The 72,089-nt window shown below is 46.0% G+C and overlaps 1 protein-coding gene across 1 annotated transcript; it reads left to right on the plus strand.

Moving 5' to 3' along the window:
- The first annotated feature begins 716 nt into the window (after positions 1 to 716).
- Positions 717 to 54,870, plus strand: LOC115308943 (actinia tenebrosa protease inhibitors-like). The gene is made up of 7 exons (XM_040208975.1): positions 717 to 759; positions 5,418 to 5,621; positions 12,594 to 12,770; positions 39,881 to 40,054; positions 43,652 to 43,822; positions 46,897 to 47,073; positions 54,839 to 54,870. Exons 1-7 carry the CDS (start codon positions 717 to 719, stop codon positions 54,868 to 54,870), a joined length of 978 nt encoding a protein of 325 aa, XP_040064909.1.
- The last annotated feature ends 17,219 nt before the right edge of the window (positions 54,871 to 72,089 follow it).

Consider the following 72,089-nt stretch of genomic DNA (forward strand, 5'->3'; position numbering starts at 1 on the left):
CCGGAGTCCGGCCTTCGTGAACGATTTAATCTTAGCCGGTTCGGCCGGAGTCCGGCCTTCGTGCGGAAGGCCGGACTACGGCCGAAACGTCGAAGATTAAATCGTCCGTTGTTGCTGTTTTCACTAAGGGTTTTTTCTTCTCAGTTATATATATATGTGTGTTTTACGTTAAAGCAAAACTACAAGAAATATTTCGTTTTTGACTTTGTTCGTGAAGCACACCAAAACGTCTTCAAATTATCGCCGATGTTTGTTCTCAAATTTCAGGACGAGTTGGATAGGTTTGACATATTCAATAGTTGGAGCCTGCTTTCTGCGTGATGCAATATATTTTTGTTTTGTTTTAAGAAACGAAAAATATTTAAAACTACTTAAACCAGATACGCTGTCATTGAGATATTATTTCGCGTAGAGTGCGAATGGAGTATTTCTTTTTTTCGCAAAACACGGAAGCATTACTGTTCGTCTTCACATCTGCCACGGGTACAATATACCTTAGGCCTCGATAAACACGTCACTTAATTAGCTTTTTTTTTATTAGCACCACGAACGACGTCAGGAATGCGTCACAGGTTCCAGATGTTGATGTTAAATGTTTGCTTCTGTTCTTTCTATTCACAAAAATTATATATTTTGTCTGGAGGATATGTAAAAAGCTATCAACAGAACCTCTAACATCGGCCATTGATTTATATTCCCCGTCTATAGAGCTAGCGATGCTCATTCAAGTCGTATGGATTCTCGGGATCACAGCAAAGGGTAATTATTTTTATTGAAAATATTTTTCTCGGTTAATGTCACTAGACAGTTCTGCTTTAGCTAGATGTGCCCATTGAAGATAGCTTTTTTAGAATGGTTACAGCTATGCCCACTTTTTTAATTTAGAAGAGGGAGGTACAATACATATGTCTCATTTTAATTTATAAGTTTCGTAAAGAATATTTTCAACATTGTTTTTCCAAACTTGTTTTTAGAAAATGTATACTGCTCAGGCCCTATAATCTTTTAATTGTTTTCGACTCGCCTAGTCCTGTTGTCAACATTACTCTATGAAGCTGTTAAACTTTTCTGTTGAAAAACCAATCTCCTTAAGGTTTTTTGGTATTGATTTGGGACTTTGACTTTGATGTTATGACGACCATCTTCGTTTTAAAAATATGCCTAAAAAACGCTTTTCAAATTCCTGTTTCCACGCCGTGAAAGCACTAATACGGTCTTTACAGGCACATTACACGGCCTTTACAATTGTCATAATAAGTCGAGTAATGAAATAAGCTTCGTTAATTACCTTTATAAATAGCACAAATAAATATATCGTACCATTTATAAATTAGCTGAGCATCATTGGAAACCACTAAGTACAATTCAGAAAGAGTTTGGAGCGTGGGAAGCGGAGTGGCTTTACACTTGTCACTTGTGCAACGGGCCCAATGCTGCCGATGCGGACGGGAAGAGACGAAAAAAAAACCTTACGGGTGCGATTTTGCGCCACTAGCCTTACGCATGGTGCACAGGCGGTAACTTCAGCGTACTACCATGATTTCTGCGCGCCCTTAATCTTTTTTCAAATTTAATATTTGACTTTTGAAGACGCTCAGCAAGTTTGGGATTCTAATCATAAATCCATCTATGTTAATTAAGGAGGTAATTAACAACTTTTAGTTAATTCACAGACTGATTGTGACTAGTATTTCCCTTTATCACGTCCCCCTGGCCGTTTAGCTCACCGGCGCTGACCGCAATGCTTGTAGCTTTCATAGGCTTTTAATTCGTTGGCCTTAAATCGTCCGTTTAAACGAAAACCCGGGAGTGCCTTTCGTCTCTCAGTGCGGGGAGAGAGGGAGGAAGAGAAGGAGAGCATGACCCATGCGAAGCTCCCATTGGTCCGAACCGCAGACGTCAGCACGCGTCAACCTTTCCCTGGCGCTGACGAACTGACAGACAACCGCCAAGCTTTTTTCAGAACGAGTCCTTTCGTTTTCGGCGAAGTGACGCGCACAGCTAGTGAGTGCGGAGCCAGAGACGTGGAGACGCCGCGCAAGTTGCAACACATCCATGATAACCAAACCGTTGTGCTAAATGAGATGGCTTTATATGTGAAGGCCAACGCTGGACACAGACTGAAACGAGTGCTCCGTCAGTGATCAGCTTTGATTCAAGTTCGAGCCGAACGTTGACGAAATATTTGTGTCCAATCTGTGCCCAGCGTTGGCCTTTTCTGATGACGCAATCTCATTCAGCGCTGCGGCGTGCTCAGTTGCCACTTTGCCGTTGCGGGTTGTTCTTCGCTCTGGGATTCCGCAGTAGCGCTGCGTGGGCTGTGATGCTTGTGTGTAGTTAAAACAATGGATGCGGTTCCCTCTTGGATTCGAAAAGCGCCAGAAAACAAGGATAACAGGAGGAATAGACGAGACGATGCGCTACTGTCAATTGAATTTTTATTCGGAAAAACAAACCCAAGCAACCATTTGCTTGTAATCAAACTTCTCGTGAGATGAATTAAAATTCCTTATCTGATGAAAGGACTGAAGAAGTTCTGATATATGCATCGCCCTTCACCCTGATTTTAAAAGCCTCGAAGATTTCTCTTCCTGTTCTTGTTTTATATCGTCCCAAAATCTGCATATCATCGAGTGCAGGAGAACATGGGCACCGATCACAATGAACGGCCAAGTTTCCCGAGGGTGACCGCCTAACAGAAGGGTCATGCTCCCTGGCCCTCTCGTTGGCGCACCTCCTCGTCTGCCCTAGATACGGTTTTGTTTACGAGTGATATGGATGCCCACATCCAAGTGTCTCGACGTACTCTGACAGACTGAGTACAAAATACGTTTAAAAAAATTACAGGAACATCCATTGGTGGACATACGTCCTCCTTTGGAAAATGCTTACACTGTCCTCGCAACGAGAGCAAAAAGAGGCAGCACAAAATAGAGGAAGCAAAAGGAAAAGCCATAAGAAAAAAGTGAAGGAGTCAGCGTTAACTTTTTCCGAAGGGAGACGTGTGTGGCGTTTCTAAGTGACATGATAACGTATTCCCTAAGAATCCACCAATGAATCTTCCTGTAATTTTTCTAACCAAATCTGTAAAACAAATTTTTGCATAGTCCTTTCCAATAATCGCCTTCTGGGTGCTGTCATCTTTGTCTTGTGAGCTGTGAAACACGCTCTGAGCGCGCGCAGTACCTTTCTTTTACGAAATATGAGACGCCACACATACGTCCACACCACTGATCTCCACTAGAGGGGGCTGGATGGCGCATTGAGCAAACAGGTATGAAGCCACCGGAAGTAAGCGGCTTGTCCCGGAAGTGAGCGCTTGGCAGGCTTTGTAACCCTTCCGAGTGCTGGTACGAAAAGCGTCGAGGGCGCTGGATTTTCGCTTGTTTCCTCAAGAGAGCCTGCTTGTTGCGCAGTAACAGCGCATGTAGACCAGAGAAATATCATGGGAAGTCATTCAATGCAAACATTTTGAGATTCTAGTTGATCAAGTGTGAATATGTCACAAGTTCAAATGCCTCATTCCCGGGATTTAATCCAGAACGGGAGTGTTAAACCCAATCAAAGACACAAAAAAGCATGGTCCAAAATATCGACTAAATGCACTAGGAAGCCCAGCTCACGCCCAACTTCCGGGACAAGCGTCGAAATTCCGGTGGCTTCACTTGCACCAGGCTCGGAGAGCAGCTAAGCGCCATCCAGCCCCCTATAGTCAGTGGTCCACACAGTCCACACTATATCAGTGGTCCACACAGCCATGACTCAGCCTTTTTCACCTTGTGATAAGCACTGAAAAAAGTCGATAGACGCTGTCATAGGCTCCTCTATACCCATAAATCCTGGCAGTTTGGCGATGGAGCCATAGAGTGCTCGGTCGCAGATTCGGAGCGCGAGGATCTGGTTGCAGATTTGGAGTGCGAGGATCTGGTTGCACAGAGCACCAAAGAGACATTTCTCGAAAAACCTGAACGTCAGCGCACAGCTTTTGCAGCTGCGAGGACCCGAAACATACTTGTTCACTCGGGAGAAGTCTGTTTCGGAGTCTCGCCGCAACGGGGCGCCAGTCTAGTGGCTCTCGTCTCATCCATTGTCTGCCGCTCCACCTTTTCCATTTCGGCGGCCGCTTCTCGTTGCGATCATCAAGGCTTTGTCGGTATATAGGAGGCGATGATACTGCAGTTCGCAATAATTTACATATATTGAGTATTCGAAGATAAATGTCAATCTTGGTCGTATATAGACTAACATATCAGTCGTTAATTTTCCACTTTTTCAACATGGCGCAGAAGTACAGTGTTGGCATATTAAATAAACATATATGCATGAGCACCTGCATGACAATTGATTTTAAAATTACATTAAAAGTGGTACAGTTTAAAAAAAATATTTGCCTGATTCATTCACTGAATGCGTACTTCACGCGCTGATAAGAATTTCATGAGACCTGAATAAGCGTATTTTTCCTTACGTTGAATGGAAATATTAAACAAACGTATGTACCAAAGTAATAACAGCATCTTTTTGATTGGTAGGTAACACGTTGTGTTCTTGGCATAAATCAATCCTTATAACCTGAAAAACTAAGAGACCCTTACCTCATATAAAAAAAGATACCGGTACGCGAAACAGGGAGAAGAGGGTGCTATGAGCAAAAACACCGGTAGCATCAGGAGCCCTGGTGTTAGTCCTATTTTAGCTGTCGTATAAAACGCATTGTGGTCTATCGTTTAAGGCACCGATGATCATAAAGTAGGAAACATACTCCGCTTTCTACCGAGGTATACTAAAATTGCAAAAGGTCTTACAGGTCCACTTTTGGCTGCATAAAATTACCGACGTTCTTGGCACCTAGAGCATTGCGCCCTAGGTGCCAAGAACGTCGGTAATTTTGCAAGTTGCAAGGTGCAAGTTGTAGGAGTTACATGCCGGTGCGCAGCAGCCGATCATTTTGGAAACGCAATTTTCTTACTCGAATGTATGCTTCGTTAAACTCAAAATAACAGAATTCCTCGGTGTAATATCTGCAGCGGAAACAGGTAGGTCTCAGTAGACGTTGGGGTGGGCAATTTCAGAGTGTGCACACTTTGTTCTACCACATGTGGGAGACTAGCCAAAGGCTATACGCAGTTTGATATCAAGTGCAACTGCAGCCGAAGCTACGACGTGATGAAGCAAATCAAGCAGGGCTAAAAGTCCATCGCAATGGCGCTCGTCGTCTATGCGCGTTTGCTATCACTTTCTAGACCAATGGTTCTCAAATCGGGTTCCGCAAAACCCTCGCCTCAACCTTCAACCCCCTCTCAATTCTTGAGAAAACAAATTATTACTTTTTGTTTAAACATGTAGCATTGTCGTCCTTTTTAACGTATGTAATCGAGATGAGAAATATAAATTTCTAGTATTCTATCTTGTTCTAGGTTTATGTTCAACTTCGTGCCAATCGAGCACCATAGTGAACGTCTGCCACCAGGATCCCGACACTGGCTCAGGCGCCAAACGACTATTTTTTTTCTACGATTGGAGGACCGATAATTGCATAGAGAATATGGTTTTTCCTCCCGATGATGATGACAATGAAAACAAATTCGTCAACCAAGAACTATGTAACACCAAATGCAGAAGTAAGTAGCATCGGGATTCAATGTCTTTCTTTGTCATTTTGGGCCGAGAGGTGTTAGTCTTGCCAGTATCTAAAACGACTTCTCATGAAATGTGCTGAATTATAATATATATTATTGGAAAGTGCCTTAAAACTTGATTAGGTGCCAAATATATTTTTACCTAAGAAAAGGGCCATATTGGCACGGCTCACCAAAGGAATTACGAAGAAGCTTGTTAAGAGTTCATAGATCAAGGCATATTCCTACCTTTTTGTTTTGTTGCTTTTTTTTTTTTTGCTGTTTTCTTCGGCAACACTCTTTTATGGAATGGTTGTGGGCAGACATACGAGGATACATAGAAATCGCTTTAATAGTTTGGTTGCAGTATTTCTCCATAGATAACTAGAAACAAATATACAAAAGGCTGCATTTCGAAGAAATTATAAACGTAAAATAAACAAAACAGCACTAAAAAAACAGGGGAAAAACGCACGACAACCACGACATGCGTTGTTATGTGTATCGCGTCAGCCATGCCTGAGAGGGTCTGACTTGGCTTAGTATTCCTCTATATGGGCGCTATGGGTGATTTCATCTCAAATCGTGCAGGAAAAAGGAATCGAATGTTTAATTTTAACGAATTAAACACGTATTGTGTAGGGACGTTTCTACATAGAAGATGAGTGAAAGGCAAGGTTTATGATAATTCTTTGTTTTTGAGTTATGTAGCACAAAAGAGGCCGTGGTGGAAATTAGCGTTTTTCTCGACTGTCGAAGGTCGCATGTCTGACTCGCTCACGTCCCGTGGTTTTTGCCTCATCGTTATTTTGATGTCTCTATATAACTCTATGGACACCATGAATATGTCTTCATGTAATTAAATATGTTTTACAGTGTTTTGTTTTTTTAATAAATCGCCAAACTCACCTCCCAGGTCGATTTTTGCATAGATTTTGATAGGCTGCCATCTGCGACTTATGTGCTATAATTATAATATTTATGTCCATGGACACCCGAAAGGTGCTCTTTATTTATATGTATGTATGTATATATATATATAGAGAGAGAGAGAGAGAAAGAGAGAGAGAGAGAAATGAAGAGGGAGAAAGAGAGAGACAAAGATATCTTTTTTGGCTTTGCCATGGGCATAAAAAGTAAGTATAGCTTAAGTACAGGGTGTCGCAAAAAAGAATGTACAGGTTTTTGTTTACCGGAAAAATAAACTGGGCATCGCCGAACGCTCATTTGCCGCCCAAAGGTAGCGCTAGAGATCACAACAAGATGCCAATGTTTCAGCCCAATCCGATACCTTAATCAGAAGTTACAAATGATTTTCTGAAAATTTCAATGGGAAAATGGCGGCCGACGGAGTTTACGAGAACATGGGTCTCTATGGCACCAGAAACCGAAAACGGGCAAAAATCGGCTCCATTTTCCCATTGACATTTTCAGAAAATCACTCATAACGTTTGAATCAGGTATCAGATCGGGCTAAATCTTTGGCATCTTGTCGTGCCTTCAAGCGCTACCTTTGGGCGGAGAATGAGCGTTCGGCAATGCCTAGTTTATTTTTGCGGTAAAAAAAAAACCTGGAAAAAAATTTTTTGTGACACCCTGTCGGTCGCAGAGAACAGCCTGCCAAGATTTATAAAAAAATCGACCTGGGAGGTCTGTTTGGCAATCTTTCTTAAAGTACACATGCAAATGAAAAAAAGAAACATTTTTTTTAAACGGCCTGGTTGGGAAAAGAGAGCCATAAAACGAATTTAAATCGAAAAAGAACATTTTGTAGAGCTATATTTACGGCGCGATACGAATTTGTAGTTGGCGCCCGCGGGCACCGCGGAAAAGTGGCCCTTATTTATCACGTTACTGGCCGCTATTTGTCACGTTGTGCTTGCGCTCTTTCGGAAGCTTCTTATGGTATTAAAAAGTTACTAATTCATCTTCATTTGAAGTGCAACAAAACACAAGATTAATAAGTAGCTTTTACAACCCGAAGGAAACTCCTGGAAAAGCGCAAGCAGACCTGATAGACCTGTGCGCCGGTCAGATGATGGCGGCGGCGCTCCGAAGCAGACGAACTTGCGCGGCGGCGGCGGCGGCGCCGGCGGCGTGGAAAAACGCGATGAACCGGCGGCGCACCACGCTCGGCGTGCGGCGGCGGCATGACTTTGAGGTGGCGGCCGCACAGCGCGACGGCGCACAGGTCTGCCACATGACCCACGGCGGCTCCCGCGGCGCCAACTACAAATTCGTTTTGCGCCGGAATTATAGCTCTAATTTTTGTTTTCTTCGTCATAAACTCGTTTTAAAACATTCTTTTTCTATCTAGGCTGTCTAAAAATTTTTTAGAGCGCAGCTCATAGGGGCCCGTTTCCAGCCTGAGCGGCGTCGGCGTCGGCGTAACCGGGGGGGGGGGGGGTCACGTGACCCCCGAGGTCACGTGACCCCCCCCCTTGAGGTCACATGATCCCCCTCGAGGTCACGTGACCCCCCAGGTCACGTGACCCCCCCCCCCCCCCGAGGTCACGTGACCTCCCCTCCCACGAGATCACGTGACCCCCCGGGGTCACGTGACTACCCGCAGGTGACGTGACCCCCCTCAGTACCCTTCCCTACTTCGCCTCAAGAGCTGCGCTCCAATTCGGCGTTACAGGGATTTGTAAACGCCTTTCACTTTTTTTTCTTCGTTTGCACGTGTTCTTAAATGTAAACCCTGCAATTCTTAAAATACACGAATGCCTTTTTGTGGTGTCCACAGAGTTATAATAAAAATTAATAACGTAGAGGCGAAAATCAAGGGATGAGGGTGAGCCAAACATGCGATCTTCAACACTCTGGAAAAATGTCCATTTCCAACGCGGCTTTTTCTGCGCGCCATAACTCGAGAACAATATCCTATTCAAATCCGCGGTTTTCATCTTTTTTTTCTGGGAGAACATGTCTTACAACGTGCGCATTTTACGTCCAAAATAAAGTTCGCCCCTTTTCGCCTGCACGGTTTGAGATGAAATAATCCAGACTCATGACACTTAACAAATATCACCTGGGACAATTTTCAGTTCTGTCGTAGAGATTCGTTTAACATATTATTTCAAATAAGCTTAATAATTGAGTCTCATGGAAAACATTTTCTGTTTCTTGAACAAACCTCTTATCGGTTCGCCAAAAAATGTGTTAAAGTTTCGCATTGTAAAGTCCACTTTTCAATCGTAACAAGTGCCCTTCGGTACTGGTGCACCTTAAGGCATCGCATCCATTGACGTTCATTGACGTTCATTGACTGACGTCCACTTATTGCGTGTAACCAATCGGGGGAAAAATTTACCCCAGCATTTTAGTATCGCTGTCTACAAAGGACTCACACACAGCAAATGAACTTACTCATCAAGAAGTCATACTCGACCTTTTAAAGGAGTATAGTGCCATGTAGTGGGTCGAAAATTTGTCACAAAATTTCCCACGGTCATTGTGCTTAATATATAATATATAATCAACCGCCGCCTCTTTCTACGTCAATGGCAGATACGCATGTGGTTTCTGCTGTTAGTTATTTTTCGTTTCGTTTTAGTTTCGATGGTAACTAGAAACTACCAGTCTGTATGAGGCGCTGTATAGAGTGAAACTCGTCATAGAATTCAGGACATCACGAGGTGTGCGGGCAGGACGTGTGCTTATTAATTGATTAGAAACATGCTCTGAATAAACGCTGGCGCAGCGCTTGTATCGATTTCATGCGTTGCAATGCACTAACCTCTCTAATCCCCATGATATTATTTACTGCGGAGCTTGCCTTCACTTTATTTCTTCATCAGCCACCAGAAAACCTCCTTAGCCCGGCAAAGATACCACAAACTAAGTTAATAGTTATCAAAGTGGCCAGATTGAATTTCGGAAAAAGCCTATTCAGTTTTGACTGTATGCTTCACGTATTACTTCAGTCGGTTTCAACAACAACACTCCAGTTTTCCGGATGTTGGCAGAATAACTAACGAATTTTCCGAATACTATTTTATTGTTGTTCTTAACATTAGTCTCAAAGTTCTTCTCCCGTACCCCCAACTAATGATAACCCTCTCCTCCTCCTGCCAACCAATCATGATGGTCCGGCCTCTGGCTGCAACAACCACTTTAGTATTTCTTCTTTCGCAAGCCTTATATCTGTCATTCTAAGTTTCTCTCTCTCTCTCTCCCTCTGAGCATTGTTCATGCCCAAGTGTAAGCAATTTTTAAATTTGATCGCTGCGATATATATTAATATAGCGAATGCTTGTTCGCGTTTGTGGTATCGCGTGATCTGGGATAAAGTGAGCATACGTCTGCAACACAAACTTGGTGTCACTTATTTGATTAGGCAACTTTGTCGACCACCGCGTAACGTGCCTGTAGTAGTTTTTTTTTTCCCAAATGTCATGCCCACTTTCTGCATTCAGCGTTTGTTAAAATATTTGAACGTTTATGGTGCTTAGGAAAGCTGGAGCTTGACCTAGGTAGTCTTGGTCGTGGGGAAAAAGAGAAGTAACGATGAAAGCAACAATATCTAAAATAATATTTCTCAATGCGTATGCGCCCATGTTCACATGCCCATATTTTGATGCACATTATAAGCAATGCACAACACATTGGGAAAATACGAGATGCGGTCTTTCGAATTTTACAATGTAGCCAACACTCAGCAAATATAATTGCAAAAAGAAATTGTATTGGTTGAGTGGCGGCCACAACGTAAACTTGTTCTAATATACATGTTATTCCGGGCAATCCTGGCCGCCATGACACGGGCCGAAGACCCTTCCCGGTTTGGGTATCATTTGCATCCACTTAAAGAACCAAATCTCTACGAAGTTTCGCGTGTTGTGTAATTCAATCGGTTTTGTATGGTGCTATTTGTGTCCAGCGACTACGAAGATGCTGAAATGTTGTGTAATTGACTGCGCAGCTTTTATTTCAAAACATCTCCACGAAATGTATAACGCTGCGGCCGTCGAGCGTGGCCAGTCGCTGTCCAGCGCGCGTCGATTTTACGCAATTAGGATTCATCCCACTTTCTTAGCCAAGCATGTAGGCATATGACTCTTTCGGAGAGCTTAGCCAATAAACTTTGATTGAATGAATACCTAATATCCCCCATGTTCAGAGATTTGGACGTCAAAAATATAAATAACATTTTCGTTTAAAAATTTAAGATCCCAGGTTTTCATGACACAAACCAGCTTGATACTGCATATTTTTATTAATAAAAATAAGTGTTGTTATTATTACTATTATTTATTAATTTTCAAGCAAATGCTGTCACTCACTTACGTTATTTTTCGCGCGCTTGGACGTTTGCTAGCAGACGGTTTGTGGCAGTCTTGAACAAACACCATTCAAGGGACCCACGAACTAATTAAAAATAACGTTTTCCGGAGTTTATGTGTGACGTTCCAGCAGAGACTGAGGAATGGGATCTTTTAGCCTGAAACTGAACCTGGGGATCCGTAAGCCGGCACTTTGCCTGAAACACCGAAAAAGCCATAGAAGCGTTTTTTTTTTTTTTCTTTCTTTTTCAGCATACAATAAAACGTCTCTTCATGGCACATTTGAAGCAAAGCATGAAACATAACATGAAACAATTGGTACCACCCTCTCTATTTTATCACTCACCCAGCTCGTGATGCACGTCGACATGTGTCTCCATTGTATGCGTGCTGCTTGCTTGTGTCTGCTTGCTTTGAGTGCTCGGCAGCAAGCTGGACACGTAACTTGTTTCATTACTTCAATGGCGGAGTTTCCGAACCTAAAACGGTCCTTCCCCGTCCGCGTCGGAAACGCTTCCCCATATATGTCATTAAAGAAATTGCCGCGGAAGGCCGATGTTGTGACTGTCAACATATATATTCACTCGTCGTCGAAAACGCACCGCTTGCTTTTTGCCAAGCACGAGCACTAGCGGCGTAATCCTTCGCAACTTTTCTGACCACGCCCGACAAGCGTATCCTATAGTTTCGCTTTGGCTACCTTGAAGACTAACGGCGACCACAGTATTGGATGTCAACGATGCGCATGACGAGCAGTTGACAAAACGACGAGGGCCTGGTGCACGCACTCTTCGCTCTCTCGCTTACATAATCTTAACTGGTTTTTGTTCAGCTGATTGTCTCCTGTGTAAATAGCCGGGTCTTCCGTGGGCTGTCACATAGGGCCAGGTAACTTTCGGCAGGGAGGCCAAATAAAACCAGCAACGGTACTTATTCTTGACTTCGGATAGTCAAGGTTTACTCATCGATCCATGGCGCGTCATTTTTTTTTTTGCACACTTTCCGCCAACAAATTCTTCAAAGCAACGCTGCTCAGCTCTCGCTTATTGAAAAATACACGAAATGCAAAAAGGTTTAAGAAACTCCAGGAAGTTCCGCCATTGTATATCTACCTTTACCTTGAAATACCATGTATAGCGATAGTTTTAATTCAAGCGTTCCAGTAGTCAAAAAAAATAGTAGAAACACATAAAAAATTGCAGCTAAAATATAACTTAAAATACAAGTTTTTGAGAGCAGCTCTTAGTAGCCCGTTTCCGGGTTCGGTGGCGTCGGCATCGCCGTCGGCGTCGGTGTAACCGCGCGCGTTGCATCATGGGACGTTTTCGCGCTAAATTTAGCGGTAACACTTCCCTGCTATCTTTAGCGGGAAAATATATCTGCTAACTTTAGCAGGTTAAGGTTTCCCCTCAATTTAGCGGGGAAAATGACGTCACGAGTTCCTGCACGTCACCCATGAACAAATTCAGCAGCAGGAAAGGAGGAGGGAAGAGGGGAGGAGGAGAGGAGAAGAAAGAGGAGAGAAAGAGGGGATGGTACAGAGGAGGAGGGGCATACCCTCCCCTCCGTATCCTACCCCTCTTCCTCCCCAAGAGCTGCGCTCTAGTTTTGCATTACAGAGATTTGTAAACGTCTTTCATTTTTTTGTTTCTTTTTATTAATTTTTATTTCCATTCGCGTCAAATAACAGAAAATGTACCAAAGGAGTGTTTTGAAGACCCCGAAAATCGCTGGGGAAATCAGGACATTGAAAGGTGGACTTACAACTCTTCTTCCCTGAAGTGCGAAAAATTTCGCTGGAAAGGCGGCAGGGGACCCAGAGACAACATTTTTGAATCGTATGCTCAATGCAATAACAAGTGCAGAAGTGAGTGTCATTTTTGTATTTCTTCTGATGACTACTTTGTAGCTTCATACTCTAAAACCCTGAAAAAGGAGAATTAAAATAACAAACAAGACGTCTTGTCTTGTCCGTTATTTTAATTCTTATTGTCTTGGATTTAGGGCACGATAAATCCTAACCACCCCGCCTGCATACTTTTGCTTTTCTAGCTTCTTTTTGAGTTCTTAAAATTACCTACTGGGTTTGTATCAGAATATCCTAGCAGATACGCCTAAAATGGGGTGCCTTGGTGCCAACAACTTCCTAGAATATCATGCTATACTACTCATGCCTCGCACTGTGCCAAAATAAAAACAAAAACCGGCACATGTGAAGCACCAAAAATCAAAGGCTTGTAGCAATTCTGGTCGGCAGTTAAAGAAGCCGCAGCGAAGTTCACCAGCAAATGAAGATTTCTTTGTGATTGCAGCAAAATCTTACATATAGTGGAATAGCCACTTACGGTGTATGCCTACGTCAGCCGACGTTCCACCGCCAGGATCAAGCGAATTCTCAGCATTGCGAACTTGCGTCAAGACAGCCATCTTCGGGGGTAACAGCCACAGTAACGTCATCACCATCTTTACACAGTTGTGACTTCCTCAAGTAGAAATTTAAAAGACAAAAAGAGGCCCTGCAAACAAGCCAGTTGAATACGCTAATGTACATAGGAAACGAGCCTCGCAATTATTATCATTGTTCATTTTTCTTGCTTCGCGAATGAACCAGATACATAAAACTAGGACGATTAATTTTGGCCCATCTTAGAAATACCTAACATAAATGTACAACTATAAAACTGCATAAATCTGTGGAGCTATCTTTATAACTCATGGTTACTCGGCAGTCAGCGGCCAGTCGTTCGCTGGGACTAAACCCCTATTTTGTTGTCGGCAGGCTACCTGGGTTGCCACGTGCCTGGCTATCATACCGTTGGGCTGCTTCGCCTGCTATCTCGAGCACATCTGCCGGGAAATCTGCATTGCGTCTGCGATCATCTCGCCGGCTGGTCCTCCGGGCTCAGCTGATTCATCGACTGCATTTCCCCTGGTGCCGATATCTTCCAACCCAGTTCGCCTGGTGGCCATCGCTGTCTACAAATAGCCTGCCATCGAGAGCCGTCATTGCAGTCAGCGGCCAGTCGTTCGCTGGGACTAAACCCCTATTTTGTTGTCGGCAGGCTACCTGGGTTGCCACGTGCCTGGCTATCATACCGTTGGGCTGCTTCGCCTGCTATCTCGAGCACATCTGCCGGGAAATCTGCATTGCGTCTGCGATCATCTCGCCGGCTGGTCCTCCGGGCTCAGCTGATTCATCGACTGCATTTCCCCTGGTGCCGATATCTTCCAACCCAGTTCGCCTGGTGGCCATCGCTGTCTACAAATAGCCTGCCATAGAGAGCCGTCATTGCAGTCAGCGGCCAGTCGTTCGCTGGGACTAAACCCCTATTTTGTTGTCGGCAGGCTACCTGGGTTGCCACGTGCCTGGCTATCATACCGTTGGGCTGCTTCGCCTGCTATCTCGAGCACATCTGCCGGGAAATCTGCATTGCGTCTGCGATCATCTCGCCGGCTGGTCCTCCGGGCTCAGCTGATTCATCGACTGCATTTCCCCTGGTGCCGATATCTTCCAACCCAGTTCGCCTGGTGGCCATCGCTGTCTACAAATAGCCTGCCATCGAGAGCCGTCATTGCAGTCAGCGGCCAGTCGTTCGCTGGGACTAAACCCCTATTTTGTTGTCGGCAGGCTACCTGGGTTGCCACGTGCCTGGCTATCATACCGTTGGGCTGCTTCGCCTGCTATCTCGAGCACATCTGCCGGGAAATCTGCATTGCGTCTGCGATCATCTCGCCGGCTGGTCCTCCGGGCTCAGCTGATTCATCGACTGCATTTCCCCTGGTGCCGATATCTTCCAACCCAGTTCGCCTGGTGGCCATCGCTGTCTACAAATAGCCTGCCATAGAGAGCCGTCATTGCAGTCAGCGGCCAGTCGTTCGCTGGGACTAAACCCCTATTTTGTTGTCGGCAGGCTACCTGGGTTGCCACGTGCCTGGCTATCATACCGTTGGGCTGCTTCGCCTGCTATCTCGAGCACATCTGCCGGGAAATCTGCATTGCGTCTGCGATCATCTCGCCGGCTGGTCCTCCGGGCTCAGCTGATTCATCGACTGCATTTCCCCTGGTGCCGATATCTTCCAACCCAGTTCGCCTGGTGGCCATCGCTGTCTACAAATAGCCTGCCATCGAGAGCCGTCATTGCAGTCAGCGGCCAGTCGTTCGCTGGGACTAAACCCCTATTTTGTTGTCGGCAGGCTACCTGGGTTGCCACGTGCCTGGCTATCATACCGTTGGGCTGCTTCGCCTGCTATCTCGAGCACATCTGCCGGGAAATCTGCATTGCGTCTGCGATCATCTCGCCGGCTGGTCCTCCGGGCTCAGCTGATTCATCGACTGCATTTCCCCTGGTGCCGATATCTTCCAACCCAGTTCGCCTGGTGGCCATCGCTGTCTACAAATAGCCTGCCATCGAGAGCCGTCATTGCACTCAGCGGCCAGTCGTTCGCTGGGACTAAACCCCTATTTTGTTGTCGGCAGGCTACCTGGGTTGCCACGTGCCTGGCTATCATACCGTTGGGCTGCTTCGCCTGCTATCTCGAGCACATCTGCCGGGAAATCTGCATTGCGTCTGCGATCATCTCGCCGGCTGGTCCTCCGGGCTCAGCTGATTCATCGACTGCATTTCCCCTGGTGCCGATATCTTCCAACCCAGTTCGCCTGGTGGCCATCGCTGTCTACAAATAGCCTGCCATCGAGAGCCGTCATTGCAGTCAGCGGCCAGTCGTTCGCTGGGACTAAACCCCTATTTTGTTGTCGGCAGGCTACCTGGGTTGCCACGTGCCTGGCTATCATACCGTTGGGCTGCTTCGCCTGCTATCTCGAGCACATCTGCCGGGAAATCTGCATTGCGTCTGCGATCATCTCGCCGGCTGGTCCTCCGGGCTCAGCTGATTCATCGACTGCATTTCCCCTGGTGCCGATATCTTCCAACCCAGTTCGCCTGGTGGCCATCGCTGTCTACAAATAGCCTGCCATAGAGAGCCGTCATTGCAGTCAGCGGCCAGTCGTTCGCTGGGACTAAACCCCTATTTTGTTGTCGGCAGGCTACCTGGGTTGCCACGTGCCTGGCTATCATACCGTTGGGCTGCTTCGCCTGCTATCTCGAGCACATCTGCCGGGAAATCTGCATTGCGTCTGCGATCATCTCGCCGGCTGGTCCTCCGGGCTCAGCTGATTCATCGACTGCATTTCCCCTGGTGCCGATATCTTCCAACCCAGTTCGCCTGGTGGCCATCGCTGTCTACAAATAGCCTGCCATCGAGAGCCGTCATTGCAGTCAGCGGCCAGTCGTTCGCTGGGACTAAACCCCTATTTTGTTGTCGGCAGGCTACCTGGGTTGCCACGTGCCTGGCTATCATACCGTTGGGCTGCTTCGCCTGCTATCTCGAGCACATCTGCCGGGAAATCTGCATTGCGTCTGCGATCATCTCGCCGGCTGGTCCTCCGGGCTCAGCTGATTCATCGACTGCATTTCCCCTGGTGCCGATATCTTCCAACCCAGTTCGCCTGGTGGCCATCGCTGTCTACAAATAGCCTGCCATAGAGAGCCGTCATTGCAGTCAGCGGCCAGTCGTTCGCTGGGACTAAACCCCTATTTTGTTGTCGGCAGGCTACCTGGGTTGCCACGTGCCTGGCTATCATACCGTTGGGCTGCTTCGCCTGCTATCTCGAGCACATCTGCCGGGAAATCTGCATTGCGTCTGCGATCATCTCGCCGGCTGGTCCTCCGGGCTCAGCTGATTCATCGACTGCATTTCCCCTGGTGCCGATATCTTCCAACCCAGTTCGCCTGGTGGCCATCGCTGTCTACAAATAGCCTGCCATCGAGAGCCGTCATTGCAGTCAGCGGCCAGTCGTTCGCTGGGACTAAACCCCTATTTTGTTGTCGGCAGGCTACCTGGGTTGCCACGTGCCTGGCTATCATACCGTTGGGCTGCTTCGCCTGCTATCTCGAGCACATCTGCCGGGAAATCTGCATTGCGTCTGCGATCATCTCGCCGGCTGGTCCTCCGGGCTCAGCTGATTCATCGACTGCATTTCCCCTGGTGCCGATATCTTCCAACCCAGTTCGCCTGGTGGCCATCGCTGTCTACAAATAGCCTGCCATCGAGAGCCGTCATTGCAGTCAGCGGCCAGTCGTTCGCTGGGACTAAACCCCTATTTTGTTGTCGGCAGGCTACCTGGGTTGCCACGTGCCTGGCTATCATACCGTTGGGCTGCTTCGCCTGCTATCTCGAGCACATCTGCCGGGAAATCTGCATTGCGTCTGCGATCATCTCGCCGGCTGGTCCTCCGGGCTCAGCTGATTCATCGACTGCATTTCCCCTGGTGCCGATATCTTCCAACCCAGTTCGCCTGGTGGCCATCGCTGTCTACAAATAGCCTGCCATCGAGAGCCGTCATTGCAGTCAGCGGCCAGTCGTTCGCTGGGACTAAACCCCTATTTTGTTGTCGGCAGGCTACCTGGGTTGCCACGTGCCTGGCTATCATACCGTTGGGCTGCTTCGCCTGCTATCTCGAGCACATCTGCCGGGAAATCTGCATTGCGTCTGCGATCATCTCGCCGGCTGGTCCTCCGGGCTCAGCTGATTCATCGACTGCATTTCCCCTGGTGCCGATATCTTCCAACCCAGTTCGCCTGGTGGCCATCGCTGTCTACAAATAGCCTGCCATCGAGAGCCGTCATTGCAGTCAGCGGCCAGTCGTTCGCTGGGACTAAACCCCTATTTTGTTGTCGGCAGGCTACCTGGGTTGCCACGTGCCTGGCTATCATACCGTTGGGCTGCTTCGCCTGCTATCTCGAGCACATCTGCCGGGAAATCTGCATTGCGTCTGCGATCATCTCGCCGGCTGGTCCTCCGGGCTCAGCTGATTCATCGACTGCATTTCCCCTGGTGCCGATATCTTCCAACCCAGTTCGCCTGGTGGCCATCGCTGTCTACAAATAGCCTGCCATCGAGAGCCGTCATTGCAGTCAGCGGCCAGTCGTTCGCTGGGACTAAACCCCTATTTTGTTGTCGGCAGGCTACCTGGGTTGCCACGTGCCTGGCTATCATACCGTTGGGCTGCTTCGCCTGCTATCTCGAGCACATCTGCCGGGAAATCTGCATTGCGTCTGCGATCATCTCGCCGGCTGGTCCTCCGGGCTCAGCTGATTCATCGACTGCATTTCCCCTGGTGCCGATATCTTCCAACCCAGTTCGCCTGGTGGCCATCGCTGTCTACAAATAGCCTGCCATAGAGAGCCGTCATTGCAGTCAGCGGCCAGTCGTTCGCTGGGACTAAACCCCTATTTTGTTGTCGGCAGGCTACCTGGGTTGCCACGTGCCTGGCTATCATACCGTTGGGCTGCTTCGCCTGCTATCTCGAGCACATCTGCCGGGAAATCTGCATTGCGTCTGCGATCATCTCGCCGGCTGGTCCTCCGGGCTCAGCTGATTCATCGACTGCATTTCCCCTGGTGCCGATATCTTCCAACCCAGTTCGCCTGGTGGCCACCGCTGTCTACAAATAGCCTGCCATCGAGAGCCGTCATTGCAGTCAGCGGCCAGTCGTTCGCTGGCACTAAACCCCTATTTTGTTGTCGGCAGGTGAGTTTAAAAAACCCCTGCTTGCACTTGTTTTGTATTTGCCGCTGACTGCACCGAAATGTCTTCTGTTTGTGTGGCTTGTTCTAAGGCGTTACCTTTAGATGGGAAACTTTTGACTTGTTCTGCTTGCAGTGGGGCTTATCATCTTGGAAAGAGCTGTTCGGCGGTTGCAGAGGGCACTTTCACAAAGATGACTACCGTTAAGCGTGAAACTTGGCTTTGCCAGCCTTGCCGATCCGCTGTTGCAAAATAACCTTGCACAGACTCCAATCCGGGTGATGCCTCATTCGCACAGCAGTTTACTGCTGTTAATAAGAAACTGGATCAGTTAAGATCAACGGTTGAGTTGCTTGCGGGGGAAGTAGAAGAACTGCTGGCATTTAAGGCCACGGGCGAAAAGGTCGCTGAATCTGTGGCCGAAATACAGAGCTCTATTGACTTCCTGTCCTCGAAGTATGACACCGTTCTTTCCACTGTGACGGCCGGCCAGGCTGCAGTTGCTGAGCTGCGCTCTCAGACGGAGTCACTGTCTGCGACAGTAGTATCTCAGGCAGCATTGATTGATAAGTTGAGCAGTGATTTAAATGACCTTGAACAGTACAGCCGAAGGTCTAACTTTGAAATTCACGGTTTTCCGAGGAAGCCTAACGAAGATTTGACCTCTGTCATTTCCGATTTGGCCGGAGCTCTCAACATATCTGAATTCAAAACTGCTGATATTTCAACTGTTCATGGTTTACCGAGCCGGGGAGACTCTATCCCACCTGTCATTGTGCAAATGCACAATGTTACGGCCAAAGAAAATGGCTTAGTGCTCGAAGGCTCCTGCCTAGACTGGTCCAGGATGGTTTGTTCCCTCGGCTCTACTTTAACGACAACTTATCGAGGGCCAACCGAGAGCTTTTCCGGCTGGCCAGATCAAAAGGTAAAGAGAAAAATTTCAGATTTGTCTGGACAAGAGACGGCAAGGTGTTGGCCAAAAAATCTGAAGGCGCACCTCTTATTCGTGTTCAGAAGATGTCCGATCTGAAAAGAATTGTCTGAGCATGAACTCTGGTTTTTTCCGTACTTGTGATACATTTCAGGAAGTTCATAGCTTTTTCACAAGTTCCCAAGGACATGCATTCCGAGTAGCTCACGTTAATATTCGCAGTATCCGGAAATACTGGGACCATTTTTTTCTTTAACTTCCCCTTTTCATGGCTTTTTTGATGCTTTAGTGCTTACTGAAATTAATATTCCTTCTGATTGCATCGCAGGGTATTCAATACCAGGCTACCAAACTTTTTCTTTTACTCGGCCGACGGGGAAAGGAGGGGGGGTGGCAGTATTTGTAAGAGATATATGGTCTGTGTCTGAGCTAGGTTTTTGTTTCCACCAAGCGGAAGCAGTAGTATTACGGTTAAGTACACCTGAATTATCGTTAGTTTTGCTGTCGGTTTACCGGCCTCCATGTTTCAATGGGCGTTTATTTTTGACTGAGCTTGATTCAGTGCTGACTTCACTCTCTTATGAAGATCTTGTCTGTATGATAGGGGATATTAATATTAACACACTTCGCCCTACTTTAGCAGTAGTCGGGGACTATCTTGATGTTCTATCTAAATGGGGACTGCAAAATACTATTCGCGAGCCTACCCGTGAAGAGTTTTATCGGGGCAGCTAACCGTATCTTGCATCGACCACGTAAATATTCGGGCCCTAAACTTAGCTACTCAGTCAGCGATTGTGGAAAAAAAACTTGCTGATCATTATTTTGTTTGTTGCTCGATAATGAAGCAATCTGATCTACCGGCCTCAGCCACGGATAAGAGGGAAGTTTCAATAGTTGACCCCCGAATTTTTGATAAACTTGTTGCGCAGCATGACTGGAACACTTTTTTGCTTACCGTCTCGCCTGCTGACAGTTATGAACAGCTTGTTACCCAACTAAACCGTTTTAGGCAAGCAGCTACGCGCATTGTAAAAATCAAGCAACGGAACTTAAACCACAAATGGATGTCTTCTGAAAGTTTGGCTGCAATTAAGGAAAAGGACCTTCTATGGTCTCAGTTAAAGCGCTCTCCCAGGTGCACCGAGTTGCAACTAAAATACAAGATGTGTAGAAATAGGGCCAATGCAATGATTCGTCGCGCTAAACGATTTTACCTTCGTAGCAAATTTAACGAGGCTTGTACCGACCCCAAAAAAACATGGTCGTTAATCAATGATGTTAGAGGAACAAACACAAAGGCTACAAGCCATAGCAATTATCGCTCCCTTTTTTCATCAGGGGGACAGAGTATCGCCAATGATTTTAACCATCTTTTTTCTAAAGTATCGGGTACCGCGAGGCAACACACGAACTCGTGTACATTACGCAATAGCGTTTTGGAATCTGCTTATTTACCCTTCTTGGACGAAGATGAGCTTAAAACCGTTCTTTTCAGTTTAAAATCTAATAAGTCGCCGGGTATTGACGGAATTTCAATCAATGAATTACGTAGGTCGTTCGAAGTCCTCAAAACTGTTTTACTATCAATTTTAAATGGTATCATTTATAGTGGAGTCATTCCCTTAAAATTGAAAACGGCAATCGTTATCCCGCTTTTCAAAGCTGGAGCGCGAAATAATATTGAAAATTATCGTCCGATTTCAATTTTACCTTGTATTGCTCAGCTGTTAGAAAAACACTTGTGCTTGGTCATGACACGCTTTTTGGATAAGCATCGTATTATGTCGCCCTCTCAGTACGGTTTCGTGCAAGGTCGAGGCACTCAAATGTTACTTGAAGATTTTTCTGATTTGCTGAACTCGTCGTTTGAGCGGAATCAAGTAGCGTGCGCGTTATTTCTAGACGTCAGTAAGGCATTCGATAGTGTATGTCACCGTCTGTTGCTAAATAAGCTGTCAATGGTGGGATTTCGCGGTTCCTTTTTATTGCTGTTACAAAAGTTTCTTCAGGATAGGCGCCAATGTGTTTCGATTGAACAATTTCGAAGTAACTTCTCGATAATTAAAGCTGGTGTTCCGCAGGGTTCAGTACTTAGTCCTTTATTATTTAATATTTATGTGAACGATCTTTCTAGTACCGTGCCCACTTCAATATTTCAATATGCGGACGATACTGTAATTGTAGCCTGCGCTTCTAAGTATTTGCACGCAATCTCTTTGCTTCAAAATGCGGCAAATAGGGCAATGGACTGGTTTGATGCAAATTTAATTTCTATTAATACGACAAAAACTAAACTAATTTGTTTTCATAGCCCATTAAAACGAGTCAGTCTCACTTCTCCGCTTTTTTTGCACACGTCTAATTGTCTTAATTGCGCGTGTACCCCTGTGAATTACACATCTACAGTTAAATACCTTGGTTTGATTTTTGATAGCGATCTTGCCTGGAATTCACAGCTCGCTCATATCTGTAAGAAGCTTCGCGCGGTGTCTTGTTTGATGTACAGTGTTAGATACGTTATGCCATTATCCGTTCGTAAGGTTATCATTCATGCCCTGGGCTATAGTGTGCTTCGTTATGAAATAACTGTGTACGGCCACTGTGCCCTTCGATGGAAAATAAGAATCAATTCAATTTTGCGTTCTTTGTTAAAAGTTATTTCTTATGATTTAAGTCTTGATAAAGATACTGACGTATTTAGAGCATTAAGCTTTCCGGATTTTGACTCTCTGTTGATAGAAACTGTAGTTTTCCGTCATTTCTGGAATAGTTCTTTTAAAGTACCTTATGCCCCAGCCCGTTGCCTAATGCCAAAAAAAAGTTACTGTATACCTCGGTGCAGCACAAGATATGGCGAACGCATGCGCCGTTACTATGTTCCCTCGTATTTTAACAAGCTTCCTATGAGTATTTTTTGTGCTAGTACAAAATACAAACTGAAAAAAGCGCTCAGAAATAGAATTGTATAAAGATTTCTTTTCTGTGTGTGTCATAGCTTGATTTATCTATGTGGGGTTTTTGTGTTTTACTGTCATTGCTTTATTTTGTCACTGTCTGCCAGGCACTACACTGTTAGAAAAACTCCTGTCGAAATATGGGACACATACATGCTAACCTTGTTGCCACAACATGTACTGTATTACCGGACTACAGAACATGTTCCATACTTCTTTAGTACAAGACATGTTGTTGCTGTATGGGCAGCCACAACAAGTTCCATACACCATCATCACGGAACAAGTACTGTATGCTACAGGAAACGTACCATCGTGGCACACAGCAGCACATGTTCTGTTGCAAGCCATGCCAGACCATGTACCATTTTTACGAAGTACATTACATGTTCCAATGCGTCCAAAACGACACAGGTCACATTTCTTGGACGTACGGAAAAAGTTCAGTCTTGTTTGTGATAGTACTCGCCCCATTTTATGTTACTGCCGCTATTCATGAGTGCATCCGGGCTTTTTATGTCCCATGCCAAGCTCCTCCTTGAAAAAGTTGATATGCGACATGCAGAACAGGGATGTCCTGGCAGTTTGCAGGCGCAACTTGATGCACGTCTTTGCAACATAAAATTACCTGCAATGCGCAAATGTTCCCCAAACTTGTATGTATGGAAAATTTGAACTGTCGTATCTAATGCGAGCACTATACTGAAAACAGAACAATGAATCGGTGACATATATACTCAATAGAACAGCCAGGAATGCCATGAGAAAGTGTTCACATGCTACTGTATTACATGCTACTGTATTACATGCTACTGTATTACATGCTACGTCAAGTTTAGAGAGCATTGTACATGTAGTGACGGGGATAAAGGCAGATAAACTTTTGTAAAAAAATCGTTATCAAACTAAGTTCACGCTTGGTCCTTTTGGTTCCAACCCATAGCAACGGACCCATTGCAAAGAAGACTGAACAGTTTGCTGTTTCAAAAATATTTACATTTATTTTTCTTTAAAATGACTAGAGCAGATACACAATAAAAAAAACACAGTTCATGCCGCAAATGTTTTGGGGGGCAGCTCAGCCATAAAAAAAGATATCAAAGTGAGCAGTCTCCTAAAAAAATGTGACCAAAAATTATGCTGACATGCTACATCTCGAAAAGAACCATCTTGGCCTATACAACAAATTGTAATATTAACAATAGAAAAGAAAGATTAATCTAAACAAGCACCGAAGTTTCTTTCCACTTCTTTTGGAACTTCGAGAACTCTTGGAGGGCTCCCTGCGCCTTCAGATGCACCAGAGCAACTTTTCTTGACGACTGCCGGGACGCCTCCTGCGGGTTCATTGCCACAAGTCGCCTGAAAAAAAGATAACATAAATAATGGGTGGAATTTCTTATAGGAGGATGAATAACAGAAGCTAAGGAGTTCCTGGCTCCATCTTTAACTTCTCTATCGGTTAGTAATCCAATCTGGACAAATTATAAACCTCGTCTATAGTATACTTTCAAGCCGAGACACGCCCTTAATTTGGACAGTCCGTCCACACACCATGAGCCTCCAAGTCTGATCCTTGCATCAAGACAAATTGTGATTGTACACACATACAAAAAAAAAACGATTCAGCTTACTGGCATCAGTTCTCAGTAATAACTGGACACATTTCGGATCTTGTGTCAGCACACAACGCTAAAACATTCTACAACCCGAGACGGAGGCTACAAAGAAGGACGAACCCATCCGTCTCAATTGAAACGTATGTCTTCGAAGCCTCCATCTCGGTTTGTAGAATGTCATATTAACCAGCTCGCCTGTCTAGTAAAGTTGTACCCAACGATACTTCGGTTAAAAAAAGGAATTCACAGTACCAGTAAATGCAATATTACAAAAAAAACTTGCCTGAAGTGCTTAAGGAGAATATTCTGGTTATTATTAGAGGGAAGTTATCATTTGAGCCCGTTCTCGTTTCGCCCTTCTCACTTGGCCCTTCTCAAAACAACCATTCTCAAAAAGATCTTCTCTCTTGGACCTGGCGCATTTGGTCCTTTCCCGTTTCGTCCTTCGCATTTCAACCCTCCTCATTTGAGTCCGTTCTCGTTTCGCCCTTTTCACCTGGCCCTTTTCAAAACAGCCATTCTCAAAAATATCTCGATTTGACCCGTCGCACTGGACTCGTTCTATACGAAAATCGTTTTTTTTTGGGGGGGTTATATTAATAAGTACATTGATATATTTTGTGCGTGCGTGTGTGTGTGTGCCACGCTACAGGCATACTCTCTCTGCCAAGGATTTTAGCAGTGCGTCGAGATCGTCGTGAAAAGCTACTAGCTGACAATAAAACAGACCAAGTATTTATCGCAGCCAGATCATATTCCGAAATGTCACGTTTTTTGAGGTCTCTCGACCTGGGACAATGCCACCACTTCTATATTGCAGTGTTTCTCAAATGGGGGTCGCGAAGGCATCTATAGGGGTCCGCGAAGCCATGTCTCATCAGTCAAGCACGACAATATTAGTTGTCTTTCTTCACGTTGTTAAGAAACGTTCCAATTTTTGGGTGAGTACTCTCGCGCGTGTGTCAATGAGATAAGTCTACTTCACACTAGCAATTAGTTATATCCATTTATTAAATCATTATCATGATAGCCTATACCTTTCTATTCCCCTCACCCCGAGCGGGGTCGTCTGTCATCTCAGCCTTTCTACAAGGGGTCCGCGAAACATCAATGGTTGAGAACCACTGCTAATATGTATGCTATTTCTGTTCAAACAAAGTTTCCAAATTAAATGTTCATCGCTTTTTTTTTTTTCGTTTGCTTAGAGGAAGGGAAGGTCGCGTCATTGTACGATTCTCAGTGCGCACCTCTACACACAACATATACCTAATGCTATGTTGGGGGCCCAAGCAAGGTAAGGCTCATCAACAAAGCCGCGAAGGCATAACAACGTTATAAGCATGCCGAAGTAATGCCATTCGGTCGTAGGGCGAACGGGCAAAATGAAAAATGGGCCCAGTTGCGAAAATCACGATTCGGATCTTATGAGAAGGTTCAAACGAGAAGGACCAAATGAGAATAGGACGAAATGTGCAAGGTTCAAATGCGAATGGGACGTTTTGAGATACACCCATTATTAGAATGCTGAACATTCATGTCTTTTGGTTCATATTACTTATTTTAACTGATAAGCATAGCCCGGTCACAGGTATATTCGTGTGCCCCTGCAGCACAAGGGCTCATGTATTTGAAGCCGATCGATACTAAGGCGGATTAAAATATAAGTTGCATGCTCCGTAGGATGCACAAGTTCTAGTATTGGTTCTATATGACAATGTATCTGAATACCAGATTCATCCTGATTCTTTCATTATATTGCAACATAATAATATGACTTACAGAGAAACGGTCCTCCCAAGCAGGTCACGTAGTTACTGCAGCACATCCAATTAATGTGAGCAACGAATATTTTCAAGCGAATTGTGAATAAGGGTGTCTAGAAAGCAGCACGTCAACATCAGGCCTTTGCCTTTCTTAGTTCGAAGTTTCAACAAAAACATGGTACAACATGTTCCAGGTTGCTGTTGAACGTGCCAAACTAACACAAATGCTAACGCTAATATGCTGCTCTACAAAACATATTTCTTTCCGAATTGCTGCCGAAAGTTTGACACTTTGTTTAATGTAATTGACAATGCCTCAGCGAAAGTGTGACCAAGCTGAATGAAACCGTTCATATCTACATGGGAATACTGCAATACGTTTGAGGAATCGTTATGCGTCTGCTACACCGAGCGTTTTTTTTTTTTTTTTTTTTTTTTTTTTCTTACAGTTTTGTTTAAAAAAAAAAGCCATGAGAGCTACACTTATCCGATTTGTGCGAGTGAGTTATACGCCCAGGGTGCATTTGGGGGTGGTTAATCTTCGCGATAAGTCGGATAATTAATTAAAGTTCGTTAATTAACTTTTTAATTACTGAAAATAGTCATATGGTTTCAATTAGAAATTTGCTGAGCGTCGTCCAAAACCCCTAAATCAGTAATTTTTGGAAAGATTTTGAGCGCGTGAAAAGAGCAACAGTGCGCTGGAGTTACTACTAGTGGAGCAGGTACAAGGCTGGGGCTAAATAAAAGACAGAAAAATCGCACAGGCGCCTTACCGCGACAGCTAGCTTTGTATGTGCTCCACGAGTTGTAACTTAAATGCACTACTACGCTTCTCACGCGCTGAAAGTCTTTCTAAAAATGACTGATTTAGTGGTTGTCGATAACGCTCAGCAAGTTTCTAATTGGAACCATATGTCTATTTTCACTAATTAAAAAGCTATTTAAATTTGTTTTAATTAATTAGCCGACTAATCGCAAAGATTAGCCACCCACATAGTGCCCCATTGGCGTATAACTCACTCGCAGAAACCGAATAAGTGTAGCCTTCATGGCTTTCTTTAAACAAATCTGTAAGAATAAAAAAAAAACGCCCTGTATCTGTACAGTACTCACCAAAGGAACACGCTACTCTATTACCTCTGGAGATTACATCAATCCATGACATAGCGCACAGAATTGTTGCATTAAGCAACATGTTATAGTTGTCGTTCGGCCACCGACAAGTTAGCACTTTTATAAGGTAATGAAGAGTTGGTGTGTTCCTATAAGTTTCGGAAACATTGCACATTGCCAAATGAAAACAGAATTTGAACATTTTGACTTGTACCATATTATATAATGTGAACGAAATATGTTTCGAGGGCTCAATATTTCCCGATTGAGGTCAAAGTTGAAGTTTTGGAATAATTTGCGGGTTCTAATTTTCACGATGCGGTGGGATCTCAATATAGTTTCCAATGTGTTTACATTTTACCAGAATTGTTCGCGGGACCTTTTTTTTCAAATTGTAGGCGATTTGCGAAAATTAGGTTCTTGCGAAAAATAAGTCGATTACAGTCTTCGAAATTTCTAATTTTGAGCCAAATTGGCCTTGCCGGAAATACGTTGAAGAGCACACCATCATTCAAAAGTATGCCAAACTGCTTAGGATGTTGGCAAGGACACGGTAACAGATTAGCTACATAATTTATTGCTAACGGCCTATTATGTCATTAACGCTGTCAAAAAGTATTTAGCAGTTATTGCTGCTTCCCAGACAAAACATCGCCTATTTATTTCTTCATGAAATGCAATATCCACTAGACAATTCTACCACCTGAAGGAATTAGAACTGTCCATACGATACATTTCTCCAAAGCAAATTCACAGCGCACATTTTCATAACTGAAAGGCACATCTATAGTTACCTCTAAACGAACTTCAACGCTGCTAGCAGCTAAGCAGGGTACTTTAGGTATGTGGCGTACATCCGCTCCATGGCAGAGAGGAAGCTGACTCCTTCGAAGCACCTGGTGCCATCCAGTGGCAGTCGAAGATGCTTCTGCCTGAAAAAAAGTCGATTTTTTTAGTCATAAAGGAACGCTGAACCGAACGTTTATGATTTTAACTGTGTTTGAGAGCATTAATACCTAGGACTTCGGGAGTTATATTGTTTTCAAACATGGCACACCTTTTCAGTTTTTATCTGGGGAGGAGAATCTCAGTTTCTTCCGGTTAACATATATATCCACGAGTTTTATCGCTTTATTCCGGTGATATATACAGTATTTCCCTTTAATTCACAAGGAGAAATCGCACTCCGTTGAGGTGAATGAACTTGATAAGCGATGAAAACAAGTCAAATCCCATCCTTAAAAAAAAAAAAAAAAAGTGAACTTGACATTCAAAATTCAATTACAATTCACGAGCATGCTCCTGAATGTGTGAGGCTGCATGCATAATGCGCGACTCTGGTCGCATATTCACGAGCAAGCTCGTGAATTGCGAGGTTGGTTAGGTCATGATGGGGCGAAAATATTTGTTTGAGGGGCTCTGCAGTAATTTTTATTGGCAGAGCGAAGCTCTGCCACTATGGCCAGGATTCGGGTCGTCCAATCAAAGAACATCAACGCGCGTCGTGCGTACAGCCACTTCCGGTTGAGCTGCACGACGTCGTGCACGTAGCATTACTCTACATAAAAAGGGTGTCCTCAGGCCATAAGCGGGAGTTCACTCTGAGCATGCGCAGCGTTCAGAGAGCTCCGATGTGGCGTCCAGTGAATACCACCTATTACTATAAAGGTTTCAACTCGACCGGGGTAATTTCGAAGTAAATTCGTTTATCAGAAGCTCAAGTTATTTAGGAAATATCAGTCCTGAAAAAATGGCATTAATTTAGTACGCAAAACGCCCGGAGCATCCGCGGCACGCACACGAGTATTACCACGACGATGATTGATTACTGGCTCAGCGCGGATAAGTTTACTGGGCGACTCAAAATATCGCACGATAATGCGGTACTATTCCTAAGATGCAAAAGCCTGCACTATTTCTCTGCATCAAGCAGGTGCCACCCTTATTTCACCGCATATTTAGCAAGCTGCCAAGATCGCTCACACGGTCGAGTAGCAGAGGAACGCAGTGCTCCATTATGCTTTTAGACGCATTTAAAAAAAGAAAGTTAAAAACAAGCTCCGTTCCTCAAAAGCTGTATTGAGAATATATTACGCTTTCGACCTTATGAAAATACTTCGTTCCTTAAAACATAACTGACAAATGTTCACGCCTTCTAATCCAATCTTCCCTCATCCTCCAATTGCCCCATCCCCCTCCCCGATCAAGCGCTAAACTTTGAACCATGTGAGGTTGAACTTGGCGGCGAAACAAGTTTAATTCGACGCGCTGAAGCACGCATGTTGACAGCGGCTTGGCATAATAATGCGGGAGTACTGCGAAAACTGTGCCTTCCTAGTGCCCACCTACTGAGTAGGAATAAGGAATGATTGGAATTGGGCTAGTTGGTTTGACATTGATGGTATGCTGCGCTGCGTAGTTACGCGGAAAAAAACTGGAGAAATGAAGTTAATGCAGAATTACAGACAAAAACATGCATGAATTGGCGCAGACTAACAACTGTTTAAAGGAGCTGTGCAACGATATTCAATTGAAATGTTTTTCACTTGACACGAGCTTACTGGCACACCTGGGACTCAAGGATACTCGCACGCAACGCCACTGGCCAAGAAACTCCTTTGTTGCGGTGTAATTTCAAGGACAAAAGCGATCATTTTCATTCAATCTCTCCTTTGCAAAATTTGGTGACGTACCGTGGGGATCGCAGTACACCCAAGTGACGATGTTTGAATGCGGTTCATAGATTGGTCCCGAGCATTGCGTGGGCACTCGACTTGGGCTCGTGATAATCGCTACCTCGGGTAGTGACCCGTGTCCAATCGCTGCAACGACGACAACAGCCGAGCCATAACAATGTCTGGAACTCAGCGCGTGTCCTGCGCTTTGCCAACCCCAGCGCGTGGCTATGATCAACACTGGCGGCATATAATCGGCTTCAGATCACGTGGCCGCTTGTACTAGCTGCGAGTTGAGGGGGTGAACGCTGCTCGTTTGTCTTTAATTTTTTTCTGGGACTTCTATTGCGTCGGGTGAAAAACGAACGCTTGTTTCATAAGTCATTAATGTTAGGGATCCGTTTTAAGCGGTATTTGCGCAAAGTACAAAAATTGTTGCATCGCTCCTTTAATTTCTTTCTCTTCTTTTTCCTCCGACCCGTATTTCCAAAATTGCGGCTAAGAAAACGAATGGTTGATGTCTTGAATTTGTTGGCTTCTGAACTTGATGGTGTTTGCTGTAGCTGCCTCTTTGATATACGAACTGGATGGTGTGTTTTTGTATATAGCGTTTACCTGGGGCCTGATGTTTGCTCCGACAAGTTTGGTATCTTATTGAGTAGATCTATTTCTTCTTGTCGCAAAGCTATAGTGATGGCTCACTGACGCACGCTCCGTGTCTACCTAAAGCCCCTTGATAAAGGCCTTTTTTACAAGTACCGCCAACCATTGTTGTGGAAACGCGCGAGAAACGTGCCGCGAGCGCGTGCTCCGCCGCCATTCGCTTCCAAAAGCCGCTCATTTCAGTGCTGCACCGCCATTTGCTTCCAAGGACTGCTCGAGACATGGGCCTCGTGCACTCGCGCATTTGGCGCTACTTGCAAGACACGTTAACGCATCGAGGGGCTTTATGTCTACCCGAGGCCATGTGAAAAGCCTCGATGATTTCACGCTTTGTTCTGTCCTTTGATCTAGCCAAGATGGAAGTAGTGTCAAGGAGAGCTTTGCAGTTGCATTTTGAACAATGCGCTGCAAGGTTGCCAGGTGCTTGCAGTTGTCCGCATGCATGGTTGTGCTCCCTTAGTCTCCCGTTAAGGCATCTTCCAGTCTGCCCGACGTAGGATCTTCCACACGACAGTGGTATTTTGTATACCACACCTTCGACACATTCAACAAATTTGCTCCTGTGTTTCACTTGACACAGTGCCTTGCTGTTAGTCTCGTCCACTTCATTGCTGACCTTTCTGCATAATCCTTTGAGCCTGAAAGGGGCAGATAGTGACACTCTGACTTCGTGCCTCGCGGCGATGTTTTTTTATCTTGTGTGAAAAATTGTGTATATATGGCAGTACCACCTGTACATGGCAAAAGGAAATAGAGAACCACAGGGGTTTTTCCAGAAAAATGGAGTCAGCAAGTGCTTTAGATATGTAGACGATTTTTCGGTGTGTTTTCCAATACACAAACTAACAGACAAGGTACGTTCAAAGATCATGGAGAAGTTTCGAGAAGCGCACAGAGGACTGGATTTTAATTTGGAGTTACCTGAGAAAAGCAGCGTTCAGTTCTTGGACATCCAGATGACTTTTGATTACAGACACACATGCTGGATGTACAAAACTAGAGGAAAAAAACGAATTCTGCCGTATGACTCTGGACACACAAAGTTAGTAAAGAGGATGTTGCCTCGGGATGCATGTGGCGAGCAATTCAAAAATCGTGTCACCACAAAGTCTCAAAAAGTTTACAGAGGCAGACAAGCAGACTACACGCAAGCGATTATCCTGAACCCATACTGGTAGCTGTCGCAGAAAAATGCATTTCCACACTCACAGGAAAGTGCAAAACCAAGGAGAAGATCTTGGATAAAAGACCAATGGTGGTACTGCCATATATACACAATTTTTCACACATAATAAAAAAACATCGCCGCAAGGTACGAAGTCAGAGTGTCACTATCTGCCCCTTTCAGGCTCAAAGGATTATGCATGAAGGTCAACAATGAAGTGGACGAGACTAACAGCAAGGCACTGTGTCAAGTGAAACACAGGAGCAAATTTGTTGAATGTGTCGAAGGTGTGGTATACAAAATACCACTGTCGTGTGGAAGATCCTACGTCGGGCAGACTGGAAGATGCCTTAACGAGAGACTAAGGGAGCACAACCATGCATGCGGACAACTGCAAGCAGCTGGCAACCTTGCAGCGCATTGTTCAAAATGCAACTGCAAAGCTCTCCTTGACACTACTTCCATCTTGGCTAGATCAAAGGACAGAACAAAGCGTGAAATTATCGAGGCTTTTCACATGGCCTCGGGTAGACACGGAGCGTGCGTCAGTGAGCCATCACTAGCTTTGCGACAAGAAGAAATAGATCTACTCAATAAGACACCAAACTTGTCGGAGCAAACATCAGGCCCCAGGTAAACGCTACAAAAACACACCATCCAGTTCGTATATCAAAGAGGCAGCTACAGCAAACACCATCAAGTTCAGAAGCCAACAAATTCAAGACATCAACCATTCGTTTTCTTAGCCGCAATTTTGGAAATACGGGTCGGGGGAGAAAAAAGAGAAAGAAATTAAACAGTTGTTAGTCAGCGCCAATTCATGCATGTTTTTGTCTGTCCTTCTGCATTAACTTCATTTCTCCAGTTTTTTTCCGCGTAACTACGCAGCGCAGCATACCATCAATACTAAGTAGGGTCGGGCAGTATGCCGCCCCGAATCAGGAACTATAAAAGGCCTAGCTTTATGCAGCTGGGAAGACGAGACGCTACACGCTGGGCATCCCGAACTTGGAATATACGACACCCTTAGAGATAGTAAAATAACACTGCGTTAGGAACAACTTAACGTATACGTACCTTGGAAAACAAAGCCTTCTACGCACCACTGAACGCCTCTGACGACGCGATAACAACGTCGAACTCGCCTTCCGAACGGGCTGCAGCACTCCGCAGCTGGCGGGCCCACGCCGGCCGGCAGCGGCTTGCGCATGCGCGGGTGAGAGATGGCTTCCTGCGCGCGGCGCAACACGGCTCACGGGCACTGTACTTCCGCGGTCTGATAGAGTTCCATAAAAATTGCTGGATATCCGGCACTTTTGGGCGCGTTCAATTCGCTTATACCAGTTGAACCGAGTATAAACTGTAGTCTTGTAGGGCTTTTTTTATTTATACGGATAAGCTCATACTTATTGCCTAAATAGCACATTTCAATGCATATGGTACAGTTCCCGTTTTTGAAAGCAAACAGCACATTGTATGCATTTCCAGAAAACGGGACATGTTCTATTCGGTTTTTCCACGTAGATTGATGGAATTTCTAACAGTGTACCTTTCAAGCCCGATGAGGCTTCGGTAGGCCTGAATCTGTACATGCTATTTTTTCATTCAATAAAAGTATTATTATTATTACTGATAATTATTACATGTAACTATAGCGACATCGTATAAAATTTATTCTTTGACATAGCATTACCGCAAATAAGGTTTTGAAGCTAGTATTTGACCTACGAAGTTTTTCACTTCAATTAGTTCCAGAGGAATTTCTTTTGAATTGACAACGAAGTGGTAGTAAAGGTGCAACGGCCGCTGCTGCGTTGTAGTAAGTTACGAGGACATCATGAACGCGTGATTTCGCCGAAGAGTAACTTTTTATGGCGTGGTTGTAAGCTTATAAATAAAACTAATTGGATATTTATTTACTTTGTGATATGTTTAAATCACACGATTTTGTAGGCTGCATCTAAAGCTAAAGTATATCTTCAAAAAACTTAAGGAAATAATTTCTTGCTTCGAACGTCTTTTAAGTTTGAAGCTACCAAAGGCAGCACAAAAATAATGTCCCCAAATTGTTTTATCTATGTTGCCGCGTGCTTGTCGAAGTTGGCTACGCACACGGCACCCCGCAGAGGAACGAGCTTTGAACCACGTTTAATCCTATTGTTTTGTTTTAGAGCGCAGCTCTTAGGCGCCCGTTTCCGGCTTGAGTGGCGTCGGCGTAACCGCGCGGTGCATTATGGGTAAATTTTCCCGAAGGAACCCGAGGTCCTCCAGAAGGACCTCGGGTTCCTTCGGGAGGACTTCGGGAGAACCTCGGGTTCCTTCGGTAGGACCTCGGAAGGACTTGGGGTTCCTTCGGAAGGACCTCGGGAGGACCTCGGGTTTCTTCGGGAGGACCTCGGGAGGACCTCGGGTTCCTTCCGGAAAACCTCGGGAGGACCTCGGGATCCTTCGGGAGGACCTCGGGATCCTTCGGGAGAACCTCGGGTACCTTCGGTGACCTCGAGAAGAGGGGGTCACATGCCCCCCCCCCCCCCCCGAGGTCCCGCGACCCCCCCCCCTTCGAGGTCACGTGACCCCCTCCCTCCCCGAGGTCACGTGACCCGCTCCCCCGAGGTCACGTGACCACCCTCCCCCCCCGAGGTCAGGTGACCCCCACCGGAGGAGATTGAAGAATGAGGGCCAGGAGAAGGAGGAGGAGGAGGAGGTGTATGGCCTCCCCTCAGTACCCTTCCCTCCTCCTCCTTAAGTGCTGCGCTCTAATTCGGCGTTACAGGGAGTTGTAAACGGCTTTCACTTTTTAGAGCGCAGCTCTTAGGCGCCCGTTTCCGGCTTGAGCGGCGTCGCCGTCGGCGTCGGCGTCGCCGTCGCCGTCGGCGTAACCGCGCGGTGCATTACGGGAAATGTCCCATAATGCACCGCGCGAGCCCCCCACCGGGGTCACGTGACCTCGTGGGGGGGCACGTGACCCCCCCGAGGTCATGTGAACTCCTCCTTGAGGTCACGTGACCCCCGAAGTCACATGACCCCCGCCGATGTCGCGTGACCCCCCCGATGACGTCATCGTCACTGATGACGTCACCGGCATCCACATCGTCATCGTCACCATCACTGATGACGTCATCATCACTGATGACGTCATTAGTGACGTCACTGATGACGTCACTGGCATCACATCGTCATCGTCATCATCGCTGATGACGTCACCGGCATCCGCATCGTCATCGTCATCATCACTGATGACATCATCAGTGACGTCACTGATGACTTTACCGACATCCGCATCGTCATCGTCATCATCACTGACAACGTCATCAGTGACGTCACTGATGTCGTCACCGGCATCCGCATCGTCATCGTCATCATCACTGATGACGTCATCAGTGACGTCACTGATGACGTCACCGACATTCGCATCGTCATCGTCATCATCACTGGTGAAGTCATCAGTGACGTCACTAATGACGTCATCGGTATCCGCATCGTCATCGTCACTGATGACGTCATCAGTGACGTCAGTGATGACATCATCGGCATTGGGGGGTCACGTGACCTTGGGGGTCACGTGACCCCCCAAGGTCACGTGACCCCCCCTGGTCAGTTGAACCTTCCCCAGTACCCTTCCCTCCACCTCCTCAAGAGCTGCGCTCTAATTCGGCGTTACAGGGAGTTGTAAACGGCTTTCACTTTTTTTAATTAATATGTAGTGTTCCTGAAAGCTCCAGCTTATTGTCGGCGGTTTCAGTGGATTTTGATTCGGAACATTCTTGAACGTATCGCATGTATGAAAGTCGCGGTAACGCGCTGCTTTGGACAATCGTTTTCCGTCGATGGCTCTAAACATGTACAGTCGTCCTCAATATGAGCGTGAACACGCCGCCGTCGACCGATTGGTACTGCCAGCTCCAGCTAGCGGCGCTTCCACGAGTCACTGTGAGAATAAGCGCCTGCGCAGAAAGGACGGATCGGCTGTTACGAGAACGCATGCTACCCCCTTTTGTATGTCAGTTTGGATAAGGCAGTGAGTGCTGCTTTATATATTTATAAAAATTGCGCGGTCAGTGTAGATGCGACCTTCCAAGCGCGCTCCGTTTTTCTGATCTTGCTTCGTGCGCTATCTTTTCGTTAACGCGGAACTGATTTTTTTTTCTAAGGAGGCGCGCACGTATTTTGTTTTTGTGAACTCACGAATTGTTTTGATCGGTCTTTCAAGACCGACACCATTTCAAAGGAATATGTTTATTTCTTTTGAAATAACTTTTTTCAAAAAATAAAAACAAACAACCATGCTGATTCTTGTTAATAATGACCTAGTTTTAAGGCATCTAGCACTTAACTTCCTAGATTGTCTTTTGTGCGTCTTAGCAGCGGGTCATGCAACCGTGCGCTCTGAGGACGCACGCTATTCTGGAAGGCAGAGACTGAAAAAGCGCTTCGACGATATCGGTGCGTCCCCTCAGTCGGTTCCACTCGGCTTCCACGGCATCCAGAGGTCGTCGGTGCGTGCACTGTGGAGGGATTGCTTCGCCAGGTTCCGCTTTATAAGCCCCCAGATGTGCTCGATAATGTTCATATCAGCACCTTTTGGAGGCCAAGACAGCTGTCTGACGTAACGCTCCTCCAGGAGCGTCCGCACTTTGCCGGCGGTGTGGACTGGGGAAAGATCTTGCTGGATAAAAAAATTCCCGTCAGGAAATGGGCCACCGAGAACATAAGGAAGCATGACGTCGTCCAAGATGTTGCAGTAGTTCTCAGAGGTCAGCCTTCCTTCAATTCTGTACAGTGGCCCAAGCCCTTGGTAGGAGACAGCTCCCCAGACGTTCACAACCGACCGACCACTTGCTGCTACTTCCTGCAGGAACTCGGGGTCATAACTGGAGCATTCCGGCCGCTATACGCGTCGCTTTTGATCCCAACGAGTCGTAAATGTGGACTCATCAGAAAAAATGACGCTCCTCCGGTCTTCCAGTCTGCAATGGTCCAAGAGCTGTGGTCTCTGGCGAATGCCAACCGCTGCCTCTTGTCTTCGCTGAGCCGAGGCTTTTGGGCAGCTATCCGGCTTTTCAGCCCAGCCTCCGAAAACCTTCTGTAAATTGTCGATGTGCTCACCTGAAGGTTGCAGGCACAGCGGACATCTCGGGCCGACAGAAACGGGTCGACTGCCACGGCTGCCACAATCGTCTGATCCTGGTCGGCTGTTGTCACACGTGGACGTCGATTGTGTGGCGCGTCCGCAATGCGGCCTTCGTTCTTGTATGCTTGCATGATGCGATTAACGGTTTGTCAATGGGCGCTGCACCAAATCGGCGATGACTCTTTGGCTATACTCCTTAAAGCACAGGTCTATAATGCGGCGACGCTCATCTTCGGGTACGCGCGACATCTCAACATCAGCTTTCATAATAAATAAATTTCGCGTAGGCGCCCCGTTTTGTGGAATTCAAACACGCCCGCATTTTTAAAACGATAACAATACCTATTTCATCATACTAAGTGTCAGCCGGCGCTACAAGCTATTCGGACCAATCAAACAGCGTCAAAACGCCAATCACTGGGTCTTTTTCTGTGTGCGATTGGTTCAGCAATCATAAAACCCGCACAAAACGTGACGAACAAGCATGATGGTGCCTTTGGACGTTGTTTCATTGGTACGATTAGCTCGTAGCATCGGCTGCGTCTGAATTTAAGGTGAAACGAAGTATAGATAAAACGTGTTCACTGATACCAACTTCAAGACCCAATCATAACGCCCCCGATTCCTACTTTTTTGTCAAACAGATTTGTTTTATACCATCAAGAGTGACTATCGACTACGCCGACACGCGCAAGCTACACAGCAGGATTTATCGTTTAAAAAGCGCAGTCCGTGGCCGATTGCTTATCACAATCAGCGCTTCCAACTATCAGTAAAACAAAACAGACTGGCCGCGGGCGGTTTTCAGATTCCAGAACGGGGGTGATACTCGCTATCGCAACAGCGCATCCGTCCCTTCTGCGCAGGCGCTTATCCTCGTAGTGACTCGTGGAAGCGCCGCTAGCTGGAGCTGGCAGTAACAATCGGTCGACGGCGGCGTGTTCACGCTCATATTGAGGACGACTGTACTTTATTTTGGGTTTGTAGACACAAGCTCGCCTTAATAAACATTGAAATTCTACATTCGTCCACCATTTTAGAGCGCAGCTCTTAGGGGCCCGTTCCCGGCTTGAGCGGCGTCGGCGTCGCCGTCGGCGTCGGCGTAACCAAGGTCACCCCAAGGTCACGCGACCCCCCAAGGTCAACCCAAGGTCACGTGGCCCCCAAGGTCACCCCAAGGTCACGTGACCCCAGAGGTCACGTGACCTGGGGAGGGGTCACGTGACCCCCAAGGTCACGTGACCCCCATGGTCACGTGACACCCAAAGTCACGTGATCCCCCAAGTCACGTGACCCCCGAGGTCACGTGACCACCCCCAGGGTCACGTGACCCCCCGCCGAGGTCACGTGACCTCCCCGATGACGTCATCGTCACTGATGACGTCACCGGCATCCACATCGTCATCATCACTGATGACGTCATCAGTGACGTCACTGATGACCTCACCGGCATCCGCATCGTCATCGTCATCACTGATGACGTCATCAGTTACGTCACTGATGACGTCACCGGCATCCGCATCGTCATCGTCATCATCACGGATTACGTCATCAGTGACGTCACTGATGACGTCACCGACATCCGCATCGTCATCGTCATCATCGCTGATGACGTCATCGGAGTCCGCATCGTCATCGTCACTGATGACCTCACCGGCATCCGCATCGTCATCGTCACTGATGACGTCATCAGTGACGTCACTGATGACGTCACCGGCATCCGCATCGTCATCGTCATCGCCACGGATGACGTCATCAGTGACGTCACTGATGACATCATCGGCATCGTCACGTGACCCCCCCCAGGTCACTTCACCCCCCAGTACCCTTCCCTCCTCCTCCTCAAGAGCTGCGCTCTAATTCGGTGTTACAGGGAGTTGTAAACGGCTTTCACTTTTTTTATTCTGTAATATTATTAAGGTGTACTCAACATAAATTATTGATATATTTTCAGCAAATGTTAAGTCATTTGTGAGCAAAGTCTTCACACTTAATTAGTGACCTTTTTTCGCCATTTCTTATCAGGCGTTTAAATTCGGTCCGCAAGTCTGTTTGACTCGACTTCAGACATTGTCACATACAGATAATTTGTTCACGGCTTTTGACAAACAGCATTATCTACATGCCTTTCTGACCGATTGCCATCTTCTTGGAAATTAAAGTCACGCTCGGAGGATGTAATTTTTAAGACGACGGCAAAATTAAACGGTGCTTGGCAATCTCTGGATGTCATGACATCAGCAGTATGGGACCAGAATTAAGTGGCTTAGCGATGACAAGTAAAGTTAGACAGTAACATAAACTTCAATAAAAGGTTGTTTTATACTATTGAAGAATAGAAAAATAATAAATGCGACTATCTGTGAGGAATACCCAAGCGGCACAAGAATATGAGGCGAGTATCTACACACTATTGTTGGCAAATACCCAGAATCTTCCCATCCACACGATGTGTAAACAATATCGTTTCAAAATGGGGGCAGTACCAGCACAATATCACTGGAGTACGGCCAGCGTCGGCTGATGATCATCGGCTGTATATCGCGTGTCAATCGAGAACCGTGGGTTTCATCTGAGTACCGGGTGGATCTGAGTATCCATGGAGCACTTAACAGTCGGTTGAGTATCCGCCGGGCATCGCGTACGTCAATCGAGTACTGGCAGTGTCGTCTGAGCACCCGCCGGATATCGCACCTATGTATATCTATAAAGTGCTTGGAGCGTCGGCGCTAGATACCGCCCAATTCATGTGCTACAAAAAATAAAACAATATATTTTTATTTGTTTACATCACCATTACGCTTCGGGCCCTTCGGGCACCTTTATTATACAGATATGTAGATACATTAAGCATACCACAAGCATCAGCTGAACGTATACATTGAGCACATACACATACACGGCACATCAATTCAACAGCACACTAACCCGATCACTACTTTTGAGCTCTGTGTTTCCGCCTTTTTTGTTGGTCGTTTTGGAGGTACGGGTTTTCCCGGTGACCACCTAAGAAATAAATATTATTTCCAGCATGAGTATTTTTTTCGGTAATATACATCTTAGAGTATTTGAACGGCTCAGGTTATGAATCTTAATAAAATGTGAACGCTCATGCCGTAATTATTTGGAAGCCAATAAATCTAGCCTGTAGACTAGACTTTATAAGAAACTAATACAAATCATTACTTTTGTATCACCCTCATATTATGTATGAAAATTATAAAAACAATTTTACAATTTTATTTACGACTACATTATTGTTCCACTGTTTGGTCATTTTCTATATCTTCGCGGAGTTGCGTGTCCTCAGCCGATCATAAAATAGTTATTTATTCCTTTCTTATTTTCTCCACTTCCATGGCTCAAGTTGCTGACCTAGGACTATGTGCATACCCGTTTCGCACCCAATGTAAACACGGTGACGATCTTTATATTTGGTATGATTATAAAGAGCAAAGATGCAAAATTTTACCCCCCGACTACTGTCCTACACATGGAAACGCATTCTATACATTTCGCCAGTGCTACCAACGCTGTGGAAGTAAGTTGAGTATGACACTTCGTTTGAAGAAATGTGGTCATTAATATGCGCAATATAATTCATCCACAGCGCTATCAATATTTGCATGTTTTGCTGCTTTTAAAAGCACATTTTAGAAATTGATGAAAGTATTTAATTCTTGGCTTAACTCATTTCTTTCATGCGATTATATTGTGGCTTATCATTTGTGTTTTTGTACACAACAATTTCTCTAAGCCATTTTGTAAGATGTAATGCAACATTTTCGAGCTGGCCGTAGCATTTCAATTGTGTGGTTATTGTTGGAAGTAAACTAAGTTAATGGTTGATCAGGCTTTTTCGTTCTACCGATTTGTCAAAGAATATAATTAGCGTGTGTGTCATTACCTGTTGGCGTTAGCATGAAGTAAAGTACCGCGGTATATGAACTAATCCCATGGAGCTAAGTAGACGAAAAAGATCTGGCTGCACCAAATAATCTCCTACACAGTTCTACATTATTCTGTTTCAAAACCCAAACCTCCGTCTTTGTTATATAATTTCTTTGGTCTAATTCGTCGAAAATAATATTTTAGTACAATTTATTGTTTCACGTGTTCGCATTAAAGTATACACGCAGAAATAATTGAAGTGTAATGAAATCGAAGTATTTCTTAGCTTAAAACAAAAATTCTTGCATTGCCATGAGAGTGTACCTTGAGCGGACGCCAACCGTGTTATGGTACTGAGTTATTGCGAAGAGCACAAAAATCAATGCTTTTTGTAACAACTACAAAATCTGCCGGAAATGCCCTGAATACGCCTAGTGGTCATGAACAGTTTGACCCAATCCAGTTATTCTCCCCCGATACCCAAATAAAAATATGCCAACAACAGGCTGGTGAAAACGCGTTAACGTATCTTTGTAGTTTGCCCAAGGCTAATAAGACCCTATGCCAATATTGAACAATTATGAAGTAAACCAATCAATGCCCATGATTCAGGTCTGTTAGGAAGTGGGTATAACTCCTAAAATCTGTTTAACATCTTCTGCAAGGGTCGCTTTGTGTCTACGAGTCACGCCTTTTGATGCTGACTACACTAAGAGCAGGTAATATGTTTTACCAAAAAAAATGTCTCACTAAAATGGGCCGGGTAATATGTGGATGTTATAGTTTACAAAGGAACGCCTGCTACTGCTTCTGCGAATTATGTTCCCTTATTATTATGTGAAAATTTGAAGAGGCGCTCACCTCCTCTCTAGTTCCTTCTATGATGCTCTAAAGCTGTCTGGTGAAGAATGAAAGCTAACACTTCACGAAAAAGCAGCTGTAACTTCGTTTATTTATTTAGACCGAGGGTCCTATGCTAGAAGGCAGGACCAAGAGGGACAGGGAGTCCGGGACATCGCCGCCGTCTGTGATTGGTCAGCGCTGTGCCGCTGACCAATCGCAGACGGCGGCAATGTCCCGGACTCACTGCCCGGCTTGATACCGCCTTGTTGTAGCATAAAACCCCAAGGGTCTCAAACACGCGGCCCGCGACTCGCTGGGATGCGGCCAGCAAGCACCCGCTACGAGTCCCGGTTCCCATGCCTCGGTCGCTACAAATGGCATGCGCCGATTCATTTCCGTTCGAGACGTAGCTCTGCCCTTTTATGGTATTCAGATAGTTCATATTTATTTGTGTTCATGTGCCCTTTGTTTCGATTTATGTTCCGCTTCCCGCCTTTTTATAATGTGCAACAATTCGCTGCAGGAGCGAGATATTTGTTCAAGGCCGCATCTCGGCTGCGCGAACTCTCCATCAACAAGAGCAACTGCCGAAGATAAAGCTACGAGCTAGGGACTCTCGCCTTCAAACAATATCACCATTAAAAGACAAGCATTTGTTCTGAGTGTTGTAATAAAACCGTCAGGCAAACAAGAACCGTCAAGTTAAACGATTGTTGTTTTAGAGACATGTTGAGCTTGGTTGAATTCCTGAGTGAACTGAGCAACGGGAACAACAGTGTACTTGTTCTCTTGTACTACAGGCTGTTTCAAATAGCGGCCAGGCTCTTTAAATCGACCGCACAAATCGGTTCCTTAACCTAGAACGCTACGATTTTGTGCAGCGTTGCTCACAGATGGTGCATTTTTTCTATAAAATTTTAAGAAAGTAAATTTACCCAAGAAAACGTAATAAAAGAAAAAAAGGTTTAACTGCTTTGACAACGCCGCTAAGCCACACTGGTCTTCAAAAAATACGGTGCCGTTTGGCACGGGAGACAAGAGGTGGCGCAAGCGGTCGTGACGCCAACTGCCGCCAACATACGAGCACAAGACGCCGAGAGCCGGCGTCAAATAGCAGACGATATTTTATGACTCAAAACAGCGCGAGCGTTTTCGACGTCAGTTTCCAATGCATGGTTTTATCACCCCTACTAATAAAACGCATTGGGTGGACACATAATCGATTAAAAATGGTTTGTCAGGTCATCTTGACTGTTTTTGTTTTCGAGGTACTATTGTCGTCCGCTTTGCAGTTCCTTGTTGTTACCGCGCCTGTTCTTGGTTCTGCGACTGTCCCCGCCTGCAGAACGCGCGCTGCTTTTGACTTGAAACGATCGTCTGCTAATGGGGATATGTAGTAGACCGTTTCCGCAGCCCGCTAAGCACCCGGATAGCGCTGCGCAATCCGCCACAAGACCTTGAACTATGCAGACAAGGCTGGCGGCGCGCATGCGCAGCTGCGGCGTTTTTGTCATGGATGCCGTGCGGGGGAGAAAAACGGTCTACTACAATTCCCTATGACGCCGGCTCTCGGCGCCGTATGCTCGTTCGTTGGCGGCAGTTGACATCGCGACCGCTTGCGCCATCTCTTGTCCTCCGTGCCAAACGGCGCCTTGTTGTCTGAAGACCGTTGGCTTCGCTGCGTTTTCAAAGGAGTCAAAACTTTTTCCTTTTTTTCTTACTTTTTCCTCAAGTAAGTTCGCTCTTTGCAAATTTTATAGCAAAATGCACTACCTGTGGGCAAAGCTGCACAAAATCGTAGCGCGATAGATTAAGGAACCGATTTTTGCCGTCGATGTTAAAGAGCCTGGCCACTATTTGAGACACCCTGCCTTAAAAAAGCCAGCACGTTGGCGAGATGCTATAATTTCAATTCTTGTTGTCGCATCAGGGCAGGGCCAAAAGTAGTCATAGATCTAGTTTAAAGATGTTATGGGAAAAATTGTGAGCTAACGAAAAGCATAACGCACGTGGTCTTTTCTCTTTAAAATCTCGTGATTTCCCCCCCTCTCGTTTTACGTTGTCCTCCCACCTTTCCGTTGTTGGCTATCTGCCCCCCCCCCCCCCTCTTCCCCCCACCATCTCCACTAATATGAGTTTGACACCACTAATGTAGACGTTATGAATTAGAATGACTATTTTTGCGATCCCGTGTCTGCGCGGTTTCTTAGAACTGTGTGAACTTTCAATAAAGGGATCATCTGCCAATAAAATACTACTTTTTTTTTAAGAGGAATACAACAAAACCTGAAACGTATCCTCATTCGAACTCCACGTTTATAACGGGGCTAAAAACAAAATTTCCTACGTATTCATTCACATTTGTTTTGCATGAAGTGTAACACATTTAAGCATTTTATTATAGGATTTGTGGAAGACAAGTGCAAGCTACCAATACAAAATATGAGTTTTTGCACTCAATTTGAGTACAGGTATGGCTACAATACAAACACAGAAAAGTGTGAAAAGTTTTGGGGATGTGAAGATAGCGGAAACAATTTTCATACCGCAAAAGCATGTTGGGAAACTTGTGCGAGTAAGTGCACTCTCCTACTTGATCGTTTGTTTATATGTGTGACGCGTTTTGCATGCAAATATTCAATATATGATGAATTCTTTTATATAGGGATCATCAAAAAATGTGTGTTACCGTTAAACTATATAATTCCTCTAAAATGCAACGACAATTTCAAGCCTCATATATGGTATTTCGGCGCCCGGCTGTTATGAGAGGGGCCGAGTATGATTCGAGCTATATGCACCGTTTGCATGCTTTTAGCCACTGCCCCAAGTTGTCTTCTGTACGTTCACTGTCCTCAGGGATGTCGCAGTGTCCTGTAGGTAGCTTGCAAGCGATGCGTTTGCAGATATCTGCGAAAGGGCAGACGCCTCGGGCCCACGGCCGTCGATCATGGTTGGTCGCTGTCGCGCGAGTGTATTTTACAACCAGCAATACGAATCATCGCTTTATTTTGAGAACGTGCACGCATCCAAACACTTCAGTTCTCGTGCAAAAAATTACGTCTATTTGTAAGAATGATTATTCGGCACTTCCGGACAATCAAACACCTCGGAACTACCAAGTATATCTTAGCATTAACCTCAAGGGTAGCCGGATCAATTTGCAGATCTTGGGTTTTCACCACACAGACCAACTTGTTTTGCTTGATAATTAATATTAATAAATTTCCGTATTTTGCAGCGAAAAAGTTCTAGCTTTCGTTGATTTTCGGGTGCGCTGCTCACAATTCAATAAATATATATATAAATAATATAGAGATATTGCTGCTGTGAGAACGCCGATTCTCGATTAAATGCGGTAGACTTTAGCGCAAGGGTTTCTACCCAGCGAAGAATAAGAATTCCAACGTCGCAGCATTTTTTGTAGCGTGAGCTAGACTGGCCGAGGTTGAGCAGTTTCGCGTGGCTCGCACAATGGGCCGTGTTCCGTGCTGCGCAAGCGCGAGGAGCAGTGACGTCACACGGCGCACAGCTGACGTGCCGGAGCCGCCGCCGCCGCCGCGGGCTTCTCCGCCACCGTGCGCGCCTCGCCGGTCTTCGCATTCCAGAGGAGTGACGTCATAGCCGCGGCAGACGCACTGGCGCCGCCGCGTGCCCAGCTGTGTGCCTCCGTTGCGCAGTAGCCAAGTCTGACGCTGCACCGGAGCTGCTTGATAAAGTCTCTCATTTTGTGCGCATAAGCTCACGCTACGTATATCCTGGCATAGCCGAGCTAAGCCACCGCAATTTTTTCGCTCGGACGATTCGCTTACTCGATTCTTCGTAGAGTAATTTTGTTCTCCCGGGCGTCGGTGGTTTCAGATTCACTCATCACAGGTTTCGTCGACCGCCGCCCCCGGTCCGCACGTGGTTGTCTGCGAAGAACCAATTCCTTCCGGGTGTTGGCGGTTTCACGCAAAAGGTGTCGTCGCTGCAACTTGGTTTTACGTTGTCGCGTACGTTGTGAATATTGCGAAAACAAAACCATGTACCTACGTCCCGGTGCCATCGTATGACGAGTGCGTCTCAACACAGGAGTGTCATTGGAAGCGTGCGAGAAGGCTCTTACCATTCTACGTAGGAGACAAAGTAAACATAAAGGGCGAACGAACGGTGCGAAAGAGTACGACGGGAACCCCGCCGCAGCCCCAGAAACCCAGTTCAATCCAGTCCAGTCCTAGCACCGCTGCATACGATGTTCACGCATTTAAAATATTTCGTTGACGTTTTCGTGCCAAACTATAGAACCAACTCTGCCAAGCCAACGTAGAGGATTGCCGATTGAGATATTTTGTACCGCAATCAAAATCTCAGTAACACGGCGCCCTGGGGATCCGTAAACCGGCGCTCTCCCTGAGAGCCACCGTACAATAAAGCGTCTGCTGATAACATGCTTAAAGCAATATAACAAGCTGAGCGTAAAAAAAAAATCCGCCACCCTCTTTATTCGTTTCCACGCCGGCGTCGTCATGTCCAATTTAACTTGTCATTGCCACGGGAATGTCTGCGCATGCCTGTGTATTGTTAAGGGCTGGGGGACGGACAGGCTGGAGACCGGGTTTGGGCTATAAGGTGACTATGTTTTAATGGGACATGAGTCTATGGTTGCGTTTGATGGTAGGTCCCAGTCTGTCTCGGCCGCGATTGTTCGCGGGTCCCCCGTTTATAGCCCCGGAGACGTGACGATGTTGAGTCACCACCGGAGGGATCCTGGTGATCGGTCGTGGCTGCTGGTTTGGATGAGGACGAGGTACAGCAGTCACTCTCATTGGCCCGGAGGTTTTTGTCGCCGCAGCAGCAGCTTCTCTTTAGCTTGGGGAAAGAGGAAGACGAAGACCCGTTGATGTTGGTTACTTCAGCTGATGTTCGAAAGCCTTGGTTCCGAGTCTTCGAGAGGGTCTCTGCCGAGAGATGATGTTGCGGACCGTTCCTGCAAGTGTGCCCTAGACGGAGCACGGCATCGCCGGGGTGTGGAACGTAACACTATGCAGAATAGTTCATAGAATTACATTAATGATTATCATGTCCCGTGAGTATCGCGTAATCGGCAGCCAGTTGGACGTGATAATATCCTTTTTGTGGTTCATCCTAAGTTCTAGAATTTAAAACGACCGTCCTACTGCCCTCCTGGTACTGTCGCCACGTCAAAGTAGGGGCGGATCGATTTGTGACAGAGGCTGCAACTCAATTCGACAGTGGTTTTCGATGACGCTCAGCAAGTTTATAATTGGAACTATATGTATATTTTCATTATTTAAAAAGTTAATTAACGAATTTTAGTTACTTATATGACTGATAGTTACGATTAGCCCCTAGTACTATTTCCCCCTGGCCATATAGCTCACCTGCACAAACCGCATAAGTTTAACTTCCATGACTTTTTTAAGCAAATCTGTCTACGCAAAGAAAAAAACAAAACGTATATATATATATATATATATATATATATATATATATATATATATATATATGTATATAATGTGTTGATATTAAAAAAATTATCTTTATTTTTATTATTCTGCAAATCATTTCCACAGAATAATAAATGAAACTAAAATATACAGTATTAAAAAAATTTCACCGGTTTGTATTTTAAATTTTGTTCAACAGAAAAATCGAGGCACCGCTGCGTGCAAGTTCCAGATTATAGATTTTCTGGTTTCGTTAATAAATACTACTACGACATAGATTCTCACAGTTGTGTAAGCAAGCACATGTTTCGTGGCTATGTTCCTGGTGATTCAAACATATTCAACACACAAAAAGATTGCGAAGCAACATGTATGGGTAAGTGTAAACGCCGACAATAATTGTCAACCTTATAATTTCGACACGCAATATCACTTTGTCCGGTTCTTTTTTGAGACTATGAAACAAAGCACTGCAACATCCGTTTGATTTGTGTACCCCAAAAATATTTACGTTGCTGTTGTTTTCGCACCCGCACGTCCAACCAGGAAAAAAAAACACAAAAACTTAATAACGAAGAAATAAATGTCCTTTCCACGGGGTTAGACATGACGGAGCTTTTATTCCGCTGGAGTTGGGCAATGGTGCTCTTTTGGCCACTGGAGTGTGTTCTCTGTAAGTTCCGTCTGCTGCCGCATAAGGGGGTGTCGGGTAGGGTTGTTTCCCCTTTAAAGGGACACTGACAGGGTATTTATGCTCGCCGAGGTTTTTAGTTGTACGTGACATTTGAGAGCTCAACTACCCAGAACAGAATTTGCGGCTCGAAATTCGGTTTCTTTCCGCCCGAAAACCGCCGATCAAGAACTGGCCGGTTCGAGTCTCGCTCACTCTCTTTTCCGCGGTCACGGGCCGTTTTCTAAGGTATCGATGCGACCACCAAATTTAATCAAAGTCGTGGGTCACTGAAGGCACACACTCAATATTAAAAATAGAAAAAAATATGAAACCAATTTTTTGTGGCTTCTAAAAAGCTGCAAATACGTTGATTGAAAAAAAAGTTTCACAGACAACCGGAAGCATTCTGTGCGTTCGTCGTTTCGCGTATCGTGGGACTCCCAGGGACGCGATGGCAGCGGACGACGGGCGTGAGACCTCTATTTCAGAACTGTCGTTCGCGGTACCGGAGAATTTTGTCTGCCTTTAAAAGAGAAATTTGGGACTGATCGAAAGAATTGGTCCTCATCCCGTACTACATGCCCGACCACCAAGCCGATTTGCACGAAGACGTCGCCGAGCCGTCGCTCCCTTCTCATGGCTGAAGACATCGCTCGCGCAAACGTCAAGCACGACGTGTCTACTTCGAGTTGAATATGCACGCGTACGATTTCTTTACAAGGTGAGAATGTCGCCAATGCGGGGTGCATCCCGACTTCGACCCGGGAGTGCTTTTGCTAAAGGAAAATCGGTAGCGAACTTTCAAACTTACAGTTTATCGGCTGAATTATTACTAAGGAAAAAGATCCCCAACTTTCGATATCCCCCAGTTGCTTAGTGGGAAAGACGTTCGCTTTACACGCCGTAGGGTCGGGTTCGATCCCCCGTAGAACTTTTTTTTTTTTTTTCGTATGTTTTTTGATGTCTACATTTCTTTTCTTTTGTTAAAATTATCACTGAAGAAACAAAAAAAGAAACAAATGTTGTGGACGACACGTCGCTGAATTAAATGGTATGGGATTTCCTTTTTGGCACCTGCGAACTCAACGTAATCACTTTCCACGAGATGCAAGGAGCATATAAATCAGGTAGCGTCCGCTTTCCGAGGTGCCCGTAAATGGTCTACAGGAATTGCAGCCAGCCAATGGTCCCGATCCCGTTGATCTTTCGGAAACTCTGTCGCACAATGCCACTTCTGTTTCGGACGCAGGACATGTGAGCCAGCTCTTCACGCAACATCTTGGGTATATTCTTTTCGGAGCCGATCAAAATTCACCACGGGCACTCACTACTCATCTCCAACTCCTCAATATACAAAACAACTCATCTTGGAGTACAGAACAACGAGCGGAACATACATAACTGCAAAAGAATCCCACGGCGAACAGTTCCCGTACCCGCACGCCGCATGTCGTCTGCTACCAGGAAAAAGAAAAAAAAACAAAAAAAACACGTCGGGTGTAGCCACGTGACTTCCGCCACTCGCTCTCTTCTCTCCACTTCTCCGACCTCCGTCGGGTTTCGGTTTCGGTTTCGAGCAGTTGCGTCTTTTGGCTTTATTAAAAAAATACGCTACTCTCTTGCAAAATATTAATTGGGTAGTCCTCTGACACCATAATGAAGCGCCTGGCAAAAAATTAAAAAAAAATTTTGGGGGGTGTCAGTGTCCCTTTAACCAGATAATTGATAGTGTGTCCGGAGTCAAGCTCTCCTTCGCTCCCCACTTTTCGAGCTTGTTCCTCGTCTTCTTTTATTTGTTTCTTCGGCCAGATTATTCTACACTTCTGTTATGTCTCGATCTCGGCCGATTGTCAGTTGTGATGAATCGGGAGACATAAAAGCACGGCCATGTTAAAGTTTGTCCCAGTACAGGAATCTAGAGTGCACCGTGGTAGGGGTTTATTGGAACCCAAGTATGGGGCGCTTCTAGCGAGCTACATAACATTCCGCCACACAAATATTAAACAACAAATTAAAATGCTATAGGAGAAATCTTGAAGGAACTCTGACAGTCCTTCCTGAGCGTGTTGCTCGGAGTTGTGACTGGTTTGGCACACATCTCTAGGATGTCTCTTCTGGGTGATTTGCGCTGACCCTGGTGTCGACCGGATACTAATTCTCTGCAGTCACCTAGGGGTTCCTTGATTTGGTTCTCACATAAATGTGGTGTCGGTTGCGTGTATATGTGTTGTGTATGTTGGACGAAGTGACTCTGTACCTATGTCGTTCTGGACCCACCTGTGTCACCAAGGCCTTTTGTATCTCTTCCCGAGCCAGAACCAATCTGGTTGTTTCTTCTGCAAAGGAGGCAGTATTTGTGCATGTTGGTCTCCATGCTTTTGTTAAGCTTGCTGCTTTGCCTTTAGCTTCTTATGGAGGAGCTTGTGCCGGTAGTGAGGTAGGAGTGAGCTGGGATGGGCTGGAATTAGTGTTCTGATCCTTCTTCCCATTAGCATCTCTGCCGGAGATTCAAGTCGATTCATCGATGTTGCCCTGTAGCTCAACAAGACCACTGACAGTTATTTTCCTTCACCGAGTGCTTCCGTCATTGTAACCTTGATTGTCGTAATGGTCCTCTCTACCTGTCCGTTCGATCGAGGGAATAGTGGTGATATCGGGTTATGGGCAATGTCCCATTCCTTGTTGAAGTCTCTTAACTCGGTAGAGTCGAATAGGGGGCCCATGGTCATTGACCACTTCACTTGGTATGCCATAGCGTGCACTGGTATAACAGCAGATGCTGTGGTTGTTGGCATCTTCTTTACCTCAATGAACTTCGAGTAGTATTCGACCAGTGGCAAGTACGCGTACAGCCGTTTTAGTGGAAAAAAATCCATTGCGACATTCTCCCAAGGAGGAGTTGGAATATCTCTGTCGAGGAGTGGCTCTCGCTGGTTGGCTCGCTGATGGCGTTGGCAGATTTCACATCTGGTTATCATCTCCTCGATATTCTTGTTTAGTCCGGGCCAGTACACACTCTGGTGAGTTGTGTTCTTGCATGAGACCATGCCAACGATGAGCTATGTTGAGCCTTGAGAGCACCTCTTCTTGGCATACCTGTGGCACAGTCAGTCGTTCACCGTAGCAGACGAATCCATCAGTTGTGTAAAGTTCATCACTGATCACGTAGTAGGACTTGACGGATCTGGGAACGCTAGAGACCTTGTCGGACCAGCCTTTCTGGATGTGCGAGGCCACACGCTGAAGTGTAACGTCCGCTGCAGTGCAGGCTCACATTTTAGCTAACTTGGGTGTTTATGCTTGTACCAACGTGCAGACAAGAATGCCATGCTCTTGATCCGCAGTCTCGATGTACTTCACCGGATCTTGTGCTCCAGAAAACTGCAACAGTCAGCTGTTTCCCAGGAACGTATACCAACTTGATGGTGAAACGCTAGAGACGAAGCAACAAGCGCTGTAACCTGGGGGAGATCTTATGGAAGTCTTTGCAGTGCAGACCAATGAGCGGTCTGTGATCAGTCTCCACCACAATGCTTCGACCAGATGTAGTAATAAAACTGCTCACACGCAAAAACTGCGGCCAGTAGTTCCTTTTCAATCTGCGCATAACGCTGTTGGGCCAGTGTGAGCGCTGCTGATGCACAGGCCACTGGATGTCCATTTTGAAGGAGGGATCAACCGATCTGATATGAGCATGCATTTGTTGATATGACAATGGATTGCGCTGGGTCGAAGTAATGTAGCACCGGAGCAGTTGTCAGGTCGTGTTTGATTTTGTTGAATGCCTGTGACATCTTAGAGGTAATATGCCAGGCGACATCACACTTGAGAAGCTCTCGAAGAGGCTGCGTCTTTGTTGAGAAGTGTGGGACGAATTTTATGAGGAAAGTTGCCATCCCCAGAAATCGTAGAAGCTCCGCCTTGGTCGCTCGCACGGGTATAGGGTTGATTGCCTTCACCTTGTCGGGGTCAGGAGCAATGCCCTGTTGGGTGAGTTGCTGACCGATGTAGGTGACTGATGAGAGTCCCCGCTTGAGCTTGTCACCAATTATCCTGAGACTGTTGTCACGTGCTGTGGTGAGCACTTTTCGCAGATGGATCAGATGGTCACTTGGCGTTTTCGGCGCAACCAAAATGTCATCGAAGTATGGCGTCACAATGCCTTGACCCTCAAAGATTGTGTCAGTTGCCTGTTAAAACAGTTCAGGGGCGGTGCTGAGTCCAAACGGTATTCGCAAGAACATGTATCTTCCCCATGGCGTGGCGAATGTGCACAACAATGTGCTCTGTTTGTCGAGGGCTAGCTGCCAAAAGGCGCTCTTGGCATCCAGGACAGAGAACACTGTGTTTCCACTTAGTCGAGCAAAGAGTTCTTCAGGAACAGGAATGTGATAATGCTGCCGTTTCACTGCTGCGTTCAAACTTCTCGGATCCAGGCACATTTGAACATTTCCATCTTTCTTTTTGATGACGATGAGGTGAACCCAGTCTGTTGGCTCTGTCACTATTCTGATGATGCCGTTCGCTTGCCTCCACTCGAGTTTTGCTTTCAATGTGCCTTCGAGTGCACTTGGCACTCTTCGAAGGGCCGCTACAGTAGGCTTTGCGTCGGGTTCGGGGTGATGGTGTATTCTCCAGGCAGTCTGCCAATTCCTTTGAACACGTCGGGGAAGTCCTAGAGCACTGCTGCGAACTGTTGTGAAGCTGGATGGTTGGTCGTCTTCGTCGCTTGGATTTTCTTTACTCGGTGCAGTAGCTTTAATTCTGTTCATGCCGCTGCCCCTAAGATGGGCTTGAGGTCTCCTCTCACCAGGAGGAACCTCAGATTACTTTGGGTATCCTTCACTGAGCAAGGTAGTTCACACTAACGTAGAAGTTTGGGCTAGTTGCTAAGTAGACATGATAAAAACAAAACAGCGCAAAGACAAGGACGAAGTAGAAGAAACCACAGGACACAGCGCCGACCAAACAAGATCCATTGTCTTTGTGGTGTTTTGTTTTTATCATGTATGCTTACCAACTAGCCCAAACTACTACGTTAATCAACTATATTCATTTTACATCGGGCTTTTTTCAATGTTTGAGTTTGGATCCGTGTGTCCTGGTGACGCTTATAGCGGGCACGATTTGTCGCTCCCGCATGCTGGCCTTCTTCATTCGCGGGAAACTTCTGCCTCCAGAAGTCCGAATCTTGTTTGGTCGGCGCTGTGTCCTGTGGTTTCTTCTACTTCGTCTTTGTCTTGGCGCTGTTTTGTTTTTGTAGTTCACACTCATTTTCGGTGCGCAGACGCTCACCAAGATAGGTAGTTGCTCTTGCTATTGTTTTCTTTAGAGTTGGCTGGGGCGTCCATTTCGTGACAAGTCTCTCGGGTAGGGTATTCACATCGGAGCCACTGTCAAGTTTGAAGTTACCTCGCGGCCATTTACATTGACGTCATCTAGACAGTCTGGCTCTGTGCCTTCTTCAATGTCGTTGATGGTGAGGCTCCCGAGAGAGAATTCTTAAAAGGAGTCGTCATCTTGGTCGTCACCCAGCATCCGAACTTGTCTTGGGCCTTGCCGCTCTTTTTTTCGACACACACTGGCGTAATGTCCGAACTTGCCGCAGGAATAGCAGGTCAATCAATAAGCAGGCTAATGTCGAGGTTAGTGCATAGCTCCACACCTGCGGCATGCTGTTTTCTTGGGCACTGTTTCTCTGCTCTCGCCGTTTCGTTCCTGCGATGGAGGCTGTCGTCTTTGGCGTGGTGTTGTTTTGTCGACGAGTGTGTTTGCCGTGCTTGCGGCTCATGCTGTCCACAGTCGCCGCAACTTCTTGTCCATCTGACGCAGCCGCCAACGATGATATATGACGCTTTGAGATATCAGCCGCTCTGCAGGTCGCGATGATCGTTTCAAGTGTCAAGTTTCTCTCACGGAAGAGCTTTTCGTGTAGAGCTGAGTTGTGGATGCCAATGATGATTCTGTCGCCGAGGAGGAGGTCGTGCTTGTCACCGAAGCCGCACTTGTCAGCTTGGTGCTGAAGTTCCGCTATGTAGCCGTCAATCGGCTGGCTCTCTTTCTGGTACATGATGTTGAATATGGCTGTTGCTTACGTTACATTCTTGTAAGGGAAATATCTTTCGTCGAATTTTGCGAAAATGTCTGCGACCGTGTCTCTGATTGGTTCAGCTTCAGTTGGAGCGGGGAAGTGAAAAGTCTGCACCATTTTCTGCGCTGTCGGACCTAGTATGTGAAGTAGCAATGGTCGCCTGGTTGCAGCTGGCTTTTTGATGTACTCGCATGCCGCTTCGTAGAGCTCAGGATGCCTTCCACTCGGACCACGCTTCCGCCGGATTGTTGCCTGGTTGGAACGGTTCAGGGGGCCGGATCAGTGGAAATGACATGGCCTTTTGTTGCGCTGCGGCTTCGTTGAGTTGTTACGTTGATTATCCCACTTCTGACACCATGTTATGTCTCGATGTCGGCCGATTATTAGTTGTGATAAATCGGGAGACATAAAAGGACAGCCATGCTGAACTGTGTCCCAGTCTAGGAATGCAGAGTGCACCCTGTTGGGGGTTCATTCGAACCCATATAGGGGGCGCTGTTAGACAGCTACATAACAACTTCTACTAAACTTTCAAACTACAAAGTATGTCCATGTAGAATGACTAACATTAATTATTTCGTATTATGCATGTATGGTCTTTCGAGTGGTGGCTTCAGACTATAAAATGATAAGATGTAGTTTAGAATTAAAGGAGTTGAGTCGGAATCGTCCATAAGTATCAGTGCGAGAAATCACATCAATTATTATCTACCCTTTATTTCACACCTAGTGGTATTAACAAATAAATATTTTATGTTGCAAAAATTTTAGGTCATTTAATAACAAAAACAATTTAAACTAAACAGTCATTTAGGGAAATTGCTTGAACTGCCCAATCTGAGTTCATTTTTTCAAGCTACCCATGTTTATTGACTCAATTTATTCGCACCCATTTCTTCTATCTATGGGCTTCCCTTATCAGCCTCCGTCTACTTAATTTTTCGATTACCTAGTTTTTTTCAAGACTAAAATAAATATTCTTGTTTAACAAACAGTATGTGGAGTGAGAGACGATATAACAAGCAGAGCTTCCTAGGTTCGTCGACTTAGAGAGGACCCACTCTAGCTCTCATATGAAAAAAATAATGTTTAGTCATACGATTTTAACTGATTACATGCATATCATTATACGATAAATTATTTTAAAAAAGGATGACCTACACTCGAGAAAAGTTATTTGCGCAATTATTATGGCATCGATATTGTAAAAAACATACTGTATAAGATCTATTCCGGTTTGGTCGTTTTGTGTCTGAATATAGAAATACAAAACACAATCTCAGTGACTATATTCTTAAATGTTGTAAGTGTTCCAAGTGATTAAACCGAATTATGTAGCTGATATACTTTCATTTTACTTCTCATTATTTTCTGTAGCAACATACCAGCATGAGGAAGATTGGTTGTAATAAACTTTGAAAGCTATAAATCTCCAAGACATCGACATTCCTTGAAAAATTATTTGCACTGCACAGCAAGCTTCATATATAGGACGGACATCCCAGCAAGCATAAAAGAATATCTATCCAATGGGTTGTTGTCAATAAAACTGTGTACGGCAAGCCGATTACTTGTGATGTCATTATGTATAGTGCAGCCACAAGCAAGAGTCAGATATCATGGGGAAAACGTCGCACCATTCGCAAAACTCTCCTCCTACGTAGTATATACCAGTGAGAGTGTGACTTATGAATGTCTAACTACGATAGTTTTGATACATAACTCTTGCCGGCATTCAGTGGCCAGTTTTACTCGTGTACACAATAAAAATGTACTCATATTTCAGCATCCGCTTGGTTACTCGTGCACACCTGAAATTACACGTACGAGGAACGGCTGGCGATGTTAAAACTTAGACGCGCATGATCGAAAACATGTGCTTCATGAGTTTAATAGAAATACAGTGCGTGTGTAGGCAATCTAGTGATAGTCAATCATGATGTTTAACTGAACTTGTGCATATCCTGATATTAGCCTGCCAGAGACAGCATTGCCTTAACGACTATGGTTGAAAATTAAGGTTTAACCGATCCTTCCTAGCGCGCGGGTATGGGAGCGGGAAGGAGGAAAGAGGGAGTTGAAGTAAATCGTTCACCAGAGCTGGGTCGTCCTGTTCCTTTCCCCTACGAGCGCCCTCAAGGCGCAACATTTTAGTGCCGAAACCCGGGAGTTGAACAAAGTTGGACGCCGCATTGGTGAATATGGATCGACTAAAGGCTCTGTTATACTCCGACGTAACGCGCGCGCAAGCAAACGCTGGCCGAAGTCGGCTACGTCACGTCAGTCACGCCGTGCGCATAAAAAATTCGGCTTCTTTATACTCCGGCGTCCCTGGCAGCGCTCGCGGCGCGCGTCGGTGGGCCGCCGGTGCGGCGCATGCGCAGAATCTGACTACGGGGGCATCAACGTTACTAAAACACTCAGTTGGGAAACTCCCATAAAGACAGCTTTGAAAAAGTGGCCCCAATCTGTCTCCGAGCACCGAGCTAATGACGAACACAACGGCACCATTTCTCCCGCAGCGGCCACTCGAGGAACTGCACGTGACTTCTATTTTGGCCTTGAGAACAGATACAGCGGAAGAGGTGACAGGGGTGCCACCCCGTCTCCCCGGCGGTCGCGCCGCGTTCAACATCCGAAGTTAAAATGCACCTAGGTCTGGACGCACTACCTGAAAGGCCCGCTGAGGCATAGTTGTATAAAAACAATATTAATTGTTCCGCAAAACCTTGCGAACTAAAGATGATAAAAACATCACGCGCCAATCATTTGGTACTAAACTCCAATAAATTTCATACAAAAAGAGTCTTTTCCGTTTGTTTTTACGCAAAAACAGGCTTTCAAAAAGCTCAAGGTGACCATAGTACAGACAAACGATAAAGAGTGGCGCTGTTGTCGCATTTAGCTCGGTCTCGGTGGACACCAGCGGCCCAGGTTTCGACGGCAAGTTTCCCAACTGAGTGTTTTAGTAACGTTGGGGGGCATGTTTCCTGCAAGAGTGCGCCACTTCCGGTTCCTTTTCGTTTCGAATAGCATACGAAAATTCTCGCGCTTCTTGAGCGTCCAGTTCGAGCGATGGCGTGGACGTACCTTGCACGACGAAAACTCGCGCTGGCACTGTTGGTGCCCGCCTGCGCCGCAAGCGTAGGCGGTCAGTTTGCATACGGTACATCTTTGACAAGCGCCCGGTCTACGGTACTCAAGCTTCCTCGTGTCATAGACTCTCGGGTGAGGACGAATTCCCTCGATCAGCTTCTCGACCGACCGAGTCCGATTCTTCAAACACGACGCCACACGGAGTGGTGCTCCTGTCGTCTGCTATTGCTCGCATTCGCCGCTCTTCCCGTGCGACGCCTGTCGGGAGCCAGCGCGTGATGCATCCTGGTCCGGCGTCGCCGGCGCGGCCGGCGCGGAATACGGCATGCTCCATTTTGGCGTCGAGGTGGTCAGGCTGCGCCGAACGCCGCCGGTCGCGTCGGTTACGTCACGACGCCGGAGTATAGAGCGTCGGGTTTTCGCCGACGTGACGTCGCTGTGACGCGCTTGCGCGCGCGCGCGCGTTACGTCGGAGTATAACAGAGCCTTAAAGAAGAAACGAGCGGTTCGACGCAGCCGGAACACCAAGCTCGTAAATGAGATACGAGCTGCGCTAGAGTCGGACCCTATGGACTCCAAGAGACTTGAAAGTTTGCGTGACAGACTGCTTGCTAGCAACGAAGAGCTTCGGAAGGTCAATGAGGAGATAGAGCCCCTCATCGACGACAACGACTTGGAGGAGGACTACAGCACCGTGGCTGACTTCGAGGACGAGGTCGCAAGGATTATCAGTGAGGTTCGAGCCCAGACGACACCGCAACCGCCACGCTCCGGAGGCAACAAAGGCAACAGCTCCTACTTGACTGGAATCAAGCTCCCGAAACTACAACTGCTGCAGTTCCAAGGTGAGCTTACAGAATGGCAACCATTTTGGGAGCAATTCGACGTTGCGGTACACCGCAACACAAGTCTTTCTGAGCCGGAGAAGTTCCAGTACTTGCGCTCACTTCTCGTTGGACCAGCAGCCAGCATGATTTCTGGACTACAAGCCACTGCGGCATGTTACCAAGATGCGGTAGAGATGCTGACTGAGCGGTTCGGTGATAAACAACGAATCGAACGCGAATATCTGGGAAGACTGCGTAGGCTACCAGCTGTGAAGTCTGAGCGTGACGTACAGGGACTACGGAACGTCTACGATCACGTGCAAACAAACATCCGTGGCTTGCGTTCCCTGGGTATTTCGAGTGATACATACGCAACTATGCTGGTTGATATACTTCTGAACAGCTTGCCATCACACATCGTAGTGGAGTACTACCGCATCAAGAGCTATATGCCACAACTGGCTCCTCTTACTCTCCCCGATCAGACTGCAGCCACTTCCAGTAGTGCGACGCGTTGTGAGACTATGGTTGATACATCGAGGAATACGGGAGAAGAGCTGGCTAAGCTGCTACAATTTCTACGGGTGGAAATCGAGAGCCGCGAGCGATCCTCACGTGACGAGCGTCCATCGGCGAATCTTTCACCATGGGCTTCCAGACCTCGACAGGCTATCTCGATTCCTTCAACAATGGTGCTGCAAAACTCAAGTCATCTAGAGGACGCTTGTTTCTCCTGTGGAAAGGAGGATCATGCTGCCAGCACATGTTCTTCCGGGAGCTCCTTAGATGAGAAGAAAAGGCGCCTTGCACAGGACAGCCGATGTTTCCGATGCACGAAAAGAGGCCACCGCTCTAAGGATTGTCGGCACATTGATACTTTAGACCCATGTTGTTGTAAAAAAAACTATCTCCAAACTCCGGTCTAAAAACATGCTTTTCGTGCAAGGCTCGTCAAATTATGAGGCGCTGGAGAAATGCAGCCTTCTGCGTTAAGTCCTTATTTCGAACTCTTTTTGTTCGCCTTCCGCCCATTGAAAAGCATGCGGGAAGGGCGTTAGAACGCGCCTGGTATCGCTGCGCCGCAGCGTTCTTCCGCATCAAAAAGTTCGTCTGCTTTCCTCGCCGTCACCATGGCAACGAACGCCGAATGAATAGAAGCACGAACGGTACCGCCGCGTGAAGCCAGCAACAGCTGACGCCATTTTACGAACGCCGTCTGCTAGCCAAAGCCGAACGCGGTGTGTCAGATCAACCGCCTCCGCCGGTGCGCCGTTGGCAAAGACGACGAAGCTGAGACACGCCGACGGCGATCGAGCAAGCAACAACACCGCGGGACTGCAACGGCGGCATTTGTTCGGATCGAAGGCCGGCTCCGCCGGTGCGCCGCTAGCAAAGACGACGAAGCTGAGCCACGCCGACGACGAATGGGCGAGCAACAGAACTGCGGGACGACTGCAACTGCGGCATTTATTGGGTTCAAAGGCGCGAAATAAGCAAGAACAATTTTTAGTTGAATCATAACACCCGATATCCAAGTTGGGGACCACATACCTTTGGTGGGTCTTTCCTGTGAACTTTTTATAGAGACACGGGGTGCCGCATTCAAAACACAGCTCCGTTTGCAAAATATGGGGGCCCTGGAAAGGACCGTTTAGACCGCTACCAGAACCTATAACTGACGTAACGAGCACTTGACGAGCGGTTGGCGCATAAGTCGTCTTTATGCATGCAGGCGGGTGACGGGCTCAGCGCAGCGGATCCCTCGAAGTCACCGGGGCCGTCAGAATCCTCGCCGTGTCTGCGTCGGGGCTCTAGATTTTGGCGGCCGCGGCGACGAACGACTGGAATCTATCAGTGTTTCCGCGCGCCTTGTCTCTCCTCCAAAACATGAACTTTGCAAGGTGACCAGTGAAATAGTGGCTCTCGCGCCGTCCAGATGGAAGAGAGTTTTTGACGTGGGCCCAGGTGCAATCCACCGTATTCGTGTGCGCACCAGTGTTCGCGTCGACAAAGTTGGTTGACGGTGAGGTGCGTGAAGCGAGCGTCATCTGCAAGCTTGCGATAGCCAGCCCAACAATCAGTGATTATTCTTGTTTCAGGGCGGACCCACTCGGCTATTAGCCCTTGCAGGGTTTTAGCGTCACGGGTCTCCACGGGAACAAAAAAGCAGCACCCGCTGCAACGCGCCACACCGCCGAAAACCCACTGGCCAGGCCTTAAATACCCGCGATGGTACTTGTGCCGACCGAACATACTCTCGTCTAGTTCTACAGTCACGCCTTCGCCACCAATCATGTCTGAATGCTTAAAGACGGCATTTACCACAACCTACCGACAAAGGCTCGCCCAATCAGTTATTGTCTTACTTGCGATATCAGCCTCCCGCTGAATGACGGCGCACGGTAGGTTCTGGCATCCGGAGGATGATTTTCATGAGTTGGAGAAGCGTCAGGTGCGTGCGATCCTTCGAAAAGGGAACCGCTCCGTACCGAGACATCGCCCCGGCACTGAACTTTGACACCGGCTTCCTCTTGGCCACCTCCAGGGTGTCGAACCGAAATTTTTATCGGTTCGGTTCCGGTTCGGGTTCACGGCTTTCGGTTCGGTTCCGGTTCAGTTCCGGGGAGCCAGAAATAACGATTCAAACCGGTTCGAACCGGTATGAACCGCTAAATTGAGAACATATTTTCCGCGTTCTTTTGGCAATATACACTATTTCCGTTGTGAAACGGTTAACTATATAGTTTCTTCGATCGTCCGTGCAATTTAATTTTGTTCTTAGGTACCAAAAATATTAAATTCAGTTATTTAATTTTGACGCAAGAGTAGAAGAAAATCTACATTAACATGCATAACGTCGTGTTCATACGTCTCAATGTCTATTTGTTTACGAGTAAAATATATTTTGCCTGAATCAAAATGTTTAAGTACAAGAGTAAAGAGTTGAGTTTGTTGGTACATACCTGTAAATAGATCAGCTTCTAATTTGGAACTATGCTGTATTTTCTTGTCCTTTCTTCGTGTTAAAGTAAAATTCTAAAGTTCAAGCTGATCTATTTACACGGTATAAAATGTTGTCGCGAAGTGTGGTAGGTCGTCTAAAATACCCGTGATTGGTACAACTTTGTTTGTCAGTACTAAAAGTGGATTCGTGTCATTGAACTAAGGAATTAATTACATCACATAAAAATATAAAATGAGCATGCACCTCGTGGCCATATATCATGAAATAAGGTTTACGAAATACACTTCACAATATATATATATATATATATATATAGAGAGAGAGAGAGAGAGAAAAAAACGAAGCGCAGGATGACGAAAAGTATATACGGAAGAAAACGCACCTGAGACGGTTGTTGGAGTTTTTAAAACATATTATTGGTAAAGTTGGTCGACGTTTCGGCCTGAGACAGACCTTTTTCAAGACTGGCACATGAGAGGTCACACTGACGCTCCTTGACCACGTCACGTGGCATTCCACACATCTGGTTTCTCTCAAGAGTTGACGGTACCCCCGACGCAGGCGTCCCCCCCCCCCCCCCCCCCCCCCGCGTAAACCTGACCCTGGTGAACGAACTCGCACCATGTCGGAAAATCTAACTGAAGCAAAGCGGTGGAGGAGGGAGGAGGAGGGGCAGCCCCAAGAACAGCAAACGGCAAACTCTCGCCGAAAAAAAAAAAAAATCTTTTGAGAAAAATGCCCCGAGCGGTGTCCGAGCGGTGCACCAGCCGCCCCCTCTGTCCGCGAAAAAAACACACATCCACACATCCCCCCTTCACGTAATGAACTTCAAGACAGGGAAGACGAGGGGTGGTCCTGGACCTCCTCGCCGAAAAAAAAAAACAGTTGCAGTTTTTGAGGAAACTTGCACCAAGCGGTGCACGAGCGGTGTGCGAGCCGCCTCCTCAGTGCGTAAAAAAACAACACACACAGGCATACATATCCCTTTTCTCACATAATAAACTTCAACGAGGGGAGGTTCTGGATTTTTAAACCGATATGACTGCTCAAGATGTGTTAACTGCGTGCATGGACGTCATTATTCCAGGGTGTTCATTAAGGTAAATTGCATGCATAGATGACATTATGTCGGGATCTTCATTAATACCTGCCCGGATTGAATTAAATTTGTTAATAAGATACGATTCTCTCTGCTCGCAACTGCTGAGTCAACAATATTATTAGAACTAACTCTATATGAAATAAATTGTGGATGGCCTAAAGTCATTGGAATGTGTACGCTTACGCTGATACAGGAGGATCGTGAATGTTAACCGCGTGAACGGAAGACATAATGCCGGGATGTTTATTGATCGCGGCTTTGAACTTGTGAATAAGGTAAGATTCTTTCTGTTCGCGATCTCGGTTGCTTTTGAAACCAGACTGTAAAAATGTGACTTGGAGCTTATCAAATGAGTGTTTTGGATCGCTAACATGCTTTGAAACGGGAAGTGTGGGGTTTGATTTTGCATGTGATCTGTGATTATTAAACCGCAATCGGAAAGGTGTCTCTGTCTGGCCCACGTACTGCGCGCCGCAAGTGCTACACTGTAAAAGGTATACTACATTACTGGTGTCGCAATTTAAGTTGCCATAAATTTTGTAGGTGAAGTTGGAGTTTGTACTCTCTATGGAGTTTCTCGGTGTTACGTGTGGGCAGACCCCACATCCCGACTTTCCGCATGGCCGACTCCCAGTGCTCTCAGTGGCAGTTATCTTGGACCTGACTAAGGAATCCTTAATGTTCCGCGAGCGTCTGTGCACCACACGTGGGACGGTAGTAATAACTTTTGCGAGGCGTTCACTTTGTTGCAAAATATTAAAATGTTTCTTTAATATGGCGGTGACATTCGGAGACTTATTGCTGAAGGTCAGCATGAGGCTGGCCTGTCGGCTTGTCTCCGCCTGGGGACCGCTGTCACCTAACAAGATGTCGCGATCGAGGGCGCGCGCCTTACTAATTGCGTCATTTATGATTTTTTCTGGGTACTTCTGTTTTTTTAGAACCTCGCGTAGTTGATTGGCGTTGGAGTCAAAATCATCGTTATTAGAACATACACGTTTAAACCTGTGAGCCTGGCTGTACGGAATACTGGTTCGGCAAGGTCGAGGATGGCAACTGTCGAAGTGCAAATATCTCTGGCTGTCCGTGGGCTTTCGATACAGTTGAGTGACCAGAGTTGTGTCCTTAATTATTACTCTAACGTCTAAGAAATTAATGTCAGTTTTCGAGTAACTGTGTGTGAAGCGAATGGAAGGGTGCGCGGAGTTAATATCTGCGATGAACTTGAGAAGCTCATTTTCTGAGTGTGACCAGATAAAAAATACGTCATCAATATACCTCCTGTAGAACATCGGTTGGAGCGGACAAGATGCGAGAAAAGTTGATTCGAGGTCGCCCATAAATATATTTGCAAAGTTCGGGGCCATTTTCGTGCCCATTGCGGTCCCTCTAGTTTGAAGAAAAAATTTGCTGTCGAATTCAAAACTGTTTAACTCAAGAACCAGGCTCGAAAGGACAGCCAGAACTTGGCTCTCCGGGAAGTCATCCCTCCTGTGGGCCTCATATGCCCTCACAAGCGCCTCTATGCCGTCTTTATGGGGAATATTGGTGTACAGAGCAGTTACATCCATTGTGACCAGAAAAGCATCTTTGGGTATTTGAATTTTAGAAATTTCTTTGAGAAAGTGAGTCGTGTCCCGAATGTACGACGGGAAGGTAGGCGGGATGTGTCTGATGAGGTTATCAACGAAACTAGAAATTGGCTCGGTGAGCGTTCCCGAGCCCGATATAATGGGGCGGCCGGGATTCCCTTCTTTGTGGATTTTAGGTAACATATAGAAGCGCCCAGGTACAGCGTGTTTGGCCGTTAGCCCCCGTAAAGTTTTGTCGGTAATTTCACCTTGTTTCTCTAGCTCGATAAGTCGCTGGTGTATAAGTTTGGCATGCTGGCTAGTTGGGTCGTTGTTTAGATGACGGTAGAATTTGGCATCGTTTAGTTGTCTATAGCCTTCTTTTATGTAATCTGAGATGTTGAGTATAACCATGGCACCCCCCTTGTCAGCTGGTTTGATTCTAATATATTTTCTGTTACCTAGATCCTTGAGCGCCCTGCGTTCGGGAAGCGAGAGGTTATAGTGATGGGGTTGCTGATTTCTATAAGCTGACACAATGTCCTTTTGGACCGCCTGGATATAATTAGTTTGCTTCGCGCTAACAAACTGTCACCGCAGGAAACCGCATCACTACAATCATTTGAAGAAAAGAAACGTGGGATCATCAAGGGGGTAAAAAACAGTAAGCTAGCTAGGGATAATATTAAATACCCCCCGACGACGGTGAGTGGACGGGACATGCAGAATAACTCTCTTGATCGTAGCAACATAGTTAATTTATCCAGTGTAAAGCTAACCCCCGACGAAGAGTCGCTCCTCTCAAGGGGTCTTAACTTCTGCCCGACCACGGGCCAGTACGACGAATTCACTCTCCTCCAGGATCTAGATAATTTCGCACGAAGCCTTCGGCTCCAGGAATTCTTCTTTGATAGGCCCCATCAGGGCGCATCTCCTCTGCCTTCGACATCGTCCGGCTGGACTCCCGGTCCCAACAGAGATAAGCATCTAGACCTTTATATCCAGGCGGTCCAAAAGGACATTGTGTCAGCTTATAGAAATCAGCAACCCCATCACTATAACCTCTCGCTTCCCGAACGCAGGGCGCTCAAGGATCTAGGTAACAGAAAATATATTATAATCAAACCAGCTGACAAGGGGGGTGCCATGGTTATACTCAACATCTCGGATTACATAAAAGAAGGCTATAGACAACTAAACGATGCCAAATTCTACCGCCATCTAAACAACGACCCAACTAGCCAGCATGCCAAACTTATACACCAGCGACTTATCGAGCTAGAGAAACAAGGTGAAATTACCGACAAAACTTTACTTGGGCTAACGGCCAAACACGCTGTTCCTGGGCGCTTCTATGTGTTACCTAAAATCCACAAAGAAGGGAATCCCGGCCGCCCCATTATATCGGGCTCGGGAACGCTCACCGAGCCAATTTCTAGTTTCGTTGATAACCTCATCAGACACATCCCGCCTACCTTCCCGTCGTACATTCGGGACACGACTCACTTTCTCAAAGAAATTTCTAAAATTCAAATACCCAAGGATGCTTTTCTGGTCACAATGGATGTAACTGCTCTGTACACCAATATTCCCCATAAAGACGGCATAGAGGCGCTTGTGAGGGCATATGAGGCCCACAGGAGGGATGACTTCCCGGAGAGCCAAGTTCTGGCTGTCCTTTCGAGCCTGGTTCTTGAGTTAAACAGTTTTGAATTCGACGGCAAATTTTTTCTTCAAACTAGAGGGACCGCAATGGGCACGAAAATGGCCCCGAACTTTGCAAATATATTTATGGGCGACCTCGAATCAACTTTTCTCGCATCTTGTCCGCTCCAACCAATGTTCTACAGGAGGAATATTCATGACGTATTTTTTATCTGGTCACACTCAGAAAATGAGCTTCTCAAGTTCATCGCAGATATTAACTCCGCGCACCCTTCCATTCGCTTCACACACAGTTACTCGAAAACTGACATTAATTTCTTAGACGTTAGAGTAATAATTAAGGACACAACTCTGGTCACTCAACTGTATCGAAAGCCCACGGACAGCCAGAGATATTTGCACTTCGACAGTTGCCATCCTCGACCTTGCCGAACCAGTATTCCGTACAGCCAGGCTCACAGGTTTAAACGTGTATGTTCTAATAACGATGATTTTGACTCCAACGCCAATCAACTACGCGAGGTTCTAAAAAAACAGAAGTACCCAGAAAAAATCATAAATGACGCAATTAGTAAGGCGCGCGCCCTCGATCGCGACATCTTGTTAGGTGACAGGGGTCCCCAGGCGGAGACAAGCCGATAGGCCAGCCTCGTGCTGACCTTCAGCAATAAGTCTCCGAATGTCACCGCCATATTAAAGAAACATTTTAATATTTTGCAACAAAGTGAACGCCTCGCAAAAGTTATTACTACTGTCCCACGTGTGGTGTACAGACGCTCGCGGAACATTAAGGATTCCTTAGTCAGGTCCAAGATAACTGCCACTGAGAGCACTGGGAGTCGGCCATGCGGAAAGTCGGCATGTGGGGTCTGCCCACACGTAACACCGAGAAACTCCATAGAGAGTACAAACTCCAACTTCACCTACAAAATTTATGGCAACTTAAATTGCGACACCAGTAACGTAGTATACCTTTTACAGTGTAGCACTTGCGGCGCGCAGTACGTGGGCCAGACAGAGACACCTTTCCGATTGCGGTTTAATAATCACAGATCACATGCAAAATCAAACCCCACACTTCCCGTTTCAAAGCATGTTAGCGATCCAAAACACTCATTTGATAAGCTCCAAGTCACATTTTTACAGTCTGGTTTCAAAAGCAACCGAGATCGCGAACAGAAAGAATCTTACCTTATTCACAAGTTCAAAGCCGCGATCAATAAACATCCCGGCATTATGTCTTCCATTCACGCGGTTAACATTCACGATCCTCCTGTATCAGCGTGAGCGTACACATTCCAATGACTTTAGGCCATCCACAATTTATTTCATATAGAGTTAGTTCTAATAATATTGTTGACTGAGCAGTTGCGAGCAGAGAGAATCGTATCTTATTAACAAATTTAATTCAATCCGGGCAGGTATTAATGAAGATCCCGACATAATGTCATCTATGCATGCAATTTACCTTAATGAACACCCTGGAATAATGACGTCCATGCACGCAGTTAACACATCTTGAGCAGTCATATCGGTTTAAAAATCCAGAACCTCCCCTCGTTGAAGTTTATTATGTGAGAAAAGGGATATGTATGCCTGTGTGTGTTGTTTTTTTACGCACTGAGGAGGCGGCTCGCACACCGCTCGTGCACCGCTTGGTGCAAGTTTCCTCAAAAACTGCAACTGTTTTTTTTTTTTCGGCGAGGAGGTCCAGGACCACCCCTCGTCTTCCCTGTCTTGAAGTTCATTACGTGAAGGGGGGATGTGTGGATGTGTGTTTTTTTCGCGGACAGAGGGGGCGGCTGGTGCACCGCTCGGACACCGCTCGGGGCATTTTTCTCAAAAGATTTTTTTTTTTTTCGGCGAGAGTTTGCCGTTTGCTGTTCTTGGGGCTGCCCCTCCTCCTCCCTCCTCCACCGCTTTGCTTCAGTTAGATTTTCCGACATGGTGCGAGTTCGTTCACCAGGGTCAGGTTTACGCGGGGGGGGGGGGGGGGGGGGGGGGACGCCTGCGTCGGGGGGTACCGTCAACTCTTGAGAGAAACCAGATGTGTGGAATGCCACGTGACGTGGTCAAGGAGCGTCAGTGTGACCTCTCATGTGCCAGTCTTGAAAAAGGTCTGTCTCAGGCCGAAACGTCGACCAACTTTACCAATAATATGTTTGAAAAACTCCAACAACCGTCTCAGGTGCGTTTTCTTCCGTATATATATATATATATATATATATATATATATATATATATATATATATATATATATATATATATATATATATATGATGACGACCCAACTGAGCTAAAACCAATGCAATTTTCGAAATGTAACAAAGTTTTAGGATAACTCCTTTCAGTCTATCTTTTATAGAAACACCGAGCGGCAATCCAAATGCCTTTTGTTCTAACCAAACAGTGTTTACTCTCAGCACCGCACGCATGCGACTAATCATGGAGCAAGGAGTAATTGCAATTGTTCACTCTAGTATATACGCACCTTCGCACTCAGATCGAATCTGGCCCAAAATAGCGCTTGCCCAAGTGAACATTGTCTTATACAGAATAAGCTGGCATAGCCTGGCTGTTGAGGTTTGTTGTTGACAAGATGCCGGACAATTTAATTTGCAAATGAGCATCACCCTTGCTAATTGATGATTTTAACACGATAGCGTTAACGAGCTCATGTCGCAGAAAAACCGATGTCGGTTGCGTGACTGGAAAATCCTGATGGGTCGATAGATTCATGACGTCAGAGCTACATACCCTAGCGCAAGAATTTCAAACAACCCACAATGCTTACGTGAAACGTGATATCACGCGTGGAATGAGGGTGATTAAAACATGATATGTAATGCAAAATAAAGGTCACCGTATGTTTCAAATTATTTCAATTTTGAAAGTAATTCCTTTGCCTTAAAGAAAAAATTAAATATTTTAGGCAGGATTCGAACCCACAACCCTTTAGTTGCGAGTCAGACGCTTTTCACTAGACCACGCGAGGCACGCTTGCGCGGCAAATGAGAATGCGATGCAAACGAGGCCATTTGACGCGATCGCGTTCCACTTTTAAAGGCGAAGCTTAAGCGTCCTTCAAAATTCTTTTTTGTTTAGTAAAACGAAGTAGTATTTCACGTTCTACTCGACAAGGCAGCTGCTTAATTGGACACTTTCTGACGGTTTGCGTGCGTAATCATCATAGTTCCACCGCGCGCCCCTGTTTACTTTCTTTTCGTCCAGCCCACAGACACATAAAACTAATGTTCACCAGATAAAAAAGGCAATAACAGACTTCTATATGTTTAAGAAGTTATATGTGTGAGGAACACATAGTTATCTAAATTAGCTTCAAAATCAGAAATGTATGTAAGGCCGTCCCATATCACTTACAACGTGCCTGTCAAGGATAAAAACGCCGGAAAAGATTGGCAGAACCGCTTTCAAATAATTTGGGGGGCATTGTAATTAAATATATTTTATATTGATAAAAAAAAATTTTACTTTATAAAGTTCACATAACCGCCTGAGACCGACGCGGAAGGACGATACTCGAAACTACGAGAGCTGTGGAGTCTACGTAAAAGTGTTTTTCTCTTTGCTGATTGGCAGTGTGAAACATCGGGTTGCAGGGTACGCTAAAAAGGACTCTATGCTCACATGATGAATTGGAAGTCAAATACACGAAATGTTCAAAAAGAGAGAAATAATTAATGTTATGTTTTCCAAATAATCCCTTCCAGAACGCCTTACTGCAAAAAGAGATTCGTAAAGATGCCCGCAATGATATTCATGATTTTACATAAATCGCGCGAAGGACAGACAAAGATTCTTGAAATCTTAATATATTGCAATTCATCAGCTTGCATGAGCTCGAAACTTCTGAAATACTGCCTCGGGAGGCAAATGTTATATTCGGTTTTACCTGCACCTGTTTTGGACCCTCACTTTACAGCACTATGCTAGAATAGTCATGCGTTCTAACATTTCTCTAGGCTGCCATATCTCATCGCGAGACTGCTATAAATACTTCAAAATTTTACAATTAGGACATCTATGGCTAGTGTTGCGAACATCATATTTCACCAGAAAGCTGAACTATTTAGCATGGTATGCACGTGACGTTATCACACCATAGGCTGGTGGTCATTCTGATTCCTTCTTACTGAGAAAGTCGAATTCGACGGTGCAAAAGGCACGCTGCAGGAGGTACAAGCTCAGTGAAAGCAAAGTATTTGAAAGGCTAATATTATTATTCTTAGTGCATCGTCGTGAGGAACGGCGCCAGCGTCTGGCACGATAAAAACGTGCTTTTTGGCAAGAGCGCTTTTTTAATCAAAGTAGTTCCCAGGGTCACGCTTTTTGGTCTGCGCCAAAGATGCAGGGAAGAGGAACCTTTACAACACAGTATGTTTCTAAAACTACCCCCCTCCCCCCCCCCCCCCCCCGGCCCCACACACAGACGCACTTCTTTATACAGAGGTGCTGTCAAGGGCTAGTCATGCGTCACCGCCATCTATAAATGGCAACGGCAACCAGACAGCCGGCTTGCCAGTTGTTTGGTTGCCACCGTCGCTCATAAATGGCGGCAACCCCTCCAGCCTTTCCAGTCTGGCTTGCCGACTTGCGGCCGGCCATTACTTCATTGCCACCATAGTACAGCTTTTCTGGTCTTCCTTCTTCACCAGAGTGGAAAGGCTGAAAGTATTTCTGAGGAATTGCCTCCTTCATTTGTGTCTGTTAATTCGACAATTTTATTTGACACTTGTAAACCGCAACCTTTCATTGCTTTTATTTTGCACCCCGTGAAGTTTAAAGGGGTCATGAAACGATATCGGGTTTGAATGTGCATGACTTTTCCAAGACATACTGGTCCTCTGGTCCAAGAGTACTCGCAAAGGGCGCCACTGATTCAGAAGCTTCTTTGTCGCGGTGAAATTGCGAGGATTGAACGAGACTATTTCTTTTAGTCTTGCCTTTTTCTTAAAGATTGATGTCGTAATTGTGGGATCAAAACCACCCGCCTGTCGACAGTCGAGCGCGACTCATGGATTGGGCAGGAGAACTGTGTGAGCACCGTACATCGGCTCGTAACAATCAATGCCTCGGCGGACACTTGGGTAGTGGCTCGTGTCCAACCACTGTGGTGATGAGAATAGTCGAACTCTAACAATGCCTGGAGCTCCAGCACGCGTTTTCTTCCTTTAAAACTCCAGCGCGGGGGTATGATTAACGTCGGCGGCATAAGATAGGCACCAGGCCACGTGGCCGCTTCTGGCTCCGAGTTGAGGGGATGAACGATGTTCATAATTCTCTAATTCTTTCGGCGACTGCCATTGCCTAGAAAAAAAGAGCAAAGCCAAATTCAATCAGTTATTAACGTTAGGGACTGATCCTGAGTAGTATTTAGTAATGTATAGAAATATGTTATACCTCATTTAAACAAAATACAGAGGGGTCGAAACTTGGGCAATAACTTGAGAACGACGCTCGTGTGAGACTTACAGTGACTGCCAACGTTCGGCTGTTCCTCTCACGTCGCTAAAATATCTTCTGTTTTTAGGTATTCCTTCCGTACACACGTGTAGTTCTATGTAACGTCATATTAATAGGTCGCATTTAGTCATTTCAAAACTTCTATTCTCAGGGACATCTTTCGGATACACTTCAGCAACAACGAAAAAATGTTTCAATGCCTTAATAATGTAAAATTGGTCTTGCAACATTTTTTTTTTGTACTTTCAATAAATAGTGTTAAGAAATAATCCGTGACGTTGATAGGTTGCGGAAACATCCATTAGTTTTTTCCTAATAACAGATGCAGAAAAAATAGAGGATAGAGACAGCCGTCGATATCTCCTCAACTCGCAATTCGAACAAGCGGCCACGTGATCTGACCCTAATTATATACCGCAAGTGTTCATCACAGTCATGTCCTAGGCTGCAAGGGTTTGCAAAGCAAAAGCTTGGGCTGAGCTTCAGATATTGTTAGTGTTGGGCTATTGATTATCATATCTAATTAAATTGAGCCGTTACCTGAATGTTTGGCCATGCTGATTGTCATGAACCCGAGCACTCGACTAGGGGTTATGAAAATCGCTTACGTCACGGTGTCACGTGACTCTCGGTGCGAAATCGTGATGTCATGTTACGTCATGCTGTCAACAAGGTTAATACATCTAGTGACTTCCTCAAATTAAATCGATTTAACGCAATGAGTTACGTGACGTCACGAGGCCACGTGACATTACTTGACAACATGTATTGACACCATGACGTCACTTGACAACTTGACACATGGTTAATCATAGTGCCAACAAAGGTGCCATGAGAACCCACAATTTATCATACGTTGCAATTATGTATATGACGATTCGATCAACAGAGAGAAATACAGCCGCCAATTGTTTATTCCCATATGTTCATTTTGTGATACTAGCAAAGAAAAAAAATATTACCTTGAACCGTTTTGAACCGGTTACCGTTATATTTTTTTCGGTTCGGTTCCGGTTCAGTTCCAAGATGGCGGCGAAGATTTCGGTTCGGTTCAGTTCCGGTTCGGCTAAAAATAACGGTTCTGTTCCGGTTTTCGGTTCGGTTCGGTTCCGGTTCGACACCCTGGCCACCTCACGAATCATCCACACACCGCACCCCCCCCCCCCCCCCCCCCCCTCCCGCGTAGCCATCCGCAGATCTAGCGCGGACTTGCAGCTTGTCGTCGCAGCTTCGCACTCTGGACACCCACGAAAACCCAGAAGCCAGGAGCAGGCCAACGCGCTAAAGCAAATTACTTGCTTCAAGTGCTTCAAGAGTGTCTTTCATGGCGCCAAGAAGACGGCACAAGTTGAACGCCATGGCACTGCGATGCCCGCCTCTGGAAGAATAAAGCCAATAAAGCGCCCAGGGGGAACTGCGCGCTTCTTTGCATTTCTTATATTTATTTCATCCGCCATTTTATACCTCGTGACACAATTCTAACAAACTCATTGGTTGATCGGTCGGACCACACCATCGCGTGACAAAAAAAAACAAAAACGTTAAACGTATGTTTACGGACGGCATCGTCACAAAGAAGGGAGCAGTCGAACCCAACAACAAAATGAAGTAACAAAGTGAATAAAAAAATAAAAAGTAAGAAGGGAGCCGTTGGAGTTTCGGACGGCGTCTTCTTTGATGAGAGGAGCTGCTCTGGCCAGAGCGGCCAGAGCAGCCGTGCTGCTTTTGCTGCTCGGAATATTCCTTTTTTATTCTTTTTCTTACTCTACCGGGTGCCACAACCCTTATTTGAAGCTGATTTGTTGAATTAATAACAAACAACGCGTTGGAACGGAGGAGGTAGAGTCTTGGCGTCAGAATTTGACGTGGCAGAAAAGAAAAGAAAATAACGAATGCACAATACATACCGTATGCCAAG

This window comes from Ixodes scapularis, unplaced genomic scaffold (assembly GCF_016920785.2).
Source record: "Ixodes scapularis isolate PalLabHiFi unplaced genomic scaffold, ASM1692078v2 PGA_scaffold2__306_contigs__length_199485367, whole genome shotgun sequence".
Lineage (NCBI taxonomy): Eukaryota > Metazoa > Arthropoda > Arachnida > Ixodida > Ixodidae > Ixodes > Ixodes scapularis.

Excerpts from the sequence above, each read along its gene's own strand:
- LOC115308943 (XM_040208975.1), top strand. The coding sequence starts at position 717 with ATGCTCATTCAAGTCGTATGGATTCTCGGGATCACAGCAAAGG. Across the intron at positions 5,622-12,593 it reads ATGTAACACCAAATGCAGAA|AAAATGTACCAAAGGAGTGT; the intron begins GTAAGTAGCATC and ends GTCAAATAACAG. Across the intron at positions 47,074-54,838 it reads TTGCGAAGCAACATGTATGG|CAACATACCAGCATGAGGAA; the intron begins GTAAGTGTAAAC and ends TATTTTCTGTAG.